General features: G+C 55.4%; 2 protein-coding genes across 2 annotated transcripts; both read left to right on the top strand.

Annotated features, from left to right (window-relative positions):
* The first annotated feature begins 14987 nt into the window (after window positions 1-14987).
* Window positions 14988-45447, top strand: LOC136560527 (diacylglycerol kinase beta-like). Its single transcript, XM_066556405.1, has 25 exons — window positions 14988-15215; window positions 20000-20251; window positions 22584-22660; window positions 23945-24110; window positions 25416-25646; window positions 26781-26951; window positions 27673-27722; window positions 28255-28329; window positions 28432-28551; window positions 29509-29626; window positions 29912-30000; window positions 30339-30455; window positions 30568-30666; window positions 30957-31070; window positions 31155-31228; window positions 31903-31977; window positions 32566-32651; window positions 33496-33585; window positions 34546-34706; window positions 35999-36063; window positions 36871-36961; window positions 40408-40609; window positions 41784-41904; window positions 41994-42054; window positions 42818-45447. Exons 2-25 carry the CDS (start codon window positions 20185-20187, stop codon window positions 42914-42916), a joined length of 2619 nt encoding a protein of 872 aa, XP_066412502.1. The 5' UTR covers window positions 14988-15215; window positions 20000-20184; the 3' UTR covers window positions 42917-45447.
* A 1894-nt stretch (window positions 45448-47341) lies between these two features.
* Window positions 47342-59551, top strand: ETV5 (ETS variant transcription factor 5). Its single transcript, XM_066556831.1, has 13 exons — window positions 47342-47424; window positions 47929-48065; window positions 48227-48314; window positions 48423-48470; window positions 48574-48624; window positions 53369-53498; window positions 53584-53838; window positions 55349-55608; window positions 56211-56270; window positions 56606-56674; window positions 57037-57206; window positions 57844-57945; window positions 58088-59551. The coding sequence occupies exons 2-13, from the start codon at window positions 48021-48023 to the stop codon at window positions 58307-58309; spliced, it is 1500 nt and encodes a 499-aa protein (XP_066412928.1). The 5' UTR covers window positions 47342-47424; window positions 47929-48020; the 3' UTR covers window positions 58310-59551.
* Window positions 59552-68842: the final 9291 nt, after the last annotated feature.

The raw sequence follows: 68842 nt of genomic DNA, 5'->3' as shown, positions 1-68842 counted from the left end.
TCAATAGTGAGCTGGGCCCTGCCCTGGCATCCCCAGATGCCCCCCTCGAGGAGCAGGCAGCCTGGCACAGGCAGTGGGATGCTGAGATGTGAGTTACCCTGGCACTGTGGCCAGAGCCTCCCTTGGGTTTAGGCTGAGGGACTGAGCACTGCAGGGTGTTTCTCTCTGGGAAAGCTGGCTGGGTTTTGCAGGGCAGGTGAGGGGTACTGTGAAGGTACCTGTAGGTGAGGATGGGAGGCAGCTCTGCAGAGCAAAGTGTGGGTGCCAGGGAAAAGCTCTGGCTTGGAGAGTCACTGACCCCTCGGCATGGAGGCAGCTCAGGGAGCAAGAAGAGAATATTTTAGATTGCCCTAAACAAAATGAAGAAGATAACCAATATTTTTCAGCAAAACCCCAAAGAAAGCAATCCTCTATCTTGAACAAACAGTGACACTGGCCACCCCTGCATCGTGGAGCTCTCCATCCATCTGCTCAGAAAGCTTTGTCCTCCCTGCTGTGTTCTTGGTGTCCTTGAGAGCCAGATGGGCTGGCTGCTGGTGACAGAGCTCCTGCAGGCTGGGAGCGTGAGTGGCCAAAGGCGCTGAGGGTTCGCATGTTGGGGAAGATGAAACAGGAAAGCCTTAGAAATATGATTGGCTGGCAAAAGATTTTGAGAATATGGAAACTATAAGCGAGATTGAAATGAAAGCAAACTTTGAGATCCTTTAGTCACTGAACAACTGGAAAACAATGGTGTGGCTGGCTGAAGGTAATCCCCTTTTGATGGAACAACACCCTCTGCTTGCAGGCAGGCCCAAGGGTCAGAGCAGACCCTGCCAGCTTGGCAGAAGGGGCCAAAGAGGAGTTTTTAGGGTTTAAAATGTAACACAGTATGGTAATGTAATGATTCTTATAGGCTGTATGGAAATGCTATAGGATTTGTATCCTGTATTAGATTGGTTAGTGAGAATCAGAATATTCAACACAGAAGAAGATTTATGGTATTTTCATGGGAACCTCACTCTTTTACCCTTTTACGCTCTTACCTTTTTACTCTCTTTCCCTCTCATCCTCTCTCCCCCTCTCTTCTCTGGGGCCTGCTCTGAGCTGTGCCTGGCAGCTCCCAGCAGGGCCCTGCACCCAGGCCCTCTGCAATGAGCCCCCAGTTCCTGCCCTGGCTGCAGAGATCTCTGCTCTCCGTCCATCCCCCCGTCCCAGCCCCCGGCTCCCCCAGGGCTGCACGGGGCTGAGCCGGGCTGTGTGTGTGACACTGAGGTGCGTTCCTTCCTCTTCCTCCCTCCGCCACAGGCGAGCGCTCTGCTGCCAGCAGCCGGCTGTGCCTGTGCCTCACATCTTGGCAGCTCCTCAGGAGAAACACGGGGCTCTTCACGTGTGATGGGCACTTGGGCTGTCAGAGACATGGGAGCTGTGTGTTTGCTGCTCTGAAAGCAGCTGGTGCTTGAAGCTGGGCAGGCACTAATAATCACCCTGGTGTTTGCTGGCACAGGGGAGTCTCCCTGAAGCCCTCTCTGGGGCTGAGCAGTGCCCTGACACCAGAGTCACTGCTGGATGCTTTGGGAAGCAGGAGGAAGCACCAACTGATCCATTTCTGTTTGCAAAGCTCTTCATTCCTTTGTCCTGGGTCTCTCCCTGAGGTGACACCTGGACTACAAATCACCCCAGTGGCGTGGGCAGGGACCCAGGCAGCAGGAGCAGGCAAGGAAAGTCAGGGGAGACCAGAGCACCACTCTGATCCCAGTGGCCTTTCCTCTCCCTCTCCTTATTTGTCTCTGAAGGGGATTTTCAAACCCTTCAAGATGGCCTCAAGTGGTTTCCAAGGCGACGGTGCTAGAGTCATCACTGCCATGGAAACCCTCTCTTTGGCATCATATAAATATTTCCCTTGAAGGAGGCTGGATGAGTGGGCGATGCACTATTTTCTAGCACTCCCTGGCTGCAACAGGACAACCTCCAGGAGATGGGAGGGAGCTTGGGAGGTTAAAATTAGCTTGCCATGCCGGCCAGCAATGGAAAGAGGTGATTGCTGATGTTTCAGCCCAAAACCTGGGGTTATTTGTGTCAGCAGGATCCAAATGAAATAGATTTACTCTGTAGGGAGACAAAAACGAGGAAAAAAAAGGCAGGGAGGAAGTAAAGTTGAAAACTTGTGCTTTTTTTGCTGTTCTTCAGAAAAACTTCTTAAAGTTTTCCCTTTAATGCCAATCCCACATTCTCTTGGGTCAGAGGGGACTGAAAACACCGGCTCCTCCATGCTGGGAGCTCCTGGGTCAGCTCAGAAATCCCTGCTGGCTGCTGAGAGCTGGCATGGGGGGTGACAGCCACGTGCTGGGCTGGTGTCCATGCAGGGCACTGGCAATGCTGCTGGCAGCCCCTCCAGAGCTGTGCCCTGGGGCTGGGCACAGCCAGAGCTGGGCTGCTGTCCATGCAGGGCACTGGCAATGCTGCTGGCAGCCCCTCCAGAGCTGTGCCCTGGGGCTGGGCACAGCCAGAGCTGGGCTGGTGTCCATGCAGGGCACTGGGAATGCTGCTGGCAGCCCCTCCAGAGCCGTGCCCTGGGGCTGAGCATCCTGGCTGGGCAGAGCTGGAGGGGATGCTGGGCTGCAGCCCTTGGCAGAACCAGTGGCCCTTAGGGGACAGCACAGCTCCAGAGAGTGTTTTGGGGTTCCTGTCCCACTGCCTATGCTCAGGGTGCAGGCAGACACCTCTCCCTGTGCTCCTGTAAAGGTGCTGGTGAGTTGATGAGACAGAAGGGAGGCAATTAAAAGCAAAGCAAAACACCTCAGCCTTGAATATGCTGCCAGGAGAGGGTGAAGTACTCCAAGACCCCCATCTGCCTGCACCCTGAGCATAGGCAGTGGGACAGGAACCCCAAAACACTCTCTGGAGCTGTGCTGTCCCCTAAGGGCCACTGGTTCTGCCAAGGGCTGCAGCCCAGCATCCCCTCCAGCCCTGCCCAGCCAGGATGCTCAGCCCCAGGGCACAGCTCTGGAGGGGCTGCCAGCAGCATTGCCAGTGCCCTGCATGGACAGCAGCCCAGCTCTGGCTGTGCCCAGCCCCAGGGCACAGCTCTGGAGGGGCTGCCAGCAGCATTGCCAGTGCCCTGCATGGACACCAGCCCAGCTCTGGCTGTGCCCAGCCCCAGGGCACAGCTCTGGAGGGGCTGCCAGCAGCATTGCCAGTGCCCTGCATGGACACCAGCCCAGCACGTGGCTGTCACCCCCCATGCCAGCTCTCAGCAGCCAGCAGGGATTTCTGAGCTGCCCCGGGAGCTCCCAGCGTGGAGGAGCCGGTGTTCTCATAAACAGAGACGTCTGCCTTCAGCACCGGGGCCAAGCTCCGAGCAGGGACAGGCTCTGCAGAGGGCGTCTGCGCCCGGGCTGCTGCTGTAAACACCTCCTGTCCCCGAGCAGATGGCTCCTCTCACATCCCTGCTGCAGGCAGATACCAAAGGGCTTTCCTGACAAACAAAGCACGGCCGCCTGCAGCCCTGGAGCGCTTCTGGCTTTCCTGGAAGAAGGGGATGCTCCCTCCTTGTCGCACTGCCCAGGCTATTTTTAGACCTGCATAGCAACCAGAGGATGGGGAGACACGGTGTCCCCCTGCCACCCTCTCACCTGCTGGCTGCTGGCCTTTGGCAGGGGCTGGGGATGAGTGTGGGGTGCTGGCTGGGCTGGAGGAGAGGGGTTCCAGCTGATCGCCCCCCAGCACCACCCCAAAAAGTCTCCCAGGAGGCACAGAGCTGCTCCAAGACCCACTTGCTTTCCCCACTCCAGAAGGTGCTGCCAAGGAAATCTGGAGACCAGCAAGGTCAGGCCCCAGCACCTGCTTTCTTCTTTCTCCCTTTAGAAAAAAATAACAACCCACCCTAAATCCAGAGCAAACAATTAAAATGTTCCAGTTGCTGGCTCAGAGCAGCGATCCCAGATAAAACCCCAAGGATCTGCCAGCTAAAAATAGCCTGAGCCCCATAAATTAAACAAAAGCTTTTTGCTGGGCTCTTGGAAAGCCAGTTCCAGTGCAGTTTTCTCTATGTAAGGTATAACTCTAATGGTATTTGTTATTATTAGCCCTACCTCCCCCGTGTCACCGACCTTCCCAGCACCATTGTTTAGGAACAGGAATTTTACAGAGCCAGACTTCTTCCTCCTGGCAGCTCCTCTGCTGGAGTGGGATCCCACCTCAGCCACTTTCCTGCCTTTTTATATTAGTTTAAACCTTTTTTTTTCCCTTTCGGGCAACTGATTATTTGATACTAAGACATTCTATGTTTTGTAGGGCCACCCTCATTTAAGGCCTGTATCAAACATCTGCTTAATTTCTATCCCTATCAGCTGTCCTGGGAGCTGTGGACCCTTAAATAAATTCCTGCTTGGAATGCAAATGTATTGGGCAGCCTTTGGTGGACACTGTGCAAGCCAGCATGCATGTAGGGGCTTGTCTCACCTCCTTTCTGTCATCAAGCCCATTAACAATATTTCCTCCTATTATATTTTATATATATGTGATGTTATACAGCCAACAACTTACAGCTTTCTGGGAGTTTTCTCCTCCAACCCTTTAAAGAGCTTCCAGCATCCCACTGCCTCAAGCACACGTGGCCAGCTCATGAGGATGAGTTCTCTCCAGTCCTTCTCCAATGCTTTTTCCCAGCACTCCATGCTGGCTGTGAGGAGCACATCCAACACCTGCTTTCCCATCCCAGATATTTAGGCTTTGTTGCTTTTTCTATTGGCTTTTACAAAAGTATTTCACTTACTGCACTGGGAGCAGCTGCATCCCAAAACCCAGCTGAGATCCCTTGCTCCATCCTCGTGCTGGACTTCAATTTTTTTGCTTCACTTGCCAGTAGTTCTGTGGCTGAGTAATCCAGCCCACATCTCCAAGAGGTGTGAGCAGGGCTGGCAGCTCAGAAAATCCACACTGCCTTTCCCAAGTGAAAGCACCATCTCCTTGCTGAGTTTTTCTCAGCTTTCCATCCCAGCAGCAGGACTGGCTCTTCTGAAACCACCCAGCAAACTTCTCCTTGCTGAGCTGTGTGTGACTGAGTTTCCACAGGTGCCACCCACTTGGTGTGTCCCAAATTTTTTGGCTCCCTGCAATGTTTTTTAGGCTGTCAGACCTTTCTGGGCAGGGTGTGAGGAGGAGGACATCTCGTCTGGTTCCTGCTCAAGGGCTGGAGACAGCCTGAGTGCTCTGCACCCACATCTGCTCCACCCTCAGGACCATTCAAGGATGTGCAGGAGGAAGGGTGATGTTCCCATCATCCCACCATGGCCTTGGGTTTGTAACTGTGTTTGTAAACATGCCTCTACCTGCCCCCTCAGCAGGGCACAAAAAAAAACCTCAACATGCTATTTTAAGTGAACTCAAACCAAAGGAAAAAAAAAAAAAAAAAAGAAGTCAACTCTGAGGCTGTCATGTCTATATTTAGTTGGAACTTTTCTGTCCAGGATTCAGACTCTATTTGGAAACCCTGTGCCTTGGCATGCAGCCAAGCATCTCAGTTTTATACAGTAATCCCTCAGCATATGGCAAACGTTTCTCTTCTCCTGGTGGCTGCAGCAGCAGCAGCCTGGCATGGAGGGGTTTAAGCTGAACCCAAGATAAGCTGTCTGGCTGAGGATTCACATCACAGACCCAAAAAGTCTTTTAATAGCAACATCTTTTGGAGGAAAAAATCACTCAGAGTGCCCCTACCCCAGGCCCCAGGGCCAGGAGGGCATTTTTGGGGTGCAGGCCTTGGGGCATTTCTACTGGCTGCTGGTCTGGGGTGATGGGGATGGAGATATGGCACATGCCAGGTCACATCCCCAGGTCTCCCTGGCTGCTTCAGCTGTCAAGGTGGGAAACAGCTTCTGGCTTGTTTTGCCTCTCTCCCCACTGAAAATGTAATAAAATTCCCATCCATTATTCTGAGATTTCACATGCCAGGACTTCTGGGATTGACACAAATGTTGCCCAGTGCATGGTGTAGTTCCCAGTATGTGTTTTGTCCCTGACGGTATTTCAGTGTCAACAATTTTGTCCTGACACCTACAGGTGTCTGACTGATGTTTGGGGAAGCAGCATCCTTGTGAATCCTGCTCCTCTCCTCTCCTCTCCTCTCCTCTCCTCTCCTCTCCTCTCCTCTCCTCTCCTCTCCTCTCCTCTCCTCTCCTCTCCTCTCCTCTCCTCTCCTCTCCTCTCCTCTCCTCTCCTCCCTTTCAGATTAAACAAGTCTTGTGACAGCACCTCTCATGAAAACTCAAGAAACCTCTCATGAAGGTAGCTGAGAGTAAACTTGCAGATTCTGAGTGCCATGCACATTTCCCCACTCTGTGGCAGATGTGGAACAGGGAGAGGCAGAAGCCAGATGAGAAAAGGTGATCACACAGTTATTTATACAGCCCTTCCAAATATTTGAGGCTTGTGACACGCGTGATGATGTATAACAAAAATATCTCCTTCAAAAACCTTCCAAGTTAAATCCCACATCCGTATTTGAATTCAGGAGTTGAAGGGATTTAGGGAAGTGTACACTTGCAGTGATTCTTATCACTGGCAGTGAGCAGCTCTCCAGCCAGCCCTCACAGACAGTGCCCAGGGCTGGGGACAGAGCTAAAACCCTGCACCATGACCCTGGGGAAGGGGAGCCTCAGTGGGGACAACAGGCTGGGCCACCTGTGGGAATAACACAGAGGGGAGGTGTTGGGGAAGATGAAACAGGAAAGCCTTAGAAATATGATTGCCTGGCAAAAGATTTTGAGAATATGGAAACTATAAGCGAGATTGAAATGAAAGCAAGCTTTGAGATACTTTAGTCACTGAATAACGGGAAAACAATGATGTGGCTGGCTGAAGGTGATCCCCTTTTGATGGAACAGCACCCTCTGCTTGCAGGCAGCCCCAAGGGGCAGAGCAGACCCTGCCAGCTTGGCAGAAGGGACCCAAAGAGGAGTTTATAGGGTTTAAAATGTAGCACAGTATGGTAATGTAGTGATTCTTATAGACTGTATGTAAATGCTATAGGAATTGTATCTTGTACTAGATTGGTTAGTGAGAATCAGAATATTCAACACAGAATATTTATGGTATTGTAACAGGAACTTTACTCTCTTACTCTTCCTTGCTCTCTCATTTTCTCTTTACCACGCTCTTGCCTTCTCTCTCTGAGCTGTGCCTGGCAGCTCCCAGCAGGGCTCTGCACCCAGGCCCTTTGCAATGAACCCCAAATCCCAGCAGGCCCCTGCACCCAGGCCCTTTGCAATGAGCCCCCAGTTCCTGACCTGGCTGCAGAGATCTCTCATGTCCATCTGTCCTGACCATCTCACCCCTCTGGCTCCTACAGGGAAGGGTCTGTGGGGATGCACAGGATCAGCACCTTTGATTTGGGGACCCCCCTGTCCCCAGCAGAGTGGAGACTCACTGTCCCCTGCAGCCTGGTGCTCCACTGCTCAACATAACAGGATTTCTAGTGAAATTAGTTTAATTTTGCTCACTCAGGAGAGGCCAAATCATCTGAGGGAGCTCAGCAGAGCTCAGGAGCTGGAGGTGGCACCAAACATTCCCTGGGCAGGCCAGTCATGGCAAATCTCAGTTCACACCAACATGCCATGCTGGGACCACATGCTCCATCCCAAGGCACCCATCTACAGGTTCCTTCCTGTTACCCTGAATTTTTAAGATTTTCTAAGCCTTCTGATGTTTACATTCTTGTAATGAACTTTCTCACACACTTTCTGTAAATAACTCATTGTTTTGCATTCTTTTATGGAAGAAGAGAAATTTGATGGACTGCTGGTTTGTCCAGTGTCATTGGAGAGGTGGCACTGTCACCCTCCAATCCACTGTCACTTTTAGAAAACTATAATTGTTAAAGTCAGAAAATAAACTTCCCCTTTTCTTCACCTCAAGAGCAGCGGTGTGTGCACTCTGTTTATAGCAACACTTTCCCTTGCTTTGGGGATCCCCATGGACACTGTGGAGTTTGGTTCCCCTTGATCCCACAAGGTATCCCCAGCCCTGGTAGGAAAATCCTGGGGAAAGGCAGGAGAGCACGTTCCTGCCTGCCCAAATGTCTGCTGCAGCTGAGCCAAGCTTCAGAGAGCTTTGCAACACCCACCCGCGTGTTCCCTGCAGCCCGGTGATTCATCGATAGCCACTTGACTCAGCTCTACCCTTTCAGCGTGCCTGAATGTGGCATTTCCCAAATCACATGGGCTTTTTCTGCTGCTGTTCCACACCTCCAGGCCCAGCTGCTCCTCTGTGTGGTGCCCTCCTGCACTAGGAGTGCTCACTGCCAGCCCAGTGACACGTGCTGCCCCGAGATGACACAGGGGTTTGTCACAGCAGATTTTATCCCCACAGTGTCCCCACAATTCTTCTTCCCCCAGACAGGATTTCCTTCTCACAGTTATTGCTTCATGCAGCTGCCTGTGTCTCTTGGGACAAGGACAAGGCAGGATGGACATTCTGATAAAGGCTGCTGGAAAACCTGTTCATTCTTTTGATTAAGGATGCAGGATCCATGTGCACATTCCCAGGTTAGAGGAGTGTCTGTGGGAACCAGGTACATCCCCAGAAGTGACCCACAGCTGGATCAACACATCCCAAAAGATGCTAGGAGTTTCCCAGGAGCTCTGTGCTGCAGGAAGGATTTGGTTGCGATCCTGATTTCCTCGCTCTCACGCTGGGGTGTTGGAGCTCGTGGTGCCAAATGCTGCCCCAGCCTGTTTATCAGTGCTGATTGTAAAACCCTGGCACTAGCACTCCCAATCAGGCCTGCAGAAATCCTGCTGGATCTGCTGCCTTCCAGACAGATGGGCCTTATTAAGAGGTGTCACAGCACTAACAACATCTGACAGCTCCTGTGCTCCCTCCCCTGCTCTTCTCCTCACAATCTGCAGGCCAGGCAGCAGCCAGAGACGGTGACAGGAGGCAGATCCCTCTGTTCCCACACCTGCCCCGAGGGCACAGAGCTGGGGCTCTCCTTTGCACGAATTCCTGCACTCTGAATTTGCTCCATGCTCTTCCCTTGCCCTCCTCCTCCCACCTCCCTTCTCCACCAGGGAGGCCCCAGCTGCACCCATGCCTGGGCAGTGAGGTGTCACCCCCAGCACTGGTGCTTGGGGTTGCAGATGATACATCAGATCTCTTACAAGAGGGGGTTTTCCATATATCTTGTTACATTTGGGATTTTTGTTTCACTGGGTGCTCTGTGCCAATGGGTTCTGATGTTGTGATGCTGTGACATTATTATGTTCTGAGCTGCTGCATTGTCACTGTGGCCATCTCAAGTCTAGAAGAGGCCACAAAGTTGTTTGGAGGGATGGAATCCCTCTCCTATAAGGAAATTGTGGGGATTGTTCAGTCTGAGGAAGAGAAGGCTCGAGGGGAACCTTATTGTGGCTTTTCAGTACCTGAAGGGTCTCCAAGAGAGCTGGAAAGGCCCTTTGGACAAGGACAAGGATAGGGGATAGGAAAAGGCAGAATGGCTGTACACTGACAGAGGGCAGGGTTAGACTGGAGTTGAGGAAATAATTCTTCCCTGTGAGGATGGTGAGGCCCTGGCACAGAGAAAATATGGATGCCTGGAAGTGTTTCAGGCCAGTTTGGATGGGGCTTGGAGCAACCTGGTCTAGTGGAAGGTTGTGACCGTGTTCACAGGGGTCTTGGGATGAGGGAAGAGACTCTGACTCCATGTTTTAGAAGGCTTGATTTATTACTTTATGATATATATTACATTAAAACTATACTAAAAGAATAGAAGAAATGATTTCATCAGAAGGCTGGCTAAGAATAGAAAAAGAAAGAATGATAACAAAGGTTTGTGGCTCGGACTCTCTGTCCGAGCCAGCTGGGTGTGATTGGCCATTAATCAGAAACAACCAACATGAGACCAATCCCAGCTGCACCTGTTGCATTCCACAGCAGCAGATAACCATTGGTTACATTTTGTTCCTGAGGCCTCTCAGCTTCTCAGGAGAAAAAATCCTGAGGAAAGGGTTTTTCATAAAAGATGTCTGTGACAGAAGGTGTCTCCACCTGTGGGGATGAGATGGTGGAACTGGATGATTTTTTGGGTCTCTTCAAACCCCAACCATTCAGCAATTCTATAATTCTGTGGTCACCTTCTACCAGCTCTGGGTCACTTAAGGGAAAATAGGACAGGGGCAAAATTGAAAGTACCCATGGGTGCTCTGACCACTCTCAGTCTCCCTGCTGGGTTTCTCCAGCCTGTGCTGAGTTCCTGGGCTCAGAGGTAGCCACGGCTCTCAAGGCTCCATGCTCTCAGCTCAGAGTCCTCCTCCAGCCTCAGGAAGATGCTGCTTTGCCAAAATCCCTGACTCACATCATCTTTCCCTGACAGCAGGCAGGTTCTGCAATTGGAGCTGGGCTTGGGCACGAGCCACAGAGCCCTGGAGAGCTGCTGCTGGCACTGCTGTGGATGTTCCTTCTGACTGTGCTGCTGCAACTCTCTCCTGCTTCCTGTCAGCCCCATGGTTTCCCAAATCAGAGTTATTTCACCCTCCAGAAAGCCACCCTGCCTAGAAGTCACCCATGCTGTTCTCCAGGTGCAGAGGCAGGGATGGAGTCAGCTGGCAGCCAAGTTGTTGTTCCCTCCGTGATGCTCAGCACCCCAAGGCTTGGGAAAAGCTGGCTGGGGTGACACCAAGTTCTTCAGGAATATCCACAGTAGTGAAAGAGGAAGTGAGTGCCCTGCCCTGCCTCTGGCTCCTCTCACTGCCTGCAGGATCCCAGCACAGTGCCCAGGACACCCAGATCACCATGGCTGGCAGCTGGGAAGGAGCCAGTTTGGCCACACTGGCATCTCCTGGCTCTTCAGCCAGGCCCCTCTCAGGGGACATCCCATCCCTGCAGTGTTTTCTAATTTCCAACCTAATCTACCTCTCTCCAGGCTCACTGAGACTTAATATAACACTGGCAACCACCCATGAGCTCATCCTTCTCCCAGGGAGCAGATCTGTGCTGAGCAGAACTGTAGAAAAAAAAATCATCCTGGAAATTTCTTCTGGTTTTATGGGGTTTTTATCACCTTTCCTGTGGTCACTGAGAAATAACTGGGCTGTGAAGTGCTTCCCAAGCAGCTGTTAGTCTTTGGAGCAAGAGCTGGGACTGGGGGAGCCTGGGCTCATTTTAATTTTATCTTGACTGCAGTGCTCATTGCTCTGCAGTTCCCATTTGTAATCACACGTTCAGTAAAATAATCAAGTTATAATTGCTTGGGATTCCTTCTCTCCTACGTCACAGAGCCCAGGAGGGGAAGCAGTGCTACAACTGAGTCAGCAGCCAGCCTTGGCATTGCCTTGGGCCAACATTTCAAGAGAAAATTAACCACAGTTAAACCAAAAAGAGAGCTGATAAAAATCTCCCAAATCTGCCCAGGTGACAAAAAGAGATTTTTAACCTCTCCTTTCCTTGTCATACTGAAAAAACAGCATCTTCTTGCCTGTGAGTGCCCCCAAAATAAGGCTGGATCAGTGCCCATCCTTTGCAGGGCAATCCCCTGTGTGTGCCCAGGGTGGTCAGGGAAGGTTCAGCCCCTTCCCTGCTGATCCCTGCTGGGTTTGGGCTCTGCCAGGGGCAACCAGTGAAAGAGAAGAAATCACAGAGCATGATTTCAGAACAAGGAATCATAAGTGACTCAGGTTTAAGAAGAACAATTTTTTGCCAGGCAAAATGTAATGGCTTTTTTGGACAGGGATGGAAAACAGGGCTGCAGCTCTCATTAACTCATCAAATGCCTTAATCTGGGGAGTGAGCCTTGGACAGACCTGCCCTTGAGGAACTGGGCTTGGCAGAGGTCTTGTGCCAAGGGGCACCTGCAGACACACCTGGGGCTGTTTGGTGGGTGGTGGGGCATCCCACCAAGGGGATGAGCAGAGGGAATATGGGGAAACTGGCAGGGACCAGGGAGGCATTACAAATGCCCAGGGTGGCATCTCCATTCTGGCACCTTGTCCTTCCTGCTTCTCCAAACTGGGCTTTTCCTCCTGCATGTGCAGAGGCAGAGCTCAGAGGCTGCACAGCTCCTGCCAGCCCCCCTGGCACATGGGCACTGCCACCCCATCAAAGGGATCCAGCAAAGGGATCCTCCTCATCCTCATCCTCATCCTCATCCTCATCCTCATCCTCATCCTCATCCTCACAGCTCCTGCCATCCCCCCTGGCACATGGGCACTGACAACCCAGCAAAGGGATCCAGCAAAGGGATCCTGCTCCTCCTCCTCCTCATCCTCATCCTCACAGCTCCTGCCAGCCCCCCTGGCACGTGGGCACTGCCACCCCAGCAAAGGGATCCAGCAAAGGGATCCTCCTCATCCTCATCCTCATCCTCATCCTCATCCTCATCCTCATCCTCATCCTCATCCTCATCCTCACAGCTCCTGCCAGCCCCCCTGGCCCGTGGGCACTGCCATCCCAGCAAAGGGATCATCCTCATCCTCATCCTCCTGCTCATCCTCATCCTCACAGCTCCTGCCAGCCACCCTGGCCTGTGGGCACTGCCACCCAGGCAAAGGGATCCTCCTCATCCTCATCCTCATCCTCATCCTCATCCTCATCCTCATCCTCATCCTCATCCTCACAGCTCCTGCCCGCCCCCCTGGCACATGGGCACTGCCACCCCAGCAAAGGGATCCTGCTCCTCCCTCAGGTGTGGAGCATGGTCAGGGCTTTCAGACTCAGAGATCAGTGTTAAGCAGGTCTCCTCCTCCCAAATCTGACCCCAGAGTCCCACTGAGGGAATTAGTCTGGGGGGTGAATCTGCTGCTTCAGCCCTTTTAGGGACTGGGAGTGCGTCAGGACACAGACACATCATCACTGGGGCTTGTGCCTAACCATAATCATTTGGTTATTCTACCCTTTTAATTTACTAATTAATCCCTGGAAGGGATACTTACTGGGATGCAGGGAAAGAATGAAACTCTCTCATCTGGGAGTGCTGAGGATTTCACCAATAGCCCTGGCAGAGCATTAGCAAAGTCAAAGCAGAGTCCAGCATCTCACTGGGCCAGCAGCTTCTCATGACTGAGCTGGCCACACTGCCTGGAAAAAACATTCATTCTCCACTCCTGCAGGGCCATTCCCATGGCTGGAAAACCTGTGAGAGCTCCTGGCTGTCTAGAAAGCCCTGGGAGACTGCTGCTGGCTGGAAATGATGGCAGGAGGTAACACTGCATCCTGAGTGTGTTGCTCCTGTGAGGGCTGGGATCAGCCCTGAGCTGGGAAAGGCATCATCTGGTGTGAGTTGTCTTTTGGGAAAAGCACTCTGTGTCTACCAGCTGAGCCCTTGCAGGAGGAATTTCACCAGCCCTGGCCAGGTCTCTTCCTGCCCAGCCCAGAGACCACAAGCCCTGGCACCCTGGATGCAGACAGACACAGGTGTCTGGCCAGGAGACTTCTTCATCCTCATCCTCCTCCTCCTCTCACCCATGTGTTTGTCAAACTGCTGCCTCCATGCAGTAGTTGCTAATGATAAAACTCATTTATTATTCATTTCCTATCCTGCCTCCCCCACAGTGTCTGGTCTTTCCCTACATCCCAGCCCAGCCCTGCACTGTGCCCTGAGGCCCCACGTCTCCATCTCCATCCCTGGCAGGGAGAGCTAAGCCAGACAGGATGAGCACAGGGCTGGGACACTCAGGGGAGAGGAGATGCCACCTGCCCTGGCTCAGGCTGACACAGGTTACAGCTTCTGAGGGAGATGGCTGGCATGGATGGCAGCAGGGAGCTCAGGGTCCTTTCTCCTGCTCTGGAGCGTGACATTTCTCTGTGCTTTGGCACAGCCCACCATCAGAGACCAGTTAGCTCTTTGAAGGGATGCTGCTCTTTCCCAGGCACAGATGACAAGTGCCACCACCAAAAGTTAAAGGTTGGACTCAGAGGTCTTTCCCCACCTAAATGATTCCATGATCCTGTCTCCCTTAAAACTGGTGTGGCTCTGGGGACTCCATCATTCTCAGCATCCCAGCCAAGAGCCCCAACCCATCTCTCTGGGGTCCCAGCCAGAAGAAAGGGAGGGAAGGTGGGGCTGGGGCTGAAGAGATCCCTCACACAGAGCAGGAACATCACCTGGGACTGGCACACAGTGAACAGCTGTGGCTGCCGAACCTGCTCCTGTTTCTCTCAAGAAAGTTCAGTCCCAGCTGTCAGTTCCCTTCTCCTGTTTTTTTTTTTTTTTTGAAGTTGGAGAGCTACGTGCATGGATCACGTCTCTAATTAATATAAATATAGCGAAACATAAATAATAGACATGCCTGAAATAGTGTCACTCCCAAGCAGGCAGGCAGACGCGTCATGGAAAGAAAATAAAAATGCTTTTTATCTGTTTTGGCATTTTTTGTTTGTTTGTTTTCAGTGGTTTGTTCTGTTCCTGAGGAAAGAGCAACCTTTGCCATGGGTGAAACTGTTTGAAAGTGAGAGACCGAGGTGCAGGGGGAGGGAAGGCCCGAGGAAGAGTGAAATGGGGACTGGGATGGGGACAAGGATGGGATGAAGATATGGATGGGGACAGGGATGGGGACATGAAGATGGGGACGTGTGAGGGGATGGGGACAAGGATGGGCTTAGGGCTGGGGATGGGGACAGGCACGGGGAGCGTCAGGGCTGCGGGGCAGTGTGCGCGATCATGGGGAAGTGGGGAACACCCTGCCGCCGTGGGGAGGTGGGGATTCATCACAAATGAGTTTTATGGTGCGAACCCGTCTGTCTCCCGCCGCCCCCGCACCGGCTGCTCCCGCCCCGCTGCTCCCGGGCGCTGCCCCGGGCCCGCCGGGCTCTTCCCTCCAACTCCTCCTCCTCATCTTCCTCCTCCTCCTCGTCTTCCTCTCCCTCCCGGCCCGGCCGCCCGGTGCCGGCGGAGGCGGGCGGAGCGGAGCGGGGCGGGCCCGGCCCATTCGCATCCCCATCCCCGCCCCGCCGCGGGAGCGCCGGGCTGAGCAGCGCTGCCCGGAACCGCCGGGCTGAGCAGCCCTTGCAGACACCGCCGGTACCGGAACCGCCGGGCTGAGCAGCCCTGCCCGGTACCGCCAACCCCGGAACCGCCGGGCTGAGCAGCCCTTGCAGGCATCTCCAGCCCCGGAACCGCCGGGCTGAGCAGCCCTTGCAGGCATCTCCAGCCCCGGAACCGCCGGGCTGAGCAGCCGTGCCCGGTACCGCCAGCCCCGGAGCCGCCGCGGCCCGTCCCGCCGATGGCACCGCGCTGCCGCCGCCAAGTAAGGGGACAGCGCGGGGGGACGCGGGGCTGGGCGGGGGAGATGGCGGTGTCTTGGGCTCACCCCTTTCAGTCGTGGGGAATCCCCCAGATCCGCTCGGGATCCCCCACCCCAGGCGGGAGAGGCTCGGCAGCGCTCGTCGGTCCCCGTGTGCTGCCCTCGGAGTCCGCGACCCTTCCCCGGGCCAGCCCCGACCCCTTCCCCTGCGGTTTCGGGAGCGGGGCAGCGCTGGAATTGGGGAATCGGGATTCCCTGGCGTGTGGTTCCACTCCTGAGGAAAGCTTCCCGAAGGGTGGAGAGAGGGCAGCGTACCCTTGTCTGCAGGGTGAGGAGGATGGCAACCAGGGGCTACACCACCCTAAAGCACCCTACACCACCCTAAACCCCCCTACACCACCGTCACTGGTGTCTCAGTGTGTGCTGGTTCTCAGCCTGGCTATAAAACCACCCGTGCTTTGGCTGGGCAGAAGAACAGCCCAATCCAGCTACTCCTGTGTGTTGCCAGGCTGGAAAAGCTCGTTAGTGTCTTTCTTGTTAAGTAGAAATTGCTGGGGCCGTTGGCTTTGGAGGACTTTGGGAGGGCTGAGGCGGTGCTGGTGTGGCTGGCCCGTGGAAGGGGGCTGGATGTGACTTGTTCTGCAGGTTGTGTTGGGGGATGAAAGGGGAGAATGCCTTTCCAAGCTACCAGGAAGCAGCTTCATCCTGCACAAGGTGTGGTTATAACCCTCTGGACTCGTGGCCGCGGGATTCCTGCAGGCACAGAGAGCCAGGGCTTCCATCTGGCAGGTTTGGAGGTGTCCTGAAGTGCTGGGCTTACATGTGCAAGGAGATGGAGGTGGGATCCTGGGGTGGATCCCAGTCCTTCCAAATGCTGCAGGCCCAGCATTTGCTGCCCTGTCTGGAGTGAGAAAGGACTTTTCCATGAGACCAGGTCTGCTTTGAGTGGGACCTGCAGGTCCAAGGGGAAGGGTCTTGCTCCAGAGGTATCCCAGCTCAGATCCAGTCTGCTCTGAACTCAGCCAGCAAAATTATTCTCTGAAAATCCAGCAGTACTAAGTCAGGAAGTTGTTGGTGTCTCTGGGGGATGAGCTGAGCTGTCCTGGCCTTGGCGGTGGGTGAGTTCCAAGGAAGGCTGTGCTGCCACAAGGTTGAGCCAAGCTCTCCCAGCACCCAGCTGGGAATTGGTGCAGCCACAACCCAGCCCTGGCTGCAGCCACCCACCTTCCCTGTGTCACTGCTGCCTGGATGCTCCAGGCATCCCTGCCAGCCCCTTTTATCATCCCGGTGCCATGAGGGTCTCCAGAGCAAAGCTGGTGTGAGGCACCTGGACAGCGTGCCTTGCTCTGTGTGGGTGTTGGTCAAAGGGTCAGGGGAATGTGTAGACAGCAACAGGTTTGGAGAATGGAAAAACCCGATCCTGAGTGTCCTCCTGGGCTGGCAAAATGCAGAGAAGTGCCTTCTCCTGTGGCTGCAGAAAATAGTTTGAGCGTGACTTGGTTGGGGTTTGTTTGCTGCAGTGGGACAGGAGGGATTTATACTCCACCCACCGCCTCAGGGGCCTCTCCCCATCCAACACAAAAATAGGCTGATCTTTCCAAAAGATGGTGGGGGAGGCCTGGAAAATGCCATTCCTGCAGGGACCTGCCACGCTTGTGCCCCAGGAGATGTGGCACATGACTGTGGCTTCTGCAAGCCCGGGCAGGGAAGCAGGGACGAGCCCAGCATCGTTCCCTGCTGTATCCCACTGCTGCCAGGGAGCCTCTGCACGTGTGTGTGAGCTCAGCAGCAGTGGTGCCTCCTCCTGCCACCTCCTGCAGCTCAAGGAACCCATGGTTTCCTTGCTAGAGGGCATCTGGAGCAGGAATCTCCTGTGGGGCAGGTGCTGCAGCCCCCTCCGCACATTCCTGTGGAGCTGATGGGAGGCTGGAGGCTCTGCCAGCACCTGGGAGCTGCCAGCCCAGCCCAGCCCAGCCCATTGTCTGTGGTGCTGTGCCCCAGCGTGGGCAGGGCTGGGTCCCCATCAGTAGCTGTGGCAGTGGGACAAGGCTCCCAATGACCCCAGAGCTGTGGGATGAGGAGCTGGGTCCTCCATCCACAGCAGCACCTGGGGCCGGGCAAGAGGCTCCAGGCAGGGATGTCTGGCTGGGAAATCAGCTCCTGTGCCATCCCACTGCTGCTTCTGGGATTCCCCATCCCTGAATACCAGAGGGACAGCCCTTTCTTAGGGACATGGGCTGTGGCTTGGTCCTGCCTGGTGTCCAGGCTCCAGTCCCCACTGTGGGCTGGCCATGGCTCACTCCAGCCTGGCATTTCATTTCCCTGTTGATGCATTTGAGGCCCTACATGGCTGCGCCCTGGCTCCCTCCAACAGAGCTGCACCCATCCCTGCTCCCAGCAGCTCCTCTTCCATCCCTGCAGCTGCCAGGATGTTCCAGCAGCTCCCCAAGAGCTCCAGCCCTGCTCATTCCCTCCCAGGGAGGTTTGGGAGGCCCCGGGGTCCCCCTGTCCTGTCCATCCTCCCCCATTCTGAGTCAGGGCACTCCGGTGAGCGCCTCCAGGCAGGGTAATCCGGTGTTATTTGTAACACTAGTAGGGAGCTATTTTTAGAGAGAGGCAAATTTGATTTAACAGAACATAATTTGCCGCTGACAATTCAGAGGGCGGCCAAACGAGGAGCAGCTGGATTCCTGAGGAGGCTTTTTCCTGCCCTTCCTGAAACCCGAGGCTGACGTGCCACCAGTGGCATTTGTTATTCCAGCAATTGCTGGGGGAAAGCCCCTTGGGATGGCCCAATTAGCTCTGCTTTGCTTTCCTTCTGGAGCTTTGTGCTACCCCATCACCCCCCAGTAAAGGAAGCCAGGGATGGTTTTGCTGCCCTCAGTGCTCCCCAAACTCCTCTGGGGAGCTGGAGCCAGCCAGGTCCCCCCCTTTGCCTTTTCTTCTGCACTCTCAGCCTCTCCTTGGGTAAGTTTAGGATAAAAAAAGAGCTTCTGATCAAATCAAACAGCTTGTGTGCCAGGAAAGTGGAGTCTGTGTGTGTTCCTGGGCATTTCTTACGGGCTGAGCTCTTCTGGACCAGCCTCAGAGGTGCTTTGGGACAAACCCATCATGCAGCATAGGAGCAAACACCATCCTCTTGCTTGTGCTTGCAGCAAGATGAAGATCCCCACAAAAGCAAAGGCACTGGGTTGTTTTTCCCTAGCCATAGCCCTGCTGTGTCCAGCCTGTCCCCAGCTGGTGGCACAGGGCTGGGATAGTCACAGGCTGCAGGCGAGTTGCTGTGGGGCTGCAGGGCCCCAGTGAGCGTGGGAAGGTGAGATTTTCCCCAGGACTGGTGTTATCCCACCAGGAATAACATTCCAGTGAGAGCACTGCTCCCTGTCCTGGGCAGGAACAGCCCCTTGAGGGGTCCCCAGAGCCCTCCAGGCAGCCTCAGGGGCAGCCAGGAAGTGCCAGGCCATGGAGGGGTGCAACAAGAGCCCAGTGGCTTTGTCCTCCTGGGGGGAAAGGACTGGACAGGACTAAGGAGGGTTGTGCCATTGAACTCTGGCAAAGGTGTGGCCAGGCTTTGGTGGGCTCCTCTCTGTGTGCAGCCACTCCCTGCAGCTGGAAAACCCCTTGGCAGCCATGCAGGCAGCCCTCAGGGGTCCCCATCCTCCCCACAGCCCCAAAGAGGGTTTGCTCCTTCCTCTGCCATCACCAGGCTTTGCCCCTGGGACCATCTCTTGCCCTGGAGCATTTTCAGCAGCTGGATGTAGAGCCAGAATAGCATTAGTGAGAATATGAGAATAGCATTAGTGCAGAAATGTGGGCAAAGTCCTGGGGATGGGGGGTGAAGTGACTGCTCCTGGTGCACCCCCAAGTGTGAATGTCCCTGGGGACTCTGTGCGGTGTTGGGACCTGAGGGCTCCCCAGAATTGCTTGTTCCTCTTAATCAAAGGTGTTTTTCTGTGAATGGAAAGGTGCAGCCAGCTGGGGGATGTGGGTGCTCCCCAAGCACCATCCCAAGCCCTGGGATCTTGCCCAGCTCATCCTTGCTCTGCTTTCTCCAGTCTGTCAGCTTAGGCTGGTGGAAACTGGGAGCCAATATTTAACAGGGAAGCAGCCCTAAAATGGAGATCAAACTCCTTGGAGAGCAACCACCTCCTCCAAATGCTGCCCTTTGCCTGATGACCAATTTGGTTAAATGAAAAAGACTAAAAAATTGTGAAGCCTGCAAATGGGTGGCCTGGAGAGAGCCCTTTGGTCATGGTTATTCTGTGGCACAGGTCTTTCTGTGGCACTGTAGATTTTCATTTACAATGATTCTCTGGAAGGAAACACCAGCTTCAAAGGTGCAGGAGCACGCTGGAAGTTTGTATTCCCTGCTTCCAGCTTTTGCATCTTCTTTAAATAATCGTGCCCTTCCTCCTGCTCCCCTTGCTGGGTTCCCCTGGGAGGTGCTGGGGGTGACAAGTTCCTTTCCTTGGCCTCTGTCAGCCCTAGCCTCACATGCTCTGGCCATGGGAGTTGTGGCTGTGGGGTGGGACTGGGCTGGCTCTGTGGCAGAGGACACCTGAGAGTGAGGTGCCCTGAGCCCTCCTTGTGCTCAAGCCCCATTTCCCTGCAGCTCACACACTCTGCTCCCCATCCCCTGGGGTTCAGATCCCCCACATCAGCAGTGGGGCAAAGCCCCCCTGGCACCCCATTTCCAAGCTCCCACTACTGAAGGTGACTGTCCCCAGGGACAGCAGGACCCTGTCTCTGCCTCCTGCTGACCCCTCCTCTCTCTGTGTCCCCTCCAGGCTGACCAGGTGCCCTGAAGCTCTGGGCTGGCTTCCCCCAGGCTCAGCAGGATGATGCCAGCAGTGCCAGAGCCACCCCTGCCCCTCGTCCTGCTGATGTGACCGAGCTCTGCTGGGACCTGTGGCACTGAGGCTGGCACAGAGGCAGTGGCTGGTGGCCCCTGCAGTGTCCCTGCTGCCCCAAGATGAGTGATGGCACGTGGATCTCGCTCAGCCCCGCTGAGTTTGCCCAGCTCCAGCAGTACACAGACTGTGAGTACCCTGGCACGAGAGGGTGGGATGAGCTGAAAAGTGCTGCTGATCTGTGCTGGACTCGTGTCCTACCTCTCCTCAGTGTCCTCCTGGACAACTCGGTGATTCCTTAGGTTTTTATGAAGCCCCTGACCCCTCAGCCAGGCTGTGTGGGGTCCCTGTGCCTGCCTGGCTGGGAGGATGGAGCTGAGCTCTGGGGGCTGCACACGTGAGCTGGGCTCAGTCCGTCTGAAGGCGGCGGCTCCCACGTTCTCAGCAGAGTGAAATGCCAAGCAGGAAAAGCAGCCTGGCTTTTCCCAAACACACCAGAGCTGCTCCACAGCGTGCTTTGGGCTGCCAGCCCTCTGCAGTAATTTTCCTTAGTGCTTTTGCAGAGCAATTCTCTGCTGCAGCTCCTGCTGAGGAAAGGAGATGTGCAGCAGCACCAAAGGGGTCCTGGAGCTGGGGGACGCTGCAGACAGAGCCTGGGTGGAGGCCAGAGGTCCAAAACCAGGTCCTTGAGGTCCAAAACCAGGTCCTTGAGGTCCAAAACCAGGTCCTTGAGGTTCTGCCTGCCACAGAGCTGGAGTGTGGGCGTGCTTTTTACAGCAGAGGATGGAGAAGCAGTGCAGCTCGTGAAGGTGCTGAGAGCAGGGCAGGGTAGGGCAGGAAAACCACAGGGTGAAGGGAGAAGGGTGTGAAATCACAAGGGTGCTGCTTTGCATTGTTTGCAATTGTCATCACCCTGGGGTGAGCAGGCTGGCTGGGAGATGACTGAGAGCCAAAGGGGACACAGTGAGCTCTCTGAGGCTGTCCTTGGGGATGCTGTACATCAAAAGGGGCTGGGGACAAGTTCCTCATGGCCATCCCACCCCAGCCCACACTGCTGAGAGCATTTTGGGGCATTGCCTTGCCAGGCAGAGTCTGGGGAGGATTTGTTCTCCCCCTCAAAGCAAATGACTTGGCCAGCATGGGGATGGGACAGCTCTGTGCCCTCTTGCTCTCCTCCAAAGAAGGTTGGGATTATTTTTTCCAAGGGGATTATTTTTTCCAGAGGCCTCAGGCAGGGCTGCAGGCAGAGGTGTGTGTGTGCAGTATCCCTCTCTGCATCTCATTCTGCCTCTCTGGAGGATGATGGGCTTTGCTTTCCTGAATCCCAGACCATGGAACACCTTCTGTAACACTGGCCTCAGAACCCTGATGGCATCTCAGTTCCATGAACCAAAGTGTGGCCAGCAAGGCTGCAGCAGGGGCAGCTGCCTTCTCCCCTGTAGGATGGCTCAGCACTGGGCTGGGGAATGGGATTGGGGGTCTCTAAAGAGGGCCAGGATGCCTCTCCTTGAGAGCCCCAGACATCCCAGACAGCTGTGGGCCAGTGCCAAGTTCTGTCCCCAGCACAGGGCTGGGGGATCAGAGCCAGCACAGCCCTCACATGGAGAGAGGATTTCCCAGTAATTAACAAGGCTGCTGTGTCTGAGAACCTTTTAATTGCACGTGCCCAGGGATGTGTGTGAGGTGAGGGCTGAATGTTCACTCACATTGATCTTTTTTTCTGCTTTTCCCTTTTTTTTTCCTATTTTGAAATGATGAATGTCCCTCCAGACACTCCAGGCTTAAGGACACTCAGCCAGGGTGTGTTTACCACTTGTGTGGAAGTTTGCATGGACAAATCCAGTGGCAGGACAAGAAGGAATGGCCACAAGCTACACTAGGGGAGGTTCAGATTGGATATTCAGGAAAATTCCTTCCCCAAAAGGGAAGTCAAGCACTGAACCAGGCTGTCCAGGGCAGTGGTGAAGTCACCATCCCTGGGGTTATTTCAAAGCCACGGAGATGTGGGACATTTCTATCTTTGTGCTGGTTAATGGTTGGACTTGATGATCTTAGAGGGCTTTTCTGACCTAAATGTTTCTGTGATTCTGTGAATACAGTTCTATTTCTCCCTCCTGGCACCTCCTGGAGACACCAATGGGCATGCCAAGGCAGCCTGTGGGATGAGTGGCCCTGCCAGGGGTGCCAGCAGCCACTGGGGCAGGGACATGCAGGGTGTGCTGAGCACGCCAGAGCGGCTGGCACTGGAGTGTGATCCACACCTTCCTTGCTTTGTTCTGGGCCTGTGCTTATTTTCATACTGGCAAGAGGAAGTCCTCTGTGTATGTAAAGCTCCCAGCTTTCCATATCTGCCCTGCCCTTGAAGGTGGAAGGGGAAGCAGAGCACGGCCGGCCTCTTCCCGGCACGGAAGGATCCAGAAATTGTACATCCAGCACATAAACCCCTCTGCAGCACCCTGCTGGTGGATGAGAGGGGCAGCCCAGCAGGGCCATGCTCAGCAAGGTGCTTTTCTCTCCCCAGACTCCAGCAAGAAGCTGAAGGATGTTCTGGAGGAGTTCCACGGGGACGGTGTCCTCTCGAGGTACAACCCCGAACAGGTACGGCCCCGTGCCCGCCGCTGTCCCCCCGTGCTGCTGGCAGCCCCCAGCCCCCTGCAGCTCCCCCAGCCCAGCTCCCCCAGCTGGGAGCAGCCAGGAGAAGGCAGGGCTGGCTGCTGGCCCCCAGCTCTCCCCGTGGTTTTGCACCCAGGACTTGATTCCCTGCCCAACCCTGGACCGTGCCTGCTGCATGGCCAGCCCACCCTGCTGAGAGCTTTTTGGGGCAGTGCCTTGCCAGGCAGAGTCTGGGGAGGATTTGCTCTCCCCCTGAAAGCAAATGGCTTGGCCAGCATGGGGATGGGACAGCTCTGTGCCCTCTTGCTCTCCTCCAAAGAAGGCTGGGATTATTTTTTCCAAGCGGTGCTTTCAGAGGGGCCTGTAGGTGTGCCAGCAGGACAGAGCCTTCTGTGGGGCTGTAATCACTGGAATCAAGGCAAAATGAGAAAAATCAGTGGGCTGAACATGCAAGGAGGGGCACAAAGGTACCTTGTTGTTCCAGGGCACCACAGGACTCTCACTCCAGCTGGGGCTACAGAAGCCATTGAGAAATCATCATCCTCACACAATAGCACTGCCCAGCAGGGAAGGAGGGGGCACAGAGTCCCCAGGAGGAGGACAGTCCCCATGGGGCTGGAAAGTTCCACTGCTCTGCCCTTTCCTGCCTCTCTGTGACCGTGTTCACAGGGGTGTGAGGATGAGGGAAGAGACAAGGATCTGACTCCATGTTTCAGAAGGCTTGATTTATTATTTCGTGATATATATTACATTAAAACTATACTAAAAGAATAGAAGAAAAGGTTTCCTCAGAAGGCTGGCTAAGCTAAGAATAGAAAAGAAAGATAACAAAGGCTTGTGTATTGGACTCTCTGTCTGAGCCAGCTGACTGTGATTGGCCATTAATTAGAAACAACCACATGAGACCAATCCCAGATGCACCTGTTGCATTCCACAGCAGCAGATAACCATTGGTTACATTTTGTTCCTGAGGCCTCTCAGCTTCTCAGGAGGAAAAATCCTAAGGAAAGGATTTCCCATAAAAGATGTCTGTGACACCACTCCCCCAGCTCCTGCTGTCCCCTGGCTCAGCCACGCTGGCACTGGGCATTGCTGGTTACCCCAGCAGGTTCAGGTTACCCCAGCCACTGGGATTTGGGAAAGCAGCAGTTTTGGGGAGGGCTCTGCAGCTGCTGTGCCCAGTGAGGGGGCCCAGGCCATGCAGCCCCTCATGGTGACCTGGGCCACCTCCATCCTCCTCCTCCTCCTCCTCCTCTGTCTGCTCCCCAGCCCATCGACTACGAGGGCTTCTGCCTCTTCATGAAGACCTACCTGGAGGCTGACGTGCCTGAGGAGCTCTGCCAGCACCTCTTCACTTCCTTCAAGCGCAAGATCTGCCCAGCCTCCCCCGAGAGCCAGCAGCAGAGCCCTGGAGTGTCCCAGCACAGCAGCCTGGGTGAGCCAGCCCTGCCACCCAGGGGGCACTGGGGCACCCTGCCACACTCCCACCCTGCCCACAGGAATGAAGGCTGGGGGTGGCACCTCCAGGGGTGGCACCTGAAGGTGCCAATGTTATGGTGTAATGTCAGTGCTTCTATGAAAATATAGATTTTTTTTTAAGGTTTGCTGTGAGATGTGACTAGAAATAGAGCAAAGTAGGCTTTAGCTTAGGAATAAAGGGAAGAACTTGGTTAATTTACAATATGAACACACAGAACTTAGAATGTAAACTTTCTAAAAACTTTTTTTTTCTTCTTTCTAATTTTTAACAGTACACAGTGAGACAAAACTTTGGATTTTTAATTTAGTTACTACTTTTTAGAGAATCAACTCTCAGTTCATTACTACTTTTTAGATAATCAACTTTTAGTTTATTAAGAAGAGAAGAGGGTTTTTTTTGTATTATAGGCATTTTTAGGAACCACAGTTGAAACTTTTTCTGTTTTTATGTTACACGTGGCACTGTTTGGAGAATATTTGCTATTGTGACTTTTTTTTAATGTTTAGTGTTTTTACTCCTGTGCATGGACTAGGGCTGCTTTTAGGGTTTTTCTTTTAAGGATGTTTTGCTTAGTTTTAAAAAAGTAACAGTTATTTATTTTTGGGACACTAGGGTTTTTTTTAATTTATTTTTTGGGGTTGAGGGGTTTTGAGAACAGAGATTTTTTTTTTTTCCTGTGGCATACAGACACATAGAGACAACCCCATCTGTCAGATGGGCTGCCAAGGCTGCTGCAGGGAGGGATTTCTCCAGGATGCAATGGAGAAAGTGCAGAGGAAAGGACGTTCAGAGCCCAGGTCACTGTGTCAGCATCTCTGTGCAGGCTGGGGTGGCCTGTGCCTGTGTCACAGGTGCCAGCAGCCCCGTGCACCCAGAGCAGGCCGTGAGTGCCAGGCACCCAGCTCAGCCTGGGTGCATTCCTGGCTGCTGGGGACATCTGCTGAAAGGACTATAAACTGCAAAGGGAAAGGGAGCACGTCCCCAGCTCTGGCTGGTGATGGAGGAGCACATCCTCCCTGCCTGCTCTGAGCACTGTGGTGTCCATCACCCGGGGATGGGAGCACTGCTGGGCCAGTCAGGAGGGTCAGGAGGGTGGGGAGCTGCCTGTGCTGCCCCTCAGAGAGCCCTGGGGCTGGGCTGCCAGGGCAGAGAGGCTTGGGCTAGCACAGAGGGCACGGGGTGAGCACCCAGCACCAGTTCCTGAAGGAAGGGACGTGGACACCCTGGTGTCACACTGCCCTTGGGCCTGTCTGCTTGCAGGGATCAATGGGAAAAGCCTTCGCAGTGCTCTGGGACGACACACTCCAGAGCCCAAGGGCAGCTCAGCTGAGCCCCAGCCAGCATCCCTCACCCTGGCATCCATCCCCAATGCCTCCCCCAGCTGGTCCAGATCATCCTCCCAGAAATCCACCACTGGCACCACCTCTGCTCACAACTCCTCAGGCTCTTCCAAGATCTCCTCCGTGTCTCTGCTCAACCCTCAGTCACCAGGTGAGCTTGGCTGGGGCTCCACAGGGGCACTGGGGCAGTGACAAGTGACAAGCCCTGCCCAGCTTCTGGTCAAGTCCCCAGCGTGGTGGCAGTGACCTCCCAAACTCACTGGGTTCCTGGCATCTTGACAGACTTAAGCTACAGATCCCATCCCACAGAGCCCCTATCAGTGATGTCCTAATGAGCTGGCAGCATCTTTAGGGAGGGGGAATGGGGCAGTGAGTCACAGCTGCCCCTTGCCCCAGCCCCTGAGGAAGGGCCCCTCTGCCAGGAGCATCCCTCCTGCTCTTGGCACAGGCATCAGTGAGCGTGGGCTGTCTTGGCACCCTGGCAAGCTGCCTTGCTGCCCACTGAGCTTCTGCCTCCCTCTGGATGGATGCTGGTTCCCATCAGGAGACATTTCTCCAGCTGCCCATCCTGCCCATGGCTGCAGGGATGGAGGTGTGGCAGTCTGCTGTGTTAGCAGGGACCCCTGTGGCGGGGAGGGAGGAATGATGAATCTGACTCCATGTTCTCAGAAGGCTCATTTATATTATTTATTTATTATACTATATTATGTTAAAGAATGCTATACTATAGTAAAGAATACAGAAAGGATACAGACAGAAGGCTAAAAAGATAAAAATAAAAACTTGTGACTCTTTTCAGAGTCCTGACACAGCTTGGCCCTGATTGGCCAAAGAGTGGAAATAACTCACAGCAGAATCCAACAAAACAATCACCTGTGGGTAACCAATCTCCAAACACATTCCAAAGCAGCAAAACACAGGAGAAGCAAATGAGATAAGAATTGTTTTCATTTTTCTCCAAGGCATCTCAGCTTCCCAGGACAAAAAGAGATTTTTTCAGAGAATGTGAATGCCACGGGGGTCTGCACCCTAAGGACTGAGTGGCACTGCCCAGCCCTGAGCCCGTGATGGCACCAGCCCCAAATCTGCTTTGTGCCCCCAGGCCTGCAATGGCACCCAGCCCCAAGTGCCCTTTTTATGCCCATTCCTGTGTCCCCTCTGTGTCCCAGCCCTGTCCCTGTGGTGTCACTCGGTCCCACTCCGAATGGATCTCCCAGAGTTCCCATGTCCCACCTGGTGACAATTCCTGCTCCAGTGTCATCCCTGTGTGTGTCCCTGCCCACAGGCACGAGGAGCGTGGAGAAGAGGTTGCCCTTCAGCCTGAGGAAAGGCTCCAGCTCCCTGAAGGCCACCCCTCCTCCTCCTCCCACCCCCGTGGCCCAGGTGGTGCACCTGAAGGACATTGTCTGCTACCTGTCCCTGCTGGAGAGGGGACGAGCAGAGGACAAGCTGGAGTGTAAGTGTCACCCTGGGCTGGGGAGGGGCTCAGGGGCTCAGGCTGTCACCTGCAGGGGGCTCTGGCTGCTCCTGTCCACTTGGAAAATGCCCTCAGCATCCCCTTCTGCTCCTGCCTGTGTCTGTACTACTTGTGTGGAAGTTTGCATGGACAAATCCAGTGGCAGGACAAGAAGAAATGGCCACAAGCTACACTAGGGGAGGTTCAGATTGGATATTCAGGAAAATTTCTTCTCCAAAAGGGAAGTCAAGCACTGAACCAGGCTGTCCAGGGCAGTGGTGAAGTCACCATCCCTGGAGGTATTTCAAAGCCATGGAGATGTGGGACATTTCTATCTTTGTGCTGGTTAATGGTTGGACTTGATGATCTTAGAGGGCTTTTCCAACCTAAATGTTTCTGTGATTCTATGAATGCAGTTCTATTTCTCCCTCCTGGCACCTTCTGGAGATACCAATGGGCATGCCAAGGCAGCCTGTGGGATGAGTGGCCCTGCCAGGGGTGCCAGCAGCCACTGGGGCAGGGACATGCAGGGTGTGCTGAGCACAGTGTCTGCCCAAGGGGCCTTGATTCTCCACAGCCCTGGGCTCACATCTCAGCCTGGCTGAGCCAGCACAGTGCTGCTCCCACCCTGAAGCTCCAGCAGCCTGGAACAGGGTCCCTGGGGCAGCCCAGGGTCCCTGGGGCTGGGCTCTAATTATCATCCCCTTCTCTCCTCCCCCAGTTATGTTTCGCCTCTATGACACCGATGGAAATGGGCTCCTGGACAGCTCGGTGAGCCTTCCCTTGGGACACAGAGCAGGGGCTGGGAACCTGCAGGACACTGCTGGGGTGTCCCCTGCCCTGCTGAGGGGCTCCACAAAGGGGCAGGGATCTGGGAAGGGAGGAGGAAAGCAGCAGCTGGGCTGCAGAGCTGGGAAAAAATCCACCCACCAAGAGCTGTAGCACTACATCAGGTCATGGTGTTTCAGGGAAGAAAAAATCATGCACAGCTCCTTCCCCTATGATGTTTTCTCCTTGCTCTTTGGGTATTGCCTGTGAAACCTGCTGCAAATAAAATCTGCTTTATCAGAATAGTTCTTCCTAAGGAAAACCTGTTACAGATTTTCTTGCAGGGCAGAAGGCCCTGAAAAAAGAAGGAGCACCCATTGAGGACTGGGGTGTTGCTGCCCCTCCTGTGTGGCTGGGACTAGGGTAGCCATGGGCATTTTGGGATGCAGACCCTGGGGGCTTGGGGCTGGACACTCTGCTGATGCCTGGAGCCCTCCCTAACCCTGGGCACTGTTTTCTGTGTGTGTGTGCTTAGGAGCTGGATCGTATCATCAACCAGATGGTGCACGTGGCTGAGTACCTGGAGTGGGACTCCACCGAGCTGAAGCCTGTGAGTGCTGGGGCTGGAGGCACCAGGGGCAGCTCCAGGGGCTCTCAGCCAGAGCCCTGGCTGGCCTCACTGTCCCACACCACTTTTTGTGCCCCCCTCCAGATCCTGAAGGCCATGATGGAGGAGATAGACTACAACCACGATGGCACTGTGACGCTGGAGGAGTGGATCCGGGGCGGCATGACCACCATCCCCTTGCTGGTCCTGCTGGGCATGGAGACAGTGAGTGTCCCTGAGGACACCTGGTCCAGCCTACCCCCAGCAACCAACCACACTCTCATGGAGCACCACACAGCCCCACACTGGCCCCCAGCCCCTGCTGACACCCCCACCCTGCCCCCTTCACACCCAAATCTTTCCAAGTTAATTTTTGAGCTGCTGTGCCCAAGCAGGCTGGCCTTGCTCCTTGCCATGGCAGTGCACTCCAGTTGGGTGAACACTTAATCAAAGCCTAAAATGAGAAGGTCACAGTCACAGCTGCCCCTTGCCCCAGCCCCTGCCACCCCCTGAGGAAGGGCCCCTCTGCCATGGGGCATCCCTCCTGCATTTTAGATACCTAAAATGGCATTTCCTCTTGTAGAGTGAGGCTTAAAGAGCAAAGGTGGGGTTGTTGGGACCCCCTTTATTTCTCTGTCTTGTTTTTTCATCCTTTTGGCCTTGATTTCTTTCAAGTGCACCCCTGGCCATCAGGTAATAATTTGCAGGGAAAGATGGTTTTGCTCATGGTGCCCATGGTTCCCCTGGAGAGGAGGGGGACAGGCTTTCTGGCAGAAAAAGTCAAGAAAGCAGGGAATTTTGACAGGCTCCTGAAAAGCACTCATGCCTGGCCCCAGATGGAAGGGTTTGTGCTTTTGTCACCCCATGGTGGCAGTGGTGGCTTGGCCCCAAATGTGAAGTCACCTTCCTGTCAGCTGCCAAGATCTTCCCTGTGGCTGGGCTGTGCCAGGGGTCTGTGGGAGCTGGAGCTGGACGTGCCCAGGGGGATGCAGTGGCAGGGATGCCCTGGGGAGCACCAAGAGAGAAGGGAACAGGGGGAGCCCATGATCCTGCCAGGAGCAAACTCCCAGAAGCACCATGGGGGTTTTAGGGGGGAAAAAATTATTAAAACGATGGGCTGAGGGTGCTGGGATTCTTGGCAGCAGGGGAGTGACCTCCACCCTCCACTTTCTTGCCCTGCAGAATGTGAAGGATGATGGGCAGCATGCCTGGAGGCTGAAGCACTTCAAGAAACCTGCCTACTGCAACTTCTGCCGCACCATGCTGCTGGGGGTGCGCAAGCAGGGCCTCTGCTGCTCCTGTGAGTCCTGCCCAGAAGGTTGCACTCCCAGTCTGGTGGCTCCTGCCACAGCCAGTGGTGCCCTGGGGAGGGGGGACTGGTCCCTGTTAGTGCTGAGCCCCGTGGGTGCTGCAGGAGGCTGAGAGGGGAGGGGGCAGCTGCCATGGTGGGGGTGATGCAGCCCACCTTGTTGGTGGCACTTGGGGTAGCGGTGCCCTGGTGGTGTTGGGGTAACAGCTGGACTGAAAGTGAAATGATTTCAAACCCAAATGATTCTGTGGCTTTATGGTTTTTGTCTCTCACCAGTCTGCAAGTACACAGTCCACGAGAGGTGTGTGTCCAAAGACATTGCTTCCTGCATCAGCACCTATGTTAAATCCAAGAAAAACACAAGTGTGAGTAAGCAGCTGGTGCATTTCTGAGCCACTGGGTGTCCCAGTCTCCTGCTCTGCTTCCCCACAGCTTCTTCCCCTGGGTTTTGCTCCTCACATCCTGGGCAGCAGCTCATGGGCATTCCCAGCATCCAGAGCCTTGCAGGATGCACCCCGTCCCCAGTCCCCAGGCACCCACACCACCTCCAGCTCCAAGATTTGCTGTGGCTCTGCAGAGGGGCAGGATTGGATCAGCAGCATCCTGCAGGACAAGCTCCCAAAATCCTGACAGGCACCCTTAGCAGGAGGGAGGTGCCTGTGGGTCAGTGGGTGCTGTGCCACCGTGTCCCTGTGCCTTGCAGGTGATGCAGCACACCTGGATCGAGGGCAACTCACCTGCCAAGTGTGACAGATGTCACAAGAGCATCAAGTGCTACCAGGGCATCACTGGCCTGCACTGTGTCTGGTGCCAGATCACGGTGAGTACCCAGGGCTGGGCACACCCTCAGTGTCTGCATGGCCAGCTCTGGGCTCCTGCTCAGGGCAGGGCAGGTGTCCTCTGCTCCACATCCCTTCCTCCCACCCCTGCAGCTCCACAACAAGTGTGCCTCCCATGTGAAGCCAGAGTGTGATGGGGGCCCGCTGCGGGACCACATCTTGCTCCCATCCTACATCTGCCCAGTCGTCCTGGTAAGTGCCCCCCTTTGTCCTGGTGAGCGCCCTCCTTATCCTGTAAAGTGTCCTGGTAAAGTGTCCTCCTTGTCCTGGTAAAGTGTCCTCCTTGTCCTGGTAAAGTGTCCTCCTTGTTCTGGTAAATTCCCCCCCTTGTCCCGGTGAGTGCCCCCCTGTCCCGGTGAGTGTCCCCCTCCTCACTGCCAGTGACAGGGACCCAGCAGGGCCCTGCTGAGGCTGCTGTGCCTCCCCTGGCTGCTGGCACTGCCTCGTGGGCAGGGTGGGCACCCACTCCTTGGTTCCCAAAGGACAGGCAGTCCCACTGCCGGCGCTCCGAGAGCGACTCCCCTGCCAGCACCAGCCCCGAGGACAGCCAGGCCTTCAAGTTCAACTCCACCACGGTGGATGGGCAAGGGCTGCAGGTAGGTTCCAGGTGCTGCAGGTGAGCTCTGCCACTGAAAACTGCACAGGTTGAGGAATTCACAGGTGCCTTTTCTGCCCCCCAGATCAGCCCTCAGCCCGGGACACACCCGCTGCTCGTGTTTGTGAACCCCAAGAGTGGAGGAAGGCAAGGGGAGCGGTAGGTGGGCTCCTGCCTGGGAACAGCACCCTCCTGGTGTGGGAATCACCTTCGTGCTGTTAGAAATGAACACTCCAATCTAATAATTAAGGAGGTTTATTAAATAATAAAAGTATATGTTTGGAAAAAGCCACAAGCAGTTTCGACTCTGAGCCAGGCAATCAGAGTCAGGGAAACCTAGGATTTGGCCTCTGTTGCACCAAATCCCCGTGGGTGTCCAAATGTCATTTCTAATGTCTATTTCTAAACTAAAAATGTCATTTTTCATTTTATACACTCTTTTGGGCTCTGGAAGGGGCTTCTCTTTAGCATATTTTTGCATATTATCATAGTTTTTCTTTCTTGCTGCCGTGTTTCCCGGTGGATCATTGCTGGAACCCTGTCAGTGAAAACTTTCTAGGATAAACTTCTGATGATGCCTATCAAATGCCTCCTGCTGGGGTCTTGTCAGACAAAAAAAATCCCTTGATATGTACATCCCTGGAGACAATCATCCTCCTGGTGCTTGAATTTCTATCCTTATCACTTAGCTTATTACTGCTTGTTACCCGACACTGGTTTTAGTTCACAAAATGCTGTGGTTTTTCATTTCCTTTGGCACTAATTATTTTGTAACATATGTTAGAAATTATTTTATCACATACGTGACGTCCCTGACGTCTCTCTCCTGCCAGGGTGCTCCGGAAGTTTCACTACCTGCTCAACCCACGCCAAGTGTACAACCTGGACCGTGGCGGGCCCACGCCAGGGTAAGGAGCTGCTGCTGCAGGGGATCCTGTCAGGGAAATTCATCCTCAAACACCAGAGGTTTATGTCCAAAAAGGAGACAGAGGAGTCCTTCTGGCTTTATTCCAATGAAGGCAGAGGCCATGGGGCATTCCCCTGGGATCTCTCACATTTTTGGAGGACGCAGCCTCCCTTTTTATCCCAATTTCCTTGCTCTGCATTTCCCTTCTCTCTTTCCCCATTGGCTGGGGTACTTGAGAGGTACAGACTTCCCAAAACACCTGATACCAAAGATTTCCCTCTAATGTACAACCCTCCCTTTTCATTTTTAATTCTTACGGAATTTAGGGTTTTTTTTTTCTTCCCCATTGTTTCTTTCATCTCTCAATGTCTAATTTCATTTATCAGCAAACCTAAAGTTTATTTGAAAAAGCAAATATCTTTTTCCATTCATCAGTCAGTGGAATCCTTCCCACTGTTCCTTTTATCTTCCAGAGCTAGTTTTACCTACCAGCAGACCCACAGCTTGTTTGTAAAGACAAATCTGCTATTCCTCTCAATGCTCTGCCCCCTGTCCCCCATCACCCCTTGTCTCTCCTGGCTTTCCCCAGGCTGAACTTCTTTCGGGACACCCCGGATTTCCGTGTGCTGGCCTGTGGAGGGGATGGCACCGTGGGATGGATCCTGGACTGCATAGGTGAGCCAGGCACAGCTGTGTTCCTGCTCAGCATCATCCTCCTGCATCCTTGGTGGTGGGCCACAGATTCCCCATATTCCCCCAGGGAAAGTGGAGTGGTGATTGTGAAAAACGCCAATCACTTGTTTTTAAAATATTAAAAGTTTAATAGTAACAAAATGGTTATAAAAATAGTAATATAATTAGAGGAATAATAATTTGGACAATTGGGATTAGGACAATATGAGACAATAGAAACAAAGAGTTACAGACAGTCTGGGTACCTTTTTCTGGGCAAAATAAGCCCAAAAAAGGACCCATGTTAACAGAGGATTAACCCTTAAAAGCAACAGCCTGTTGCATATTCATACACCTCATCCATGATGCATAAATTCCATCCAAACACAGGATTCTGTCTGGTCAGTGTCAGCTTCTTCCTCTGAATCCTGATGGTGTCTTCAGGACTGAGCAAGGCAGGAAGAAGTTCATTTCTCCTGATAATGGAGCAATAAATTCTCTTTCTCTGAAAGATTCAGGTGTCCTGTGGCTGCTATCTCAGTGGGAGTCCTTTCTTTAGGAAAAAAATATCCTACATAGCATAGTTTCTATTTTAACCTTTTGTTACAACCTAAAACTACATTTAACACACTACTTAAGAGAATTAACACAGCATAACTTTCTAACACAACACATATAACATTCATTTTAATACTTGCAAAAAGCCAATCATGAAACACGCATTTTTCACAGTGACCCTTAGCCAGCAGCATCATTCCGGACTGCTGGCTGAGGATGGACACGGGCAGGGGCAGGGAATGAGCCTTGCCAGCCCAAAACCTCTCTTCTCTTCTCCCTTGCCCTGCAGATAAGGCCAACCTGGTGAAGCACCCGCCGGTGGCCGTGCTGCCCCTGGGGACGGGCAATGACCTCGCTCGGTGCCTGCGCTGGGGAGGAGGTGAGGACAGGACAGCCCTTGGGAACCCTTCAGCGGGGCCATCCCCAGGGGAGGGAGGGCTCCCAGGCTCCTGGGATGCGGTTCAGAGCTGCATCTGAGCCTGGTGCCTCTAACTCCTTCCAAAAAGAGCAGCTGCTGCTCTCTGAACCCTCCATAGCTGGGTGTGGGAGTATCGGGGGGTAGCACGGGGGGATGGACGGAGAGCAGAGATCCCTGCAGCCAGGTCAGGAACTTGGGGTTCATTGCAAAGGGCCTGGGTGCAGGGCCCTGCTGGGAGCTGCCAGGCACAGCTGGAGCAGGCCTGAGAGAAGAGAGGGGGAGAGAGGATGAGAGGGTGAGAGAGTAGGAGCATAAGGGAGTAAAAAAGGGTAAGGGAGTAAAAAGGGCAAGAGAGTGAGGTTCCCGTTACAATACCATAAATCTTCTGTGTTGAATATTCCAATTCTCACTAACCAATCTAGCACAATACACAAATCCTATAGCATTTACATACAGCCTATAAGAATCATTACATTACCAAACTGTGTTACATTTTAAACCCTATAAACTCCTCTTTGGGTCCTTCTGCCAAGCTGGCAGGGTCTGCTCTGCCCCTTGGGCCTGTCTGCAAGCAGAGGGTGCTGTTCTATCAAAAGGGGATCACCTTCAGCTGGCCACACCATTGTTTTCCCGTTGTTCAGTAACTGAGGTATCTCAAAGCTTGCTTTCATTTCAATCTCACTTATAGTTTCCATATTCTCAAAATCTTTTGCCAGGCAATCATATTTATAAGGCTTTCCTGTTTCATCTTCCCCAACAGCTGGGTCCTGCCCAAGCTTTTCCATTTGGAGAGCCCTGCCATGAGGCAAAATCTCTGCCACTGCTGGAAGGATGTGCCATTGCAGCACCCCCAGTGCTTGGCACCTGGCTGTGACATGGCTGTGCTCTCCTTCATCCTCCTTCATCCTCTTTCCCTTCCAGGCTATGAAGGAGGCAACCTGATGAAGGTGCTGAAGGACATAGAGCACAGCACGGAGGTGATGCTGGACCGCTGGCACATCGACATCATTCCCACTGACAGGGAGGCCAACGGGGATCCTGTCCCATCCACCATCATCAACAACTACTTCTCCATTGGGGTGGTGAGTTCCATGGGGCAGGAGTTGGTTTCTCCCTCCCTGTTCCTCCTTGCTCACTCTCCCAACCTCCCTCCATCTCCTGGGGTTGAGTTTGCAGGCAATCCTGACAAGGGAAGAGATGAGAATCTCGACTCCATGTTTCAGAAGGATTATTATTATCTATGATATATATTATATTAAAAGAAAATTATATACTAAATCTCTACTAAAAGAATAGAAGAAAGGATTTCATCAGAAGGATAGAAAAGAAAAGAATAGAATGATAATAAAATCCTGTCACTGCTCACAGCCTCAACACAGGTGGCTGTCATTGGTCATCAAGTAAAAACAATTCACATGCTGGGTAAACAATTCTCCAAATCACATTCCAAAGCAGCAAAACATGGGCAAGCTGAAGCTTCTCAGCTTCTCAGGAGAAAAAATCCTAATGAAAGGATTTTTCAGAAAATATGTCCATGACATCCTGGTTTTGTCTTTTTTTTCTGGTTTTATTGTCATTTGTGAAGGCAGCACCAAGACACATGAGCAGGCATGGGATCTCTATCTTCCCAGCAGGAATGTTGCAAGAATGAGTGTGAAGGGAGTTTAAAAAGGGTTCAGGAAAGTTTGGGGTGCCAAAGACAAGGACACCCCACCTGCCAAGACATCAGCAAAGCCCTGCTTTGGTGTTTGGACCCATGTTCCCCCACATTTTCCTGACCTAGGGAGACTGGGGAGCCTGGGGATGGTGACAGCCCTGTGCCATGGGGCCAGTCCTGAGAGCAGCAGTGTTTTGGGGAAAGCCCCTCTCTTCCCAGGGGCTTGCAGCACTTTTGTCCTGTGCCATGGCAGGGGTCACTCACCTGCAGCTCTGCAGGATGCTCCTGGGCTCACAGTGGCTCCTGCTAATGCAGGTGGCATTTGGTGACAGGGCTTCAACACCCCCCCTGTGCACAAGGAGAGGTTGGGATGAGTTTCAGGAGAGCTGCCATCCTGCCAGGGTGCAGGGTCTTGGGGTGTCCCCAGAGCCCCACTGCTCCATTGGTTGCCTTTTCTCCCCTCTCATCATCCCCTCCATGCAGTGATGAGGGAAGGAGGCCAAGTGCACTAATTAAGTCCCACCTAACAAGCTTTGGGAAGAGCCTGGCTGAGGGTTTCTCCATCACCTCGGGCCATCAGTGTCATCCTCTGTGTCACTGTGCCACAGGGACCAGCGTGAAGAGCTGAGCAGCCCTGCCCTGGCTCATGGCCAGGGGGCACAGGGTGTGGGTTCTGTTTGTGTTTCTGTGCCTCTGATGTCTCTGTGCTCCCCACAGGACGCCTCCATCGCCCACCGCTTCCACATCATGAGAGAAAAGCACCCCGAGAAATTCAACAGCAGGTGAGGGCTCCCCAAGGACCCCCTGAGAGCTGGGGGGTGTGGGGAGACCCCCTGCCCCAGCACCCCATGCAGCATGCCAGGAGGGTTTGGTGTTTGTCCAGCCCGAGGGGACAGGCACCAGCCTGGTGGGGCTTTGGGGTGCTCCCTCAAGTCCTGTGCGGTGTAGCAGGCTGCTCAAAGTCAGCCACACCCCCAGTTAGGTTCATTCATGCTTTATAATTAGTGTGGAATGCCAGGACAGGCAGGAGCAGGCCAGGCAGGGAGGGCAGGGCAGGCAGCAGGTCACAGCTCGTTCCTGCTGTGCTCAGGAAATGTGCTCAGCAGGAGCTGTGGCTGGTGATCCCCATCCCAGGTTTAGAAATGCTTCTAGAAAAATCCCAGAGTGGACCAAAATGTCTGGCTGTGCCCTCAAGTTAGCCCCTTTTGGATTACAGCTCTCACAGCTCCCCCCTCCAAGCCTGGCCCAGCAGCTGATGCAGGGAGTGAGCCACGGTCAGGGGGTGCTGAGGGCTGGGACATCCCCTCCAGAGGGTGCCCTGTGCTCTGACAGCACATCCCATGCCCTGGGAGCACCCAGCACCCCCGTCCTCCCCCTCTGATGGGTGCCAGAGCCACCCTGTGGCAGCCCCCAGGCACTCCCTGGGCCCTCCCTAGGGCCAGCATCCCTCTCCACAGTGGCTTGTGTCCTCATCCATGGCTCGTGTCCCCATCACAGCAGCTCCATTCAGTCTCTGGCAGTCTGTCCTGCTGCTGGCTGGGGTAGGATGCTGCTTCCAGGTGGGATCCTGACATGTCTCTGTGCCCCAGGATGAAGAACAAGCTGTGGTACTTCGAATTCGGGACCTCAGAGACCTTTGCAGCCACCTGCAAGAAGCTCCATGACCATGTTGAGGTTGAGGTGGGTTCCCTGGCATGGCCCCTGGCTCTAGCCATGGCACAAAGGCTTTTTGGAGCCATTGCCCATGGATCCCTCAGCTGTTTGAGGAGAGGGTGCCACCACTTTGACCCCTCACTGTGGCAGAAGGACACGGTGGCTGTCAGGACCCCTTATTGCACCACACAGCCCTGGCTACAAAGCCAGCCAGCTGTGGGCAGAAGAATAATCCTGTATTCCCCACTTCCAGCTGTATTTGAGAGCATGCCTGGAACATTCTCCCTGTAAATTCTGCACTGCTCCCAGCCCTCATTGGATGACATGGAAACAGCCTTTAATTAGAGCTGGGAGGAGGGCCCGTGGTTGCTAAGAGTGCTGTCACTTCTCTGTGCTGGGGATTTGGGCTGTAAACTTCCATCTCTCCCTATCTCTGGATAATCCACCCTTTTATAACTTAGGCTGGAGGGTGAGGGGAGGAAATAGCACTTGCCAAGAGCTGGTGGGTGCAGGGTGCTGGTGGTGGGCACAGAGCAGAGCTGGCCCCGCAGAGTGTGCCCATGGGCAGAGGGATTTGGGTGCCTCTTTCTATACAGGGAGTTTCTTCCCTTCCCAAAGCCTGGGCTGGGTAGCTGCACCCTTGGAAACTTGTGGGAAGGGGCAGGAGCAGCATCACAACCATCTCACCCCCTTCCCCATCCATTCTGGCATGTCCCAGGGTGGATAAAAGCCGTGTTTGTGGAGTTGAGTGCTGCTGGAGATGGGCACGAGGTGCCCCCTGTTCCTTCTCAGGGTGCTCCCCAGCAAGTGTGCATGCCCAGCAGCCGAGCTCACAGGCAGGAAAGGGTTAATCCCACAGCATTTGGAGTTGAAAGGAGCCGCCTGTCCTCCCTCCAGCTCCCAGGCAACTGTCAGCCTCACCGAGAAATAGCAGTTTTGTTTTGGAAATTGGCACTCCTTCCCCCTACAACTCCTGGAAATGAATTTGCTTTTTCCCCCAGCTGCAAATTTCTCCTTCCAGCCTCGCTGCCGTCAGCTGCCCCTGCTCAAAGGGCCCATTGTGGCTCCCTGGCAGGAGCAGGAGCAGGGAGGGCTCTGCAGGGAGAATCCAGAATCCAGAATCGCTCCTGCCCGCGGCTCTGGGCGGGCGTGGGCGGCTCTGGGCAGGAACAGGCTCCTGCTGCAGCATCCCAGCATCCTGCACTCCTGGCAGCCAGCTCCCACCCCATCCACCCCCTTCCCCCCCAACCCATCCCATACACCCCAACCCATCCCATCCTATCCACCTCATCCCACCCCATCCCATCCTATCCACCCCATCCATCCCATCCCATACACCCCAACCCATCCCATCCCATCCACTCCAACCCACCCCATCCCATCCCATCCTTCCCACCCCATTCCACCCCATCCATCCCATCCCATACACCCCATCCCATCCCATACACCCCATCCCATCCATCCACCATCCACCCCATCCTATCCATCCCATCCCATCCATCCCACCCCACCCCATCCCACCCACCTCATCCCACTGATCCCATCCCACCCCACCCATCCCATCCATCCTACCCCACCCCATCCATCCCGTCCCATCCCACCCCATCCACCCCATCCCATCCCATCCATCCTACCCCACCCCATCCATCCCGTCCCATCCCACCCCACCCATCCCATCCCATCCATCCTACCCCATCCCATCCCGTCCCATCCCGTCCCATCCCATCCCATCCCATCCCACCCCATCCCACCCCACCCCATCCCATCCCATCCCCCCATCCACCCCACTGGTAGCCACTGCTCAGAGCATTGAGGTCTTTTCTCCCCCTACAAATCACAATATCATTACATTGTATTGAGAACTCAGGGATTAACATCCTTTCCAAGCCTTGGAGAGACAGCTCTTCCCTCCCAAACCAGAAGATTCCTGCTTTTTTTTGCTTTTTTTGCTTTTCTTGCTTGGCTAAAAATAAGATCCTGCAGCACCAGGGGAGGCAGGAAGGATCTGACACATGGAGGTGTGAGCACCCAGCTCCTCACACACGGGGTTGGAGTCCTCAGCAATGGCCAGAGGGGTGGGAAAAATCAGCTCCAGACCTTTGTTCAAGGAAAACCCCCAGAACTGGAGCAGCTCATCAGCCCATTTCGTTCCTCTCAGCACAAGAAGTGAGGGCAGGGGTGTCTTTGCATCACCAAAATGCAAGGAAAAAGCTGTGCTGGGATTTGCTGAGGCACAGGGTGGCAGGTAAAGAGCAGATGCCTCAAGGAAAATAGGAATGTTTTATAGAAATTCAAGCTGGATGGAAAAGTGGCTGCTTTGACCAGAGGTGTTTAGGAAGGGGATCCATGTCTGGGGAGTGTGAGAAGAGCTGAAGTTAAGAAATGCATTTCCATGGCTGGTGCTTTCAGTTCTGTGGGAAAGCTGCAGGCAATGGATATTTTAACTTTCACAGGGAATTTTCAGCCCTGCTGCATGACAGCAAAGCCTGAGATGCCAGTTCTGTGTGCTGTGCTGTGCTTTGCTCTCCAAAACCTGACATTTTCCCTCTGACACCTTCCCCTAATTTCCTTCCAGCTTTATTTCTCTTTTCCAAATGGCTCTTGAAGACAAACTGGTGTGAGCTACATTTTGGGCAGCCAAACTTTCCAGTCCTTTGGAGTAGTTTGGATAAGGAGAGGGGGAAATCAGGTGCTGGAGCTCCTTGGGTGGAAGCTGCTTTAGGGTCAGGGTGGTGTGACCGTGTTCACAGGGGTCTGAGGATGAGGGAAGAGATGAGGACCTGACTCCATGTTTCAGAAGGCTGATTTACTATTTTATGATATATATTATATTAAAACTATACTAAAAGAATAGAAGAAAGGATTTCATCAGAAGGCTGGCTAAGAATAGAAAAAGAAGGAATGATAACAAAGGTTTGTGGCTCGGACTCTCTGTTCAAGCCAGCTCATTTTGATTGGCCATTAATTAGAAACAACCACATGAGCCCAATCCCAGATGCACCTGTTGCATTCCACAGCAGCAGATAACCATTGTTTGCATTTTGTTCCTGAGGCCTCTCAGCTTCTCAGGAGGAAAAATCCTAAGGAAAGGGTTTTCCATAAAATGTGTCTGTGACAGGGTGGTGTTGCCTCCCATTTTGGGTGACAGCACTGAGTCTAGCCAAGGTTTTATGTGCTCCCCCAGGAATTTCCTTTTTGAAGCTGACATTTTGGACCTGTGGTAAAACTCTTGTGGAAGCAGAGGGGAGAGCAGCACAAGGAGTGTCAAGGAGTTGACAGTAAATCTAGGAAAAAGTGAGGGGGGTATTTGCATCTTGCATATTTGGCCTCAGCCACTCTGGAGCTGCCAGTGTCCCCTGGAGCCCACCCAGTGTCCCACAGTGCTCAGGGAGCCACATTTCCATGGCAGGGAGAGGAGGGGGCTCCCTGTGGCGGGCACAGCTCCCCCCTGACACCCCCCCTGTGCCTGGCAGTGTGATGGGACCCTGCTGGACCTGAGCACCACATCCCTGGAGGGCATTGCTGTGCTCAACATCCCCAGCATGTACGGGGGCTCCAACCTCTGGGGAGAGACCAAGAAGCAGCGTGGCTACAACAGGCTGGGCAAGAAGGTGCCAGACAAGGTGCCAGGCACGGTGGTCACCGATGCCAAGGAGCTCAAGTTCTGCGTGCAGGGTGAGTGGAGGGCACCAGGGGAGGGTGGGGGCAGCACAGGGGCACTGGGCAGCACCAGCCACCATCTCTGGAGCAGCAGCAGCAGCACTGGAGGAGTTTGATCAGCTCTGTGTCATTTGGGCTCAGCTCTGTCTTTTGGGGTCACTCCTCTGTATGGCAGAGGGAGAGCTGGAACCCAGCAGCAGAGCTGGCTTTTGTCAGCAGCTTGCCAGGCTCCAGAAGCATTGCCAGCCTGGATGTGGGGTTTGGGAGCAGCAGGACCCACACTGAGCCCAGCTGGCACCTCCCGGCCACTGCTGAGGCCACCAGAGCCACCCCCGTGGGCAGGGACAGCCCAAAGCGCTGGCACTGGGGAGCAGAGGGGTACAAAACAGCAAAATCCACAGAGTGCCTGGGTTTTCTACCCAGCAGCTCCCACAGCCTGGGGCTGGGCTGGGAATCAGCCCCCCAGAGCAGCAGTGTCACATCCCTGGCTGTCACTGTCCCTTGCTGCCTGAGCCAGTGGCAGCAGGGAGTGGGATACAGGGCAAGGCAGCCCCAAAGGGCTGCAGGGGACAGCAGGGGTGCTGCCCTGGGGACATCCCCACTCCCAGGTGGGAAGAGGGTGTGGGAGGCTCAGAGGATCCCTCACAGGGGTGATGTGAAAGGGGACCCTGAGGCAGAGCTGTGCCATGGCCTGGTGTCCTTGCTGGTGGCCCAGAGGAGCAGGATGAGCTGGGAGAAGAGGCCATCCCCTGGGATTTGACCAGATACTCTGCCACATGTGCTGGCTTCTGGGTTTGACCAGATACTCTGCCACATGTGCTGGCTTCTGGGTTTGACCAGATACTCTGCCACATGTGCTGGCTTCTGGGGAGCTGCAGCCCACCGGGGCAGCCAGGCAAGGGGTGCCATCCTTTCATACACTGCAAACAAACAGTGCAAGGGCTGGTGGGGATCTGGGCTGGCACCGTGCAGACCCAGGTGCTGTTTCAGAGTTTTCCTCCGAAGATTTTGGCTAGCAGCGTCGCCCAGTGCTGGAAACACCCAACTTGGTGGTCTCAGGACACAGAGGACATCAGGATAAATCCCCTCAGTGCCACCAGGACAGCTAGCAGCCCTGCTGTGCTGGCCCTGAGGTTTCCAGTCAGGGCAGGAGGAGGGGGATTCCTGCTCAGACCCCTGTGTCCTGCAGATCTCAGCGATCATCTCCTGGAGGTGGTGGGGCTGGAAGGCGCCATGGAAATGGGGCAGATCTACACGGGGCTGAAGAGCGCGGGGAAGAGGCTGGCCCAGTGCTCCTCCGTCATCATCAGGTATTTGTCCCCTTCACAGCGAAACCTGACCCCCGTGTCACCGAAACCTGACACCCGTGTCACCAACTTCCCTTCCTTGTGCCTTGCAGGACGTCCAAGCTGCTGCCCATGCAGGTGGATGGGGAGCCCTGGATGCAGCCCTCCTGCACCGTGAGTGCCCAGCGAGGGGCAGGGGCTGGCAGGGGCTGGGCATGGGGCAGAGGGGGTGGCAGGGGGTTAGGATGGGCAGTAGGGGTGGCAGGGTGTGGGATGAGTGGCAGGGGATGGGTAGCAGGGGTGGCAGGGTGTGGGATGGGCAGGATGGGCTGGCAGGACGTGGGGATGGGCAGGAGGGGTGGCAGAGTGTGGGGATGGGGTAGCAGGAGCTGGCAGGGTGTGGGGATGGGCAGGATGGGCAGCAGGGGTGGCAGCACAGCAGGCTGGGACAGCCTTGGCTCTTGCTGGCAAAGCTGCTGGGTTTGGAGGGAGCCTGTGCTGGGTTTGGAGGGAGCCTGGTGCTGGCTTTGGAGGGAGGATGGTGCTGGCTTTGGAGGGAGCCTGGTGCTGGCTTTGGAGGGAGCCTGGTGCTGGCTTTGGAGGGAGGATGGTGCTGGGTTTGGAGGGAGCCTGGTGCTGCTGCTGGTGGGTGGCCACAGAGCTGAGCTGTGACTCCGTGCCCTGCACTCTTGTCACTCCCATTCTTGCTGGATGGGCACAGCAGCATTCCTCTCTGGGGAGCTGCAGCAGGGTCCCCTTCCATTTCTCCTCTTCCTCTTCCCATCCCAGCAGGACCTGGATGTGATTCCAGAGCTCTTCACTCAGTTCTGAGCTGCTCCCACCTGCATGGGGTCACTCCTGAGGGTCCTGGGGCTGGAGGGTGCCTGGGAGGGCTCAGGCTCCTCTTACTGAGCTGGGTTTTTCTGCTTCTTTTTAGGTGAAAATTACCCACAAAAGCCAGGTGCCCATGCTGCTGGGGCCCCCCCAGAAGAGCAGCTTCTTCTTCCTGAAGAGGAGGAACCGAACTCGGGATTAAAGCATCACCCAAGGATCCACAGCCTGGAGCATCCCAGCCACCTGGGGATTATTTATCCTGGGAAGGTCTTGTAGGCTCCTTCCTGATCACCAGAAGCATCCTCTCAAGCTGGGATGGAAGAAGGGGGAGAAGGCAGGCTGGAGCAGTGAGCACATTTGCTAGAGCAGCACTAGGACTGGGATTTTATTTTTTTTTTCCCTTTTATTTAAATTCCCTCCAGCCAAGCTGCCAGTGAATGTGCTCCTGAGGCAGCACTGAGCTCCATTTATTTATTTATCCTCCTCCTGAAGACCACTTGATGTCTCACTGCAGTGGCTTTGTCCCCCAGTCCTTGCAATGGGAGGAATTATTTATTTCTTTAGCCCAGAGGAGCCATCTCAGGCACTCACCTCTGTGCTCTGGGGTTTGAGAGAGATGCAAGAGCCATTGCTGCCAGCCCAGTGAGCCACAGGCTGGGGACAGACAGTGCACAGGGACAAGCCTGGGGTGGATGGCAGGAGATTGTGTTTTTACAGGGAAATGGCAAAAAAAGGGATTTTGGGGGAAAGCAGCCCCAGCTCTGGGCTTTGTGTTCATATTTATGTATTTATTTAGCAAACTTTGGACAAAAAAGGGACTCTGGGGGTCACCTTTATAGGAGCCCAGACACAGACAGCACCTCCCTTCTCTGCTGGACTTTTCCTCTCTCCTGAATCCTGCCAGCCTGTCCTGGGGGCTGGAGACCCTGGGCACAGACATCCAAACTCTTCTCACTGGAAGGTGTCCCCAGCACCTTTTACACATCTCCCAGTGTGTTCTGCCAGGCTGGTGCTCCCCCTGTGCTGCCCCTGGGCTGCAGGGAGTGGGGCAGGTGCTTGCACCTCCCTTTCTCTAGGGCCAGCTCTCCCCACTGCCCTCTCCAACCCCAGGAGGCCTCATAGGTGATGGCAGCTGGGATACACAGGCAGGTCTTGGTGGCATCACCCATGGATGGACAGAGCAGGGCATGCAGTTTCTCTCCAGGGACCAAAAGGAATGCAAGGAGTTTGTGGTGGTCAGGATGCACTCCCAGGGGCCAGGAGCTGGCAAGGGTGGCCATGGGAAGGGGCCAGCAGTCACCCAGTGCCTCCAGCAGTGGCCTGCATGCAGGATACAGCCACATCCTGAATTAAACCTGCCCCCAGGCTGCTCCCTTGGGCTGGTGGAGGCTCCTGTGCCGCTGGGAGCAGGAAAACTCCTGCTTGTCCCCTGCCACAGGGTTGGGACAAGTCCCCCTGTCCTCCCCAGTGCCCACTCAGTCCCTGCTGGTGCTGCAGGTCCCCCTTCAGCAGCCTTCTCTGGCAGAGGGTGCTGCCAGCACTGCTCCACAGGGGCTGGGAGGGACTTGCTGGTGCCCTGTGTGCACAGGCATCAATCTGTCACCACCGTGCATCAATCCACTGCTGTTCTCCTCCTCCTCCTCCTCCTCCTTGTCCCCTAGGGCAGCTGTTTATGAGTAGCCAGGTGAAAGCAGATGGAGCAAGGCCAGGCAAAGCCCAGCTGCCTCCATCTCCCCAGCCCATTGCCAAGGGCAGCAGTGCCTCACAGCCCCACCCCCGGCGAGGGTGACAAAGCCACCTCAGCCACCTGCAGAGCTCTGCCAGCAGGAGGGTGACAATCTGGGATGGCAGCACACGAGGGCAGCAGGTTTGGTTCCATTTCCCTGCCCACCCAGCCTCAGGGCAGGGTTTTGTCCCGGATGGGGAATCAGCAGTGCATGAGCAGTCAGCTGTGGTTTCCCTGCCCCTTGCCCCTGTCTCAGTTTGCTGGGCTCAGGGCAAAGAGCAGCACTGGGGGCTCTGCTGAGCTGTGCTGTCTGTGCTGGCAGAGCTGGGAGGGCACTGAGCCTGTCCCTGCTCCCTTGGGCTGGAATCCAGGGCTGAGCACTCAGCCACGTCCTGCAGGGCACAGGGAGCCCAGGGCCACCCCTCTGGGCCTTGGAACAGTGACACACCAGCAGCACTCTGCCAGGCTCCAGCCCAGATGTCCCCTCTGGTGGCCAGGGAGGTGATCCCTGCCCCAGGGGCTCCATCTGCTCCCACACTGCCAAAGGCAAGGTCCAACAGGCCTGCCAGCCCCCACCTCCTCAGCCTGATGGTGCAAAGCTCCTGAGCCCAGCAGGGACCCCCAGGGGCTGGGATTGCAGCTCCCACCTCTTACCCTGATGGTCCTGAGCCCAGCAGGGACCCCCAGGGGCTGGACTCCATCCCAGCTGTCCCTGGTGCAGGGAGGATGAAGCCATTGCAGCTGGGCGGCACCCGAGGCCTTCACCCCCCCATTCCCCAGTGCCTCCCAGTTCAGCCCAGCTCCCAAGGGCATGGGGTGGAACCAAACCCCCAGACCAGCCCCTGGGCACTGGGGAGCCCCAGCTGGAGCCCCAGGAGCTCAGCCCAGTCCCTGTGTGTGTGTGTGTGTCCCGTGGTGGTGCATGGAGTGGTGTCCGTAGCGCGTCTTGCCGTGTGCACCCGGGTGCTGTGGCCTTGCCTCCAATAAAGATGGTCATGAACTCCTCAGCTGCTCCTGGCCTGCATGGGGGTCATTCCTGGCCAGGTGTGGCCCTCTGGGGACCCAAAGAGACGGTGCCACTCCAGGCTGCCGGGGCTGAAGGGGTGCAGGCAGCGCAGCAGCCATGGAGTGGTGCTCAGTGCGAGCTGCATCCGGCTAAATTTGGAGCCTGCAAAAAAAAAAGAATTTTTTTTTTTTTTTCATCAGTGGGGGCTAAATTTAGCAGGCACCGGTCACCATCCCCCCCCACCACCAGCAGCCCTGGCTCTCCAGGGGTTTCAGCTCTTCCTGTGAGCTCCCACCCGCCTGTCCCACGGCTGTCACCTCTGCGTGTCCCCGGGGTGCTGAGCAGCCCCAAGCCCCCAGATCTGCAGCTGCCCTGGGCTCCCTGTTGTGCCCCCAGCTCTGCAGGGACCCCCTCATCCCCAGTGCCCCCCGTGCTCCCCAGGCTGGGTTTTGCCACCTGCCCTCCCATGTGTCATCTGCTAATTTTACCTGCAGTGATTTCATCGCTTGCCTCTGTGCAGAGGGGAAGTGAGAGCTTGCAGAGCCCCCAGGAACGGGCTCTGAGCAGCAAGGACACCCCGTGCTCTCTGTGCTTCCTGCCCCCAGCAGCCCCCCCATCATTCCAGCCGGGACACGCTGGCACAGGAGCTACCTGCCATGATCCCTGGGGGTGGAGGTGGCCCTGGGGGACTCTGGGAGCTCATGAGTGACCCAGCATCCACAGAGCAGCTCCCTCCAGCAGCTGGGCAGCTCGCCCAGGACACTGACAAGCCCATGAGCGGAGCATTTCAAGCTGGCCAGGACATCTCTGTACTGACAGGCTTCTGAATCCCTGGGCAGCTTCCCAGGATCCGAGCAGAAGGTTCCTCTCCTTCCCAAGCTGAGATGTGCAGTGTGTAACCAAACACCTTGTTTTTGCCTTCTCCAGCAATTGCTTCCTAGTCTCCCTCCACAGCAATGTGAGGCCTCCCCACAGCCCATTTATCCTGTCCCTGAGCAGCCCCTGCCAGCTCCCCACGGCAGGTCTCACCCCCTTCTTACAGGTAGGGAAACTGAGGCACTTAGCAGGGAAATGCTGCAGTGAGGGGCCTGGCAGGCACCCAGCAGCTCCATTGTGTCCTAAATTCCTTCCCAGACCTCTGGGACGTTTGGTGTCCTTCAAGGGTGTGTGTCCATGGATCTGCTTGGAGGGATCCATGGCTCCAAAGCCCTTGCAGGTGGGAACTATTTTTCCCATGCCCCTTTTTAAAGGCAGCCGTGGCTGCAGGGCAAGGCTGCCGAAATCAGTACTCAGGCTTGGCTTAGCCCTGGGCTCGCACGGACGCTGCCTGGTTTGTGTGAAACCACAACCCAAGAAAGCAGAGGGGACCCCACGGCCTGTGAGGCCCGAGCTCCGTGCCATCTGCGTGCCTTGCTGTGTGCCAGCTTCTTGGGCACGTTGTGCACCGACCCGCTCCTTCTCTCCTCGCCACCCTGAACCCGGAGCCGGGGTATCCCCCTCAGTTCTCCCTCCCCAAGGCCGTCCGTTGAAGCCCCATCCCCGCTCCTGCAAAGGGCCGCGGCCCCTTTAAATCCTGCGCGGCCCCGGCCCCACCCGTCAGTCTTTTCCCCCTTCTATTTTTTTATGAATGAAAAACGTTCGGGGCGGAGCCATGCAAATCCCCGCGCGCCCACTGGTTGTCTCCGCCCCCGCCCACTCAGCCGTTCTCAATGGTGCTCGGCGGAGCGGCGCGCGGGCGGGCGCGGGGCGGCCCCGCAGCCAATCAGGTGGCGCGGGCGGCAGAGCGGCGGCACGCCATTGGCCGGCGCGGAGGGTAAACAAGCGGCGCGGGGCGGGGCGTGGCGGAGGCCGCTGGCTCGGGGGCTGCGGGCCGGCGCAGAGCGGCAGCGCGGTGCCCGGGCTCCGAGAGGCGCCGCTCCATCCCCGGCCCCGCTCCCGCTTCGTCCCGCCGCCGCTGAGGCTGCGGCGCCCCGGCCGGGTAGGTGTGGGCCTGGCGGCGGGGCGCAGCGCGGCCGGGGCCCGGGCCCGGGGCGGGGGCGGTGTTTATGAATGGCGCGGGCCGCGCGGCGTGAATGGCGGGGGGCGCGCGCCAGCGGGCGCTCGAGCGCGCGCTCGGGGGAGAAGCGCGGGGAGGGGAGGGGGGGCGGAGTTTATGAATGGGGCGCGCGGGGTGGCGTGGGAACGAGCCCGGCTGCGGTGAGGGGCGGGGGAAGGGAAGGGAAGGGAAGGGAAGGGAAGGGAAGGGAAGGGAAGGGAAGGGAAGGGAAGGCAAGCGCGGCCCTCCCCGCTGCCTCTTCCCGCTCCTACGGCGCGTGATGTCACGGCCGTTTCTATAGAAATTAGGTGACATCACGAGCCGGGGGGCTGCGACCCGCCACGACAGGAGCGGGCCGGCTCCCCGGGGAGGCGTGGCGGCACCGAGCCAGCCCCGGGGGTGGCAGGGGCCACGGTGTGACCCCTCCCCGTCCCCTCCACCCCCCAGCCGCGCACCTGCCGGAGCCCGGGCGGGACCCCCCTTCCCGGGCCGGCGTCGATGCTGAGCGGGCCGGGGGCACTGCCCGCTTCGCCCGCACCATGGACGGCTTCTACGACCAGCAGGTTCCCTTCATGGGCCCCGGGGTAAGTTTGCCCACCCTGATCCCCCCGTTGACAAGTTCCTCCGCGACCTTGGGGACACCCCTTCCCCATCCTCGGGTCACCCATTCCTCATCCTTGGGAGTGCCCCCCTCGTCCTTGGGGGCTGCCACCCTCACGGGCAGCTGTCGCCCTGTTCCTTGCAGAAGTCCTGCACAGAGGAGGGCCGAGGCCGACCGGGGTCCGATAGGAAAAGGAAATTTTTGGAGACTGACCTGGCCCATGACTCGGAAGGTAGGCAGGGCTGGCCCCGTGAGACCGTTGTTTTAGAAATAATCCTGCAAATAATGGCAGTTTGATTTATTCTTCTGTGGAGCACATAAGTCTTTCACTCTGTTCCAGAGCTCTTCCAGGATCTCAGCCAGCTCCAAGAGGCCTGGCTAGCTGAAGGCAAGTCTTCACCTCCTCCTTTTGTCATGTAAAACCTCTCTGTGAGCATCTTTTTGAGAACTGAAAACGCCATAAACCCACTTTTTTTGTTTGTTTTTTTTAGCTCAGGTCCCCGATGATGAACAGTTTGTCCCAGATTTCCAGTCTGACAACTGTGAGTGATTGTTCCTGGGTTTTCTTCTCTGGGGGTAGACGTTTGGGTGCCTGTGCAAACATTTGAACTGGGTTTGGAGTTGCTTCCTTGGGAAAGCAGTTGTTCCTGGGGCTGAAACGTGAAATCACAGGCTTTTGGGAGAAAGCACGTGTGCTTTGGGTTCCTCCTGCCTTTTGTTAATGGGGAAAACCGTGGCCAGATGCATGGAAATAGCTCTGAACTGCTCTCTGGGCTCCTCTGAGGCGTGATGCTTGTTCCTAGTGAGGTGCATTCCCTCCTAAACCCTCCTTTTCCTTTTCAAGTGGCAGAGATAACCCATGCTGGGCTGCTTGGTTAGCCACAATCTCTGCAGTTTCTAGAGCTTTTCCGAGTCCTGGCCCGGCGCTGTTGGCAGGAGCGAGCGCGAGCGGTGAAACTTGAGCCGCTTTAAGCAGCATTAATCGCTGGCAAGCCAGCCTCTTTAAAAGGAGGCCAGTGAAAATGCAGTCCCTGGTGAATTGCATAAGAGCCAGAGTCGGTTCTGAGCCGGGCTGTGTTGCCAGAGAGGGTTGGTGGCGAGGGCAGGGGCCGGGGATGGCGCGTGGGGCTCGCACAGCTCCGGGGGAGAACGGGGGCGGATTCAGGATGTTTGGAGTTGTTACCTGGCAAGCACAAGTAGTGGCTTGGTGTCGGTGGCTGGGTTTTGCTGCTGAGCCAGGCAGCCAGGGAGCTCGAAGGAAATCAAATTTAGCCTGCAGTCGAACAGATTTTTTCATTCCAGCTCTGTCACAGCATGCAGCGGGGTATCTCCTCTGACAGCAAACCCTGTTAATTATTGCTCTTTGCTTACTCTGGAGTGGGAAGCTTGCCATTGAGCCCGTCCAGACAGCCCAAGTTTCAGATGTGTTTTTTTTCCCCTGTCTCCCCTGAGATAAAAGGCGAGCCCGGAGTCAGAAACACAAGGGTCTGTTGACATCCCCAGCACAGCCCAGCAGCTCTTGCTCGGAGCAGCAGAAACTGCAGTGTGCGTGGGAGGGTGGCTCTTGAAGCTGAAGCTGTTTCCAGTGCCTTTTGGCAGTCTCTTTTTCCTTGTAACCTGAAGAGCTCAGAGAGGAGAGACAAACTTTTCTGGGTGATGCAGGAAAAAAGAGGAGAAGAAGAAGAAAAAGGCATTTCTTTGGTCAGGACTCTTAAAATGTTCTGATCTGCTCAGCCTGTGGAGCTGGTGTTGAAATGATTTTGTCACTTGAAAGATCTGCCTGTGTGACTCCCTGCAGCAATAACCTTCTTTAACTTGCCTGGGGAGAGAAAGCAAAGGTCTCTCTTGCTGCTGCAGTGCTGGCTGTGCAGGGTCTCAGACTGAGGCAGAGGGGAATGGGAAGCCCAGCTCTTGCATCCCTGCACTATTGAGAGTTTACAGAGCAGAGAAACTCCAGTTTTGAACTGTGTGCCATGTAGAAAGGGAGAGAAGGATGGCCCTGGTGCAGCTGAGGTCTGCACCCAGCTTTCACTAGCAGGGACATGCTGCCTTCCTGGGCTGGCAGCCACAGTGGAGTTCAGCATCCTTGGCTTCTGAGGAAAGGTAGATCCCTCCTCAGTCCCTATGGACGTTTGTGGGCTCTGTTTCTGCAGCTGTGTGGCTCCATGCCTTTTCCCTGAGGAAACTGCTGCTCTCTTATCCTGAGCAAACCTCAGCCTTGTGCCCCATCTTGCATTCCCTGGGCCAAGCTTCCCAAAATGGACGAACCAGGCTCCATTTGGACCCCACTGCAATGGGGAACGTGCCACGTGGAGTCTTGGAGATGCTCAGAATCCTTCTTGCCTTGCTGAAACCTCCTCATAGCTGCCTGCAGCTCTGTTAATGCTCACTCTCTGTTCCCAATTCCATAGCCAAGATCCCTGGCAGACAGGGTATTAAAGCTGGGGCTCGGTAGCAAAGTGATATGGAGGGCAGTGGGTCGCTGTGCTGGGGAGGAAATCCCGGTGTAAGGAAAGCAAGGCTGCTCCAGATGAGGGATGCATTGTTCTTAGTGCCCTGGACTGGGTGGCAAGAGGCCAGATTCAGTGCTTTTCAGTTGCCCAGGGAAGTGTTGGATCCTTCCATGGGAGCCAGGAGGCTGTGGTGACCCCACAGAGCTCACCTTGCTGCCCCCCTGGCTGGGCATGGTGTGAGCTCAGCAATGTGGTCCTGTGGCTGAGGGTGTACATCCAGTGTTGTGTCTCCACTGATTGTTTAAGTACCTGGGAGGTGATGGGATCATGCTGAGGAGATCAAGCTCCACAAGAAGTGATTTTTATCCCAGGGCACCTGTGGCCTCCCTGCCCAGGCAGCACGTGGCAACAGCCATGGGCAGGGCACGGAGTTTCTTACACGCCAAAATGAAAGAGGGAGGTTTGTTTGTGAGGAAGAGTTGTTCAAACAAAGGAAGGCAGGATCCTGGCTTCTATTTCTGACTCCTCTCCTGGTGTGACCTTGGGTGCCTCCTGTAGTGCTGGGGGATGGAGGGGCAGGCGCAGAGCTCGGCTCCCAGGTGACAGCTTGAGTGGGTGCCAGTGTCCCTGGGCTGGAAGTGTGCCTTGGTTGCCTTCCCATGGCTCATTCAGAGGAAGCCAGTGCTCTCTGAGCTTAGTCTCATGGAGGTCCAGTCGTGCTGATGGGTGGGAATGACCTGCCCTGTCCTCCATCGAGGGATTCACTGGGAATTCAAGTCCTCAGGCGGCTCTGTGGTGTCACCCTTTTCCATGGGACATGGCTGATGGTTGGCATCAGGGGCATTTCCAGTTCCACTGCTTGCATGGCACTGGGAGGGTTTCCCTGAGCCTCCCCTACGTGCCCTCCTGGCTGGGCACAGCTGTGGCACACGTGGCTGGTGCCTTGCCTGGCCTGCCCAGGGTCCCTCCACCTCCAGAGGGGCTGCCAGGCACCCTCGGGTGCCCTCGCTGCTGCTGTGGCTCAGCCTTGGCGTGGATCTGCTGACACATCTGCTCCAGCCCTCTCTAGAGCTGAGCTGCTCCCTCTGAGTATTTTTCTATATTTTTTTTAGCTTTTAATTACAGTGCCCAGGGCAGGACCGGAAAGGGTAAAAGCGCTTGAGCGCCCGCTGCTCCTTTGAGGTGTTGGGTGCTGCTCCTCCCACCTGGCTGCTCGCTGCTGGGGCCCAAACCCAGCTCCTTGCCCCAGAACTGCCCCTCAGTGCCCCCCAGGCTCCTCCAGAGCCTGCCTGCCCGTGAGCTTGGCACGGGAGCCGTCGTGCTGAGCAGCGCCGGCCGGCCCCGCCGTGTTTGTGTAAGGAATCCAAACGTTGCACAGAGCCCCGGCTTGGACAGCTGGTCTCTGTTAGGATCTTAAGGCTCATTTCCCTTTTTTTTTGAATGGCAGTGCTAAGCTCTGGGGAAATTTTTCCTTTCTTTTTTTTTTCCCCTCCCTCAGCCACATGAATGGAGCGCTTCGAAGTGTTTGTGAATGGAGGGTGGTGCCTGCTCGGGGACTGGAGGCTTTTTTTTTTTTTTTCAATGAATAACCAGACCCCATTGTACGGCTGGCGGAAAAACAACTCGCTCCAACAACACGGAGCCTGTTTGGGAGAGCCGTGCCCGCGATAGGCAGCTGGAGCCCTTCCAAAGCCAGTTCCCCTTTGCTTTCCCATGGCTCAGGGGGTGCCTGTGCTTCGCTGCTGCCTTGCTGGCCCCCTTTTAGGGCTGGAAGTGCTGAGAGTGGCAAAAGCCGGCTGGGGAGGGGGGAAGGAGGAGTGGGATAAATCCGGCTGGGGTGGAAGGCGTGTGGGGGGCTGTGCTGGCTCAGCGCTGGGCTTTGTGTTTCAAATCCTTCCCGGGTAGGGACGGGGGGGTTTATGCTCTTGGTACCAGCTGTATTGAGGCCTTTCGAGGGGGGATGGGTAGAAAGGGGAGTCAGCAGCTCTTTAAAGGTTTTGACAAATTAGGGGAGCAGCTAATTACCTGGCAAGCTGTGAACAGTTGTCCTGGAGCTATTTGCTCCTCTCCAGTGTAGCTGGGCTGTGTTTAGGCTTCACATGAAGCTAATACTCCACTTCCGATTAGTCTTGGCTCTCCTCTGAGGCACTATTTAGGTACAGAGCTCTGAGGCGCTTTCCCTTTCCTAGGGCGCCTGCTTTTAGAAATTAATTAGCTTAAGCGTATATTACTCAGTTTATAATTATATATATAGCAAGTGAGCTTGGGAGTGGGTGGAGAGGATTTGGGTTTAATGGGATGTTTGTCACTTGAGCTCATACAATTGTGGGACCCCAGGACCAGATCCCATTGGACCACCTCGGCTGTGGGAAGGTGGATCCCACTTGAAAGCTCTGCGAGTGGGAACGCCCGTGTGGGGGCAAGTTTATGGTGTGGGTATGTCCCTGTGAGGCCGAGTGGGTTGGTGTTTGTGAGGCCCTGGAGCTCCAGTCTGTCACCCCTTGCTCTGTGTCACAGCCACTGCCTGTGGTGCCTGGGCTCTGCTCTGCTCACTGAGGAGCTGGTGATAGCTCATGTCTGATCTAAGGCTGTTGTGGAGCTGCCTCACAGCCCTTGTAGCCCTTCTGAGAGCAATGTCCTGGGCTGCTGTCACTGTCCCAGCTCTGCCCTCCCCTGCCAATGCTGGGATCTGAACCCTGGTTCAGTTGCTGAGTGCTCCCAGGGCCTAACTCAGCCCCTTACTCCCAAGCACAGAGCTGATGCTTGCAGGGCTGATGCTGCCATGGCCCTGTCCCCTGTGGCTGAGCCTGTGTCCTCCTCGGTGTCCCTGCAGTGGTCCTGCACGCCCCACCTCCGGCCAAGATCAAGCGGGAGCTGCCCAGCCCGTCCTCGGAGCTGTCCTCCTGCAGCCACGAGCAGGCTCTGTGTGCCGGCTATGGGGACAAGTGCCTCTACAACTGCTGGTAGGTACCCGGGCGCTGCGCTGCCTGCGGGGCCCTCGGGTGCTGCTGTCCCTCGGTGTCACCATCGTCCCCTGTCCCTCGGCAGTGCCTACGACAGGAAACCCCCCGCCGGGTTCAAGCCATTAACGCCGCCCGCCACGCCGGTGTCCCCCGCGCAGCCCGGGCCGGCGCTGCCCCCGCCGGGCCCCGCCGGGCCAGGGGCCGCTCACGGGGCCACCCCGGGCCCCCAGGCGCTGCAGGAGCAGCGGCAGCAGCCGCCCTTCGCCGTGCCGAGGCCGCCACACCCGCCCATCCACATGCCAAAGATGATGTCTGAGAACCAATTCCCCGCAGAGCACAGGTAAGGCAGCCCCCAGCGGCCACAGGGCTGCTCCGGGGCTTTGTGGGCACTCTTGGGGTGGGTTGGTGGTCCCAAAGGGTAAGGGAGAAAGAGCCACAAGATCCCGGTAGGAAGTGGCAAGTTTTGCCACGTGGGACCACAGCCGACAGCATTTGTCCCACCAACTGCAACCGCAGCACGGGGACAAAGGCACAATCATTTCTCTTTCTCCTGCTCCTTCCAGTCCCTGAACGCTGCAGAGCCTTTGCTCCCCTCTTGGGAAAGGCAGGGGAGGCAGAGCATCCTGCATCCTCCCCAGTTCCAGCAGGGGCTGGTCCTGAGTCAGGGCTCTGCTCTCCTCCTTCCCACCCACTGCAGCTCTGCCTCCTGAGCCCTGCTGGGCTGTGGAACTGTGCTCAGCTCTGTCCTGCCCGTGTGCACCCCGGGCTGGGGGTGATGCAGAGCTCCCCCTGACATCACCATGATTTTGTGGGCTGTGGTGGGAGACCCCTGTTCCCTCCTTCCTCTCCAGGCTGTGGCTTCAGTCCCCATCACTCCCACATCCCTGGAGGCTTTGCCAGTCCCTTCCCTCACCCTGGGTTTGCTCCTGTGGGTGCTCTGCTTGTGGCCTCTGCACGTCCTTTGCTGTGAAGCCGCCGTGTCACCCCTGTGGGCATGGGACAAGATGTGGCAGCCTGGCAAAGGCCAGGCAGTGGGGCCAGGGAAGCCCTTGGAATGTACCCATCCAAGCAGGCAAGCATCCCTCCCCAGCAAAGCTCCGTGTGACCTTCAGGCAGTGCAGGGGGCTGGCTGCGACCCCTTGGGAAGCACGGTGCCAGCACGGGGCTTGGGTTTCATTCAGGAAGGGCAGAGGGACATGGCTCGGAAATGGAGTAATCCCAGCCCGGCAGCTGGGAGGGCTCGGGTTACAAAGGCAAATGGCGCAGGGCCGGCTGAGAGGAGCCGGCACGGAGATCCAAGATCACCTTTCAAGGTGCCGGAGGAGGACGAGGGGATGTGGCAGCACCCCCTCGGGATGGTCCCTCACCCTTTGCCACCGGCAGAGACCGTGCTCTCAGAGCAGTGGTGGCAGCACCACAGAGCCCAAAATAGTGCTCCCTGCTGTGGAGTTCAAGGTTTAATCCCAGCTGCGCGGGCGGATTAGCGGCCGGCTGGAGCTGCGCCGTGGATTTGGCTTTGCGTAAGCGCCCACCCCTGCTCAGCATCCCTGGCCCCTGCCCCCCTCGCTGGGCACTGATTTTATGGCTTTACAGAGATACCTGCGCTGGGGGGGATGGTATTTTAGTCCTTTTCCAGATATCTGAAGGCCAGAGTGCTTTACTGTGTTATCCTACTTTACTGTGTTATCCTACTGTTCCATTTTGGGGTTCTCAGAGCTTAGAGGGGCACAGGGCTTCTCAGCCCCCCGTGGTGGCTGTGCTTCTGAGGAACCACCCCAGCTGTCAGGTGGCTCTGGTTTGGGCTGGGAGCTGAGCCCCACTCCTCAGTAATGCCACGTCCTTCCCCCCAGGTTTCAGAGGCAGCTGTCGGAGCCCTGCCACCCCTTCCCGCCGCAGGCCGGGGTCCCCGGGGACGGCCGCCCCCTCTACCACCGGCAGCTGTCGGAGCCCCTGGGCCCTGCTGCCCCCCGCCCCCCTCAGGGATTCAAGCAGGAGTACCACGACCCTCTCTACGAGCACGGCGGCCCTGGCCTGCCCGGCCCCCCCGGGCACAGCTTCCAGCCCCCCATGGGCATCAAGCAGGAGCCCCGGGACTACTGCATTGACTCAGGTGGGTGTGGGTCAGGGGACAGCCAGGGGGGGCTTCAGTGACACTCCAGGGAGCAGAGCATCTCTGGCAGGGGCAGGGTTGAGCCTCAGGCTTTGCCATTTTCTTTCCTGCTTTCCCAAAGCCAGGGGATAAGGCAGGAGTTCACCTGATGCCAGTGGTGTGGTCGGGGCTGTAGCCACGGGCTGGGGTGCCCCACAGCTCCTGGTGGGTCCCCCCTTGGCTCTGGCCTAGGGCCAGCTGTGATTGCTGGCTGCTGGACCCTAGCAGCATCACGGAAAAATCCTCTAATCGCCTTAGGACCTAAAAATACCCCAACCTCGGGAGGGAGGGTGGCACAGCCAAGCAGATGGTAGGGGAGGTGCAGCAGTGCCTCCCTTCATGTAGGGCCTGTGAAAACTCGAGCTGCTCCAGTCTAAATTCCAGTGCCACCCCAAATCATACTGGGTTTCTTTTCCCCGATGTTGAGGGTGGTGGTAGTGGACCAGGGAGCATGGAGAGGGGTGGAAAGTTCCCAGACTTCACTGCAGGACATGCTTGGGGTAAAGAACATGCTGCCAAATCCATGGGTTTACAGCCCTGATGTAATTTCATTTCCCCCTCAGAAGTGCCTAACTGCCAGTCCTCGTACCTACGGGGGAATGTCTTCCCCAACAGCCATGACGGTGAGTGACCCCCAGTGTCCCCTGGTGTGACCCCATCCCTCCCTTGTGGCAGGCAGCACTCCCTGGGCACCCAGAAAACCCCCATGAGAGCCCCTGGGGCCTGTGAGGGCACAGCAGTGCTGTGGAATCTGGGATAATGCAGAGCTGCCAATAGGGCTTGGGAGCAGTGAGGGGGGCAGAGCTGCACAGCACTCAGCCACTGAAGGAGCTGGGAGTGGGTCTGCTCCCAGAGCTGTGGATGGGGTTCTGAGCTGGATTCAGCCAAGGCAGGGTTTTTGGGGTCCAGCCAGGGTAGTGGAGGGGCCCTTTACTCACAAAGGGTCTTTTCCCCACAGGATTTTCATATGAAAAGGACACACGATTGTATTTTGATGACACGTGCGTGGTACCCGAGAGGCTGGAGGGTAAGAGCCTGGCCCCAGAGGAGCCTGCAGGGGAGCTGGGGCTCATGGAGGAAGATGTGGGCGCGCTGGGATCTGCAGTGCTTGGCTTATAAAGCCAAGCAGTGTTGGCACGGTGCTCTGAGAGCTGCTGAGCATCATCCCACGTGGCAGCTTGGCATCACTGCCTTGCTCCATCTCTGTCACTGACACCTACCTGCCTGCAGCACCATCCCCAGCACCTCTCCCACCCCATGGCCTGATCCTGCTCAGGTGTCTCAGCACAGGGATTGCCCGTGTTGTTGTACATATCTCCTGCTGGTGACACAGTCTGGGGAGAGGGGCAGAGCCAGGCTGTTTAACCAGGTGTCTCTTTGTGTGAGCAGGTAAAGTGAAGCAGGAGCCCACCCTGTACCGTGAGGGCCCTCCCTACCAGCGGCGTGGCTCCCTGCAGCTCTGGCAGTTCCTGGTCACCCTCCTGGATGACCCTGCCAACGCCCACTTCATCGCCTGGACCGGCCGGGGCATGGAGTTCAAGCTGATTGAGCCTGAGGAGGTATGAGGGGTCCTGCCCTGGAGCTGGGGAGTGCCTGTGGACCCTTCCTTTAGTACCTTCCACTGCCTCTTGGCGTGGCCCGTGCCGGCTCCCGAAGCTGGCAGTGGTCACCAGCCGTGGTGCTGTTGCCTCTCTGCTGTGCCTTGCTGCGTTCTGCTGCTCTGCCACAGCTCCCTCCTTCCCAAGCTGCTCCCATCCTTTGCCCTGGGTTTCCAGGAGCAGCTCTGTGCTGGAACCACACAGCTCCACGGGAGGGTGACACAGAGGAAGGAGCTGTTTGGGCAGTAATTGAGAGCAGCTGTAGACAGCCCTGAGCTGCGCATTGTGGGTAATTACCCATAATATCTCTTGCGCCATGCATGGAAATTGTGGTATTTTGAAGCAGCTTTTTTGGCAGGCTCTGCCTAATGAAATGACTTTTGATTTGGCCCCTGATCTGGCGGTGGCTGTGTGGTCACAGCCCGAGCGTTTATCATGGCAGGCGGGGAACCACTCCCAGACCACGATGACACCTTCGCTCCAGCTGCCCCAGCCCCCTCAAACCAGCCTCCAGCCTGCATTTCCGCTGTGATTCCCTCTGAGGATCCCTGTTCCAGCCCTGGCTGGAGCCCTGATGGCTGCCCCTCTCTCCCTGTAGGTAGCACGGCGCTGGGGCATCCAGAAGAACCGGCCAGCCATGAACTACGACAAGCTCAGCCGCTCCCTGCGCTACTACTATGAGAAGGGCATCATGCAGAAGGTGAGGCCACAGCAGGCTGTGACCATCCCCTGCTGTCCCAGGGTGCAGCAGCACAGGGATTAGGTCCGATGTGAGGTGTGTGGTGCTCCCCCCGGGCAGGGAAATGCTCAGGGCACCCCTCACTCCCGTGTCCTCCCTGCAGGTTGCCGGCGAGCGGTACGTCTATAAATTCGTCTGTGACCCTGACGCCCTCTTTTCCATGGCCTATCCCGACAACCAGCGCCCTTTCCTGAAGACAGAGCCGGACTGCCCAGTGCCAGAGGAGGAGACGGTGCCCCTGACACACTTTGAGGACAGCCCTGCCTTCCTCCTGGAGATGGATCCCTGCGGCAGCCTTCCCTACGCGGAGGGCTTCGCCTACTGACTCGGCCGGCTGGCAGAGCCATTGGCACTAGCGCATGCACCTGGGGCAAACGCGGTTTTCTAAAGAATATTTTTGGCTGTCCATAAGAGGGAAAAAAAAAAAAACAAAACAAACAAAAAAACCAAACCCCAACGACAAAACAGCATGGGTGCACACGCAAATTTGAGGAATTTAAAACGCCCCGTGTGTGTCGCCGCCGAATTCCCACCCTTCCTTTCCAAGGGCTAGTGCACAGGACTGCCCGTGGCTGGCACCTCCTGCCGTGCATCAGTGTGATGTCTTGGGGCGCCGGGAGCCTAAAGTTGCAGTCTCTTCCCCAGGCCCTGGCTCTGGCCGTGCCCCAGGGCTGGGCTGCGTGGCTGCCGAGCCAATTGTCACGACAATCTGCTTTGCATCGAGCACAATCCGCGTAGCTGCCTTGTGTGGTGGAAAGGGCTTTGATTTGCACAGAGAGAGAGGAGGGATGCGGGGGGGCCGCCCGGGCCAGCGCCCCGGGGCTGATGTGCGCAGCATCCTACCCCAACCCCGAGGAGCCTTCTGCCTTCTTCCTGAGCCCCCTCCCCATATAACCTCCTGTTGATCCCATAGAACCTCCTGCATCCTCTCCGTGCCCTCCATCCTCCTCAGCTCTGGCTCTGGGCCATGGGTTGCATTTTGGGGGAGGAGACCCTGACACTAACTTCCTCTTCGTTTTTGGTTTTGGTTTTTTTTTTTTTTTTTGGGATGTTTTAGGAAAATACTAAAGGTTTCTAAACTGATTTTTGTAGATTTTTTGTATTTTAAGGCAAAGCTATTTTTTGCAGCTCGGCTGCTGTCCCTGGAGCCCCTGGGGACACCCCAGTGGCTTTCCTGGTGGCAGGGGGAGCTCTCGATGCCCGTGGCTTCCTGGGATGGCTGCCGAAGGATCTGGTCCACTCCATTTCACTGCTCCAGTCCTGTTTCCCAGGGGAGCCAGGCCTGAATCCCAATACTGGCTCAGCTACGCTCCCCCTGCTCGGCATGGCCTCGGAGCTGGGCTGCAAGGCTGAGGTGGGCCGGGATGGGGATCCCCCCCTTCCTCAATGCCCCACTTCTCTCCAGCTCCCCCCACCCCTCGCTGCACCTCTTAACACTCCTCCACCACTCATATATCCATACCTGCCTCCCCTGCACCAGGCTACATGTTTTGTTGTAAATGCTGTATAGGAATTTTTTCTCTTCTTTAGTTAGCTTTGGTTGGAATTTTTGTTTGGTTTTGGTTTTTTTTTGTTTTTTTTTTTTTTTTGTCTGATTCTTTTTTTTTTTTTTTTTTTGGGAAGTATGAAGATTAACTCTACAATGACTTGGTTGCTCTCCCCATGGTGGCTGCAGTGGCATGTACCCATGGGGAGCACTTGGTTTTGGGAACCCCACCCTTGGGGGACAGGTTTTTAACCATTTGCTCGGTGTGGCAGGTCTGCAGTGCAGAAGGAGTTAATCTGAGGACTGATTTGAAATATCTTTATTCAAGCAGGGCTATGTATCTCCTGCAAAGCTGCATTACATTCTGTACTGTGTACAATAAAGGATCTTGCTTCCTGTTCCTCCCTGACTGCCTGGGCTCCTGCGTTGCCTGTGCTGTAGGATGCTGCTGGGCTGGGAGGAGCCCCTGGATGTGCTTGTGGGGTCTGTAGTGATCCAGGCTACAGCCCAGCACTTGGGGGCTGCAGCATGGTGTGTCTGGAGCTGGGACCAAGGCCCCAGGGCTGCTCTCTTCCCAGCCCCCCTTCCCTCTCCCCAGTTCTGGATTTGTTGCTGCTGGGTGTGGATGGTGCCATGGCTTCCACAAAGCCACATCCCATGAGAGGATCCCTTTGGAATGGGGGTGGCTTCTGCCCAGTAGGTGCAATTTAATATTTCCTCTTGCCAGGGTTTCTCAGTAAGTCCTCCACTCCCCTGGAAACCCGAGTACCTGCCAGCAAGCAGGACTAAAGCTGGTGGGGGCCTCTCAGGACAGCCCTTCCACAAGCCACTGGCAGTGGTCCCCCATTGCCCCCATTGCTAGGCTGGGAAAAATTCAGGGTTTGCAAAAAGTTGAAGGAGGTGGGTGGACGGCAAGGGTTGTTCTGTGAGGACTTGATTCAGCTGAAGTGTTTCTCCTGCCAGGCTGCAGGAAAACTCAAACACCCCAGAGCTCCCACTGCCATTGGCCTCAATTTTAGCTGGGCTGAGCCAGGGTGTCCATGGGCTCCCAGCCCCCCCTGTGCAGGGGGCTGGTGTGATGCTTTTGAGATACTCTGACACGTTTTCTCTTCCAGCTTATTTTCACAGCCCAGCCAAACCCCATCCCTGGATGTGGCAGTGGAGAGATGAAAGGTCCTTGTGTGCCATGATGCTTTTTACACACCCACCCCAGCTCCCCTGCATCCCCTGCTGGCTGCCAGCCACGGTGCTAATGGGTCCTTAAGCTGCTCTTCCATCATGCCTGAAGTATTAAGCTGCATGGGGAAGTGTGGCTGTCTCCCAGCCCAGGCAGGGCAAAGCAAGCTCTAAAACATCCAGCAGAACCAATTCCTCTGGCATGAAGCCTTCAAGGAGCTAAATCAGCTGTTTAGCCTCAGGAGACATCTTACACTCCCAACCCATTCCATCTTTATTTTCCACCAAGTTCTGTCCTCTGCCCAAGAGTGCAAAACCCAGGTGCTCTGAGCTGCAGACAGTGCCTGCTAATCCCACCCCAGTGGGGATTCCAGCAGGCTGAGTGCTGGGGCTCAGGATGGAGCCAGGGGAACTCGGGGCACCGGCAGCGCGGCCGGCGGGCAGATGGCCGAGGGGGCAAAGAGCTGGGGCCAATTATGGAGGCTGAGGATGAGGATGAGCAGATAAAGCAAAGCCTTCCAAAGCCTTCATCAAGCATCTTGGCACACCACAACGCTGACCCCGGCCCTGCAAATCTTGCTGTGGGCAGGGCTGGGGCCCCAAGGGCGTCTCTCATGCTGCTCTTACAGCAGGGAGAGGTTGGGTAGAGGAGTTTTTCTGGTCCAGTTGTCAGTGTGACACAAAAGGGTTCAGGCCACAAAGGGTTTGACACCTCACTGGCTTTTATCCCTTAGGACACCAGGAATTTGCTCCTCATTTGATCCTGCTGTGTGTCCCCCCTCCCTGTCCTCACGCTCCATGCAGAGGGGATGGAGCTGCCCTGGGTGCCTGGTCCCACTTGTCCCCACCCTGAGGCTGAGCAGGACACAGCCAGAGCTGCTCAGTGTCCTGCCTGCAGCCTCCCAGGGATGGGGGCAGGAGCTCCCAGCAGGGCAGGGGCTGGACCAGCATTTGCCAGGAGCTGGGGAGATGGAGGGGGTGCAGGTGGGGAAGCGTGTGTGCTCCCTTCTCACCTCCTGCCCCATCAAATGCTGCTTCCAGGCACAGGGGTGTGCCCTCTCAGGACATGCTCCAACATGCCATGGGATGGAGAGCACTGCTGCAGCTGCCACCACTGCCCCCAGGGCCAGGAATGGCTCAGGCTACCCCTGCTCCATCCCCCGGACTCACCACCTTGGCCCCCTCCTCCCATATTGCCACACCATTTGCCTCCTGCCTTCCTCCCGCTCCTGCCAGCCATAGGGAGGATGAAGAGGAGTGAGCAGAGAGGATGGTGAACAATGAAGAACCATTTTTGTGGAGGATTCACCTATCCAGGCTGGGGAAAACCTTGGTGCTGGTGTCCAATCCTCCAGCCCACAGCTTCCACCTCTTTGTGTGGTTGTGGTACAGAGCAGGGTGAACAACAACCTGTGGCCCTGGGTAAGCAAACAATAAAATGGCAGCTGGTATTGAATGGTTAAACAAAAACAAAACATGGAAAAAGCAAAAAATGGAAACCAAACAAAAAAATGTGGGTTTTTTTCCCTATTTTCTTCTTTTCATGGTTTTTTTAATGTGCCCCAAGTTCTCCCCTCCCTGGAATGAGAGTTTGGTGTTACCAGATGGTCCAAGAGGCACAGGCTAAAAATCATTTGGAAAAGAGGAGCCTGTAAAAGGGAGAGGATCATTACAACCCTTTACACATCCATAATTCATGGAGCACATTTCTGCTCTCCCTGTCTTGGAAGCATATAGCAGGACTGGAAAATGTTCAAAAAGCAACAGAGACAGCCAAGGGTCTGCTCTGGCTCTTCCATGGGAGTGTATAAATAGTCTGGCACTTCCGACTGGGGCAGGATTTGTGGCTCAGGGGCTTCATATTTAATAGCCCATGACAGAGTTTTCCATTGTTGCCTGCAAAAGCATTTTGGGGAAGAATTACTGCCCATGCAGCTCGTTCTTCTGGCAGGGCTGACAGGGCCAGAACTTGAGGTGCTGCAGGGCCACCAGGGGCAGGGAGGCACAGCTGCCCCCTGGCCCATGTCCCAGGGCCCTGGTGGTGGCCTCGTGCCTGTGCTGGGCAGCTGGCTCTGCCAGGGTCACACCACAGCAGCTCCTCTCCTCCCCAGCTCTTCAAACACTCCATGTTTTCAATAAGTGGGTTGATTTGGCTCTTAAACACCTGGAGCAACACGAGTGGCTCCATGTGTGGGGCCAACTTCAATATGAGTCAGCCCCAGAGAGGAAAAAAAACCCAAAAACAACCACACCAAAATAAAACAAAACAAAACAACAACCAAAAAGATCAGGCAAGCAAGATCTGGGCTGGTGAGTGAGGAAAAGTGAGGAACTTCCACCTGGGGATGTGCAGGACACCCAGCTCCCTTCACACTGGTCTGGCACCACCTCGTGGATGTCCAGCTGCTGCTTCTGGCCACCACGGGGTTTTTGGTAGCACATCTGCAGAGGTTTTGGTGTCCAGATGTGGTTCATACCCGTGGGCTGGACGCTCTGTGGCAGGCAGGGCTCAGGCACAGCTTGTTTCCCAGGGCTTCTCTCTGCTTTGTGCTGGCTTTCCTGGGAGATGTGGGTCTGGGTCACTGACTCCAAGCCTCTCACTCCTGGCAGGATGTAGGAAGAACACTGAGCCCACCTCCTCCTGTGCTGCACTGAGAAGGGAGCTGGGGCTCCACCAACGCCCCAGAGCCCTCCAGCACTGAGCTCCCAGCCTCTCACAAGGCACTAACACTGCGATGAGCCTTCAAGTAGCTCCTGAAGCCATGAGCCAATTGCTGAATTAAAGGCTCTCAGAGCTACAGGGGAGGCTCCATCATCCTCTTATCATTAACTATGGCAGTAACTGTCTGTGTTATTCCAGTGTTCTGTAGGTGCCCATGGACTACTCCCAGCCATGGGACACCTACACAGGATTTTCTGTCTGGAGAACCTGAGGAACCTGCAATCCTGAGGCAGGCAACCTACCAGAGGGAGGTGTCCCTGCCCATGGCAGGAGGGTGGAACTAGGTGGTCTTTAAGGTCTCTTCCAACCCAAACCATTACAGCCTTCTATGATTTCTTGGCCCCTTTTTGTAGAGGCTAGCAACTGGACCCCAGAGGCTCAGATTTTGGCAGGAGGTTGCCCCCATTTGTTGCAGAAAGAGGAGATTCCACCCTGCATTGAAGGGCTGGGTGCTCACCTGGCTGGTGCCTCCCTCTGGCCAGGAGGGGTCCTGGGCAGGGGTCAGCCTGGGTAGGACAGAGCAAAAGATGCAAGATGAGGTTTTCTTCCAGCTGGGAGTGGAGCCAAGGTGAGGGGCAGAGCTGGGAACTTGTCTGCAGCACAAGGAATCAACCATAGCCTCTTATTTAGAAGGATTTTTGGTTTAATACAAATAAAACCATCCTGGACAGAAGAGGCAGCAGATGAGGTGAGAAACCCTGAGCTCCCACAGCACTGGGTCACCCAGCTGCACCCCTGCACTCCAAGCTGACCATCCATTGTCCTGCCATAAATTGTGCTGGGATTCCTGGAGGGATCTGACAACAAAGGCACAGCCAGGCCAGCACTGTGCCAGCCTGGGCAGCATCCCTGGGCCTGGCACCCTCCAGTGCTGCTCCCTGCAAGGGTGAGAGAGGATCTGCCAAGGGTGACATGAACCCAGGCTTGCGGGGATCTCTTTTAAAAAAATAATCTCTTGGTTTCTTGGCCACCTTGGACCCAGGAGAGGGCAGCAGCAGCCCAGGCTGCAGCCTCAGCTACCCTTTCCAAAGCTCCTCTTCATCTCCTAGGCTGCTCAGAGACAGCAGAGAAAGAAAAGCTCTGTATGGAGGGAGCAGTGAAGAGCAAAAACCCACTGGGTGGGCTAGTGGTGCTCTCCCGGGCTTTGAATCTTCTGCTTTCAAGATGGAAGTGGAAAGAAAACAATATTTCTTTGAAAACTAATTAGAGTGCCAGGCCTTTCCATGGCAGTGTCTCATTCTTTTGGTGCCAGTGATCCCTGTGGATGCTTGTAATGGCAGCAAAAAGTGAGGTGGTGAAACTGAGGATGTTCCCAAAAGAGGTGGGAGGAAAATATGTGCGGTGTGTGCCCATCATGCCGCTGCAGGGATGCTGAAAGCCCATGAGATCCCCACTGTGGAGCTCTTATGGCTTCACTCAGAGCCCTCCAGGGGGATAAAACAAGATTACCAGTGCTGCACAGGCATGCTGGCTGCCTTGGCCTCGCTGATTTTGTTGTGCCTGAAGGAACAGGAAAGGGAAGGCTGGAAATAGGGACATTTTCTACTCCTCCACCTTGGCACCCCACACAAGGCTCCCCCCCAGCTCGGTGCACTGCTGAGCACTGTGAAACTCAGGCTCCCACTTCCAAGGCAGCATCAGAGGTGTAGGTCAGCATCTCCAGGGGCAGCTGTGGCATTTCCACCCAGCCAGGCTGGCAGCACCTCCTGCCTCCCGGGATGAGCTCACCGGGCTGAGTCACAGAGCAGGTGAGTGGGAGGAGACACCCTCAGCCCCAGTTCCTGCCCTGCATTCCCAGCCACCTGCTCTGACAACAGCCAGCCTGGTGTGGAGCCAGCCTGGGCTTTGCTGAGGCACTTCCATTTCTGCCTGGCTTGGCGTGCCCCGAGGCACAGGGGCAGCAGCGTGCCCCACTCCTGGCTCAGAGCACACAGCTCAGCCCTCTGGCCTCTGTTCCCTCATGGGATTTTTTGTGTTTGGTTTGTTTTTGGGGTTTGTTTTTTTTGTGTGTGTTTTATTGTGGGGCTTTTTTTTTTTTGTTTTGGTTTGTTTTGGTTTTTTTTAGTTTACACCCTCTGAAATCACAGAAGTGCAAAATTATTGCTTACCAAAGCTGTTCTCCTGAAATGAGTCATGAAACAAGGAGTTTTGTCACTCTGCCAGACACAGCCTGGCTGCTTTTCTAAATTGAATGGCACCAGGGAACAGCTTGCTCCTCCCTTTGGGTTTCAACCCACCTGCACCTGGTGTTACCAGCCTCCCTCCAGAGCCTGGAGAGAGAATTATTCCCACCTGCATTATTCTCCTGCATTATTCCCACCTCTTCAGACCACCAACCCTTTGTACCCCATTTTTGGGTGAAGTTCTGCATGGTGTGGTAACATTTTGGTGATGCCGTGCTTTGTACCAAGCTTGTTTGGGGAGCTACCACTGTGTGCACAACTCCTGCAAAATAAATCTCTTGTACAGATCAGCCAGTCAGGGTAGCCTTGTCCATCCATCCTTCCATCCATCCATCCATCCATCCATCCATCCATCCATCCATCCATCCATCCATCCATCCATCCATCCATCCATCCATCCATCCATCCATCCATCCCCACCAAACCCCTGCAGCTTTTGAACAGTGGCTGTTTTGAAAAACCTTTTCTTTCGTGGGGGAGATACAAATCTATCCATATATACAAATCTATCCATATATACAAATCTATCCATATATACAAATATATACATATATACAAATATATACATATATTTTTGAGCTCCAAAACCCAAACATGTACAAGCATCAGGGAAACAGGCAGCTGGGTAGAGGTGGAAAGCCATCTCCTCCCAAAGTCCTGGAGATGCTGCCATCTGACACCTGGCACTGCCACCTTCGAGTAGCCACCTGTGTCTGGTTACGTTGCCTTCGTGAGGAAATATTGCATGGCATCCTTGCTTGTCTTCTCTGTCACAGTCTTCAGAAGATATTTCATGGATTACAGGATGGAAAAGGATCATTTAGAGGGCAGGTTTAGATTTGATATTAGGAGGGTGCTGAGGCTCTGGTGCTGTTATCCAGAGAAGCTGTGGCTGCCCCATCCATGGAAGTGTCCAAGGCCAGGTTGGGTGGGGCTTGGACCAACCTGGGACAGTGGCTGCTACCATTGCAACACCACTGCCAGCATCCCAGCATCCCAATACCTCAATACTTCAACATCCCAGCATCCCAGCATCCCAGCATCCCAACATCTCGATATCCCAGCATCCCAACATCTTGATATCCCAGCATCCCAACATCCCAACATCTTGATATCCCAACATCCCAATATCCCAATATCCCAGCATCCCAGTACCCCAACATCCCAACATCCCAGCATTCCAGTATCCCAACATCCCAGCATCTCAGCATCCCAGCATCCTAATATCCCAATATCCCAACATCCCAACATCCCAATATCCCAACATCCCTACATCCCAGTATCCCAGCATCCCAGCAGGCTGGGCAGAGGGCAGAGCTGGAGGATCAGCAGCTGCTCTTGAGGCTGTGCTGGCTGAGTGGTGGCAGAGAAAAGCAGGAAGCCAAAGCGGGAGTTATCAAAAATGGACACAAGCATGTTCTTGCATCCACTTTGCTTTCTGGTGTTGGCTGGGAAAGCAGTGTGGCTGCCATCCAAAGGGCACAAACACCAGATTTCATTTAGGGTTTGAGTTTGTGTGGATAACTCCATGGCTTCAGCTGCATTCACAAATCCACGTTTGTACCTGCAGAAGCAGCATCCCAGGCCTGGAAAGGCGGTCCAAACTCTGCTTCCTTCTAAAATGCCTTTTTTTTTCTGGTTTGTTTTGTTTTTCAGGAGTTGCAACAGTGTCTCCTTTATTTAATGGCTTTATTTTTAGTACTTTATAGGACACACATCAGCAGGGAGCCAGAGCTCTTAATTACAAACATTTCAGCAAAAAATGGACCATCCCACTGTGTGGTGTGTCTCCTCAGCATCATGCTGCTGCCTTGGAGGCCTTCCTGCCTGTGGGCATTAGAGCTGGCTGGGAGAGGCTGGAGCCACAGGGATTAGGGTAATGTTTAAGTTCCCAGACTGTTTTTGAGTTAAATAATGTATTTTCAGCAGGTTGAACTGTTCCTAAAGGAGGAGATGAAGGTGTCAGGCTTTTTTTCTAAACCTACTCCTTATGTTCTCCCAGGAGTACATTTGCAAATGTTTTTCCCCTTTTAGAGCTGTTTTTCTCAGTCTTCTCTGTGCACTCTTGACACTCCTGCTGCTGGAAAGTAAGGCCAGGAAGCTGGTGCCTGTAAATCTGTAAATCCCATTTGTCTGTGCTGTGTATACACACCTCTGTCTGGGACCCAGGGGCCCCTTGAGATGGTGACGTGCATGAGAGCTCTGCAGGGACACAGCCCTGGGATTTTCCCCACCTCCTGGAGCTCCAGACTGTGGGAATCAGCACTGGAGGCTCCCCAGGAGAGGCCACTGCTCTCCATCACACCAGGCTCTCACAGCTGCCCCCTTAAGCTGCATATTTTAAGGGGCCAGGTTAGCCCTGCTCTGCTCTCTCTGCCTCTCATGACCTGGCAATGGCCACTTCCAGGAGCTGTCAGCCATGCAAAATGGGAGGATTAATCATGGAATCATGGAATGATTAAGGTTGGAAAAGCCCTCCGAGATCATGGAGTCCAAGGGCAGCACTAACCCACTTCTCCAAGGAGCCCCTGCCCCAGTGCCAGCCTGTCCCAAAGGCACCACTGTGGTGACCCAGCCTCTGGGGGAGGAAGAGCCTCCCTCTACAGAGTCAGCCTGACAGTGGCAGACATACCCTGCAAATGCAGAGGCCAACTGTGCTGTCCTAGGCTGGGTCTAGGGTGTCAAATCACCCTGTCCCATCCCTTGGTTGCTCCACTCTTCCTTCTTCCCTTGGTTTCTGGCCGTGGGATGGGAATGTTCAGCTCTACATCCATCCATCCATCCATGGATGGCAATGTTCAGCTCTACATCCATCCACCCATCCATCCATCCATCCATGGATGGCAATGTTCAGCTCTACATCCATCCATCCATCCATCCATCCATCCATCCATGGATGGCAATGCTCAGCTCTACATCCATCCATCCATCCATCCATCCATCCATCCATCCATCCATCCATCCATCCATCCATCCATCCATCCATCCATGGATGGCAATGCTCAGCTCTACATCCATCCATCCATCCATCCATCCATCCATCCATCCATCCATCCATCCATCCATCCATCCATCCATCCATCCATCCATGGATGGCAATGCTCAGCTCTACATCCATCCATCCATCCATCCATCCATCCATCCATCCATCCATCCATCCATCCATCCATCCATCCATCCATCCATCCATCCATCCACAGATGGGAATGTTCAGCTCTACATGGCAACAGGGCAGGGAGGGCCGTGCCCATGTCTGGCTTCCTTCAGACAATCTCCCAGTATTTCACTCCC

This window comes from Molothrus aeneus, chromosome 10 (assembly GCF_037042795.1).
Source record: "Molothrus aeneus isolate 106 chromosome 10, BPBGC_Maene_1.0, whole genome shotgun sequence".
Classification (NCBI taxonomy): domain Eukaryota; kingdom Metazoa; phylum Chordata; class Aves; order Passeriformes; family Icteridae; genus Molothrus; species Molothrus aeneus.
The sequence above is the reverse complement of the archived record's forward strand: the minus strand, read 5'-3'. Positions and strand labels throughout refer to the sequence as shown.

Bases quoted from the DNA above. Each gene is read 5' to 3' on its own strand.
- LOC136560527 (XM_066556405.1), top strand. From the start codon at position 20,185: ATGAGTGATGGCACGTGGATCTCGCTCAGCCCCGCTGAGTTTGCCCAG. The intron at 31,978-32,565 runs GTAAGGAGCTGC...GGCTTTCCCCAG, and splicing joins CGTGGCGGGCCCACGCCAGG to GCTGAACTTCTTTCGGGACA. The intron at 32,652-33,495 runs GTGAGCCAGGCA...CTTGCCCTGCAG, and splicing joins ATGGATCCTGGACTGCATAG to ATAAGGCCAACCTGGTGAAG.
- ETV5 (XM_066556831.1), top strand. From the start codon at position 48,021: ATGGACGGCTTCTACGACCAGCAGGTTCCCTTCATGGGCCCCGGG. The intron at 48,066-48,226 runs GTAAGTTTGCCC...TGTTCCTTGCAG, and splicing joins TTCCCTTCATGGGCCCCGGG to AAGTCCTGCACAGAGGAGGG. The intron at 56,675-57,036 runs GTAAGAGCCTGG...TTGTGTGAGCAG, and splicing joins GGTACCCGAGAGGCTGGAGG to GTAAAGTGAAGCAGGAGCCC.